Source organism: Anser cygnoides, chromosome 2 (genome assembly GCF_040182565.1).
Source record: "Anser cygnoides isolate HZ-2024a breed goose chromosome 2, Taihu_goose_T2T_genome, whole genome shotgun sequence".
NCBI classification, from domain to species: Eukaryota; Metazoa; Chordata; class Aves; order Anseriformes; family Anatidae; genus Anser; species Anser cygnoides.
Window position 1 is genome coordinate 71,953,755 of NC_089874.1, and position 72,089 is coordinate 72,025,843.

The 72,089-nt window shown below is 36.5% G+C and overlaps 1 protein-coding gene across 5 annotated transcripts; it reads left to right on the forward strand.

Moving 5' to 3' along the window:
* Positions 1-34,939: 34,939 nt before the first annotated feature.
* Positions 34,940-58,895, forward strand: SLC35B3 (solute carrier family 35 member B3). 5 transcript variants are annotated; one of them, XM_066992455.1, is made up of 10 exons: positions 34,940-35,147; positions 38,592-38,867; positions 40,229-40,350; positions 42,204-42,358; positions 43,834-43,941; positions 48,606-48,733; positions 51,007-51,099; positions 51,521-51,632; positions 55,986-56,055; positions 56,973-58,895. In XM_066992455.1, exons 1-10 carry the CDS (start codon positions 35,136-35,138, stop codon positions 57,121-57,123), a joined length of 1,227 nt encoding a protein of 408 aa, XP_066848556.1. In that variant the 5' UTR covers positions 34,940-35,135; the 3' UTR covers positions 57,124-58,895. The 5 variants fall into 5 exon arrangements, with proteins under 5 accessions (XP_066848556.1, XP_066848557.1, XP_066848558.1 ...); XM_066992456.1 differs by having other exon boundaries at positions 34,940-35,105; XM_066992457.1 differs by having other exon boundaries at positions 34,940-35,098.
* The last annotated feature ends 13,194 nt before the right edge of the window (positions 58,896-72,089 follow it).

A 72,089-nucleotide genomic window follows, 5' to 3' on the forward strand; every position in this document is an offset into this window, starting at 1 on the left:
CCTTGATCCATAAAATGCTTACAAAGCATTTTTGTGTATTCCAAAGAAAAAAACTTATTTTTAGCAGAAATTCAAACCCACTAAAGTTTTAAAACAAGACTGAAATTTTCATTTTCAAGTTTTTTTTTTCTTAATGTATAAAACACTTTTTCATGAAAATCAAAATTCACTTGAAAATCCAGTTCACCAGACATCAATACTGTTCCACCCTTGCTACCTGAGGTCTAGCAGGGGACTTCTCACTCCAATTGAAATAACTATGCTGCTTTTAAAACCAAGCTTTTTCCATGAGTTAGTGCAGTACTGCTCTGAACTTATGGTGATGCAGCATTAATACATTTGAGCCGGTGCATGGCAAAACTATTAATGGCATTTTTCTTCTACTCAGTATCTCTCAGCTCCTTACCCAGACAGTGGAGAACTGAATGTAATAATCTGTATGTCAGATAGGCACAGATCATCTTCAGTATATTCAGTACAACATAAACTTATGGGAGATTTAAAAAAAAAAATAAAAATAAGGTAATGAAACTTTAATAGCAACGAGAACTTTCTAAACTTATGGTATTATAATTTTCACTATTTAATTTCAGACCATCCTTCACAGCCCCTCTCCTCAAACAGCATGTATTTCCCTCAATAGCTTCCCAGTTAAATCCACTTTTACGTTTAGATAAATTCTCATACTGTGACACCCACACAGACATTACATGCTTTCTCTTATGAGTAAGGACAACTTACTCCATTAAGTGCTTACAAGCAGATGATGACCTTTTCTCTCTCCTCACCAGCAACAATACACCTGCTGGGGAAAAGTGAAAAGATCAACGTGGTCAGGAGAAAACATTCAAAGCAATCACACTTGACTTTGCCCAAATAGCATAAATAAAGGCTCCTGCTTCTCAGATTAGACAGACTGGATTAAAGCAAAGTCTCAGAGCAAAGATTTCTTTGTCACTCTTATTGTCCATTTAATCAGTAGAACATAGAAAAGTTGGCAGAAGTTACCAAACTTTGTACCAAATTTGCCCCGTAATTTCCATCCTGTAGAAAGTTAACTGTGTATTGTATGTTGGACTCCAAGACAAGCCAATAATTTACCATATGCTCAACTGTGACTGTTCTAACAAGCACTACAAAACAGTTTCCAACGTGTTCTAAATCACCTGTTTCGTGGGATAAAATTTTCTATGCTCAGTCTTTACACAAAGTTGAAATATTTTAATATTTGATCAAATTATTTATGGATATTTCCTATTTATTGGGAAGTAAGACAAAATGCACTCCAACTCGGTATGAGAGAAAAATCTAACCACATTTTTTGTCATAGATAAAATGATTGAAGCTAGAAGGTTTAAAGTTTACTACACAAAGGTAGAATTTATATGTCTAGGTATTTCCAACTCAATTCCATCAATTTCCAAAGAACACAAAGAATTGCAAGCCATAAGGAAGAGTGCAAATGAAAAACAAAGTTCAAAATTGCTCTAGTTAAGCAAATAGACGCAAAGAATAACAATGAGATGTTACTCTGCTCGCATTAACTATTATGGCAAAATTCTCATTCACTTTAACATAAAATAGGAAGAAAACGATGAACCCACGAAGAAAACACAGAAAAATCTTTCTAATTGAAGATTCTACTCCTACCTCTTCAACAAGTTATCTGTGCAACCTGTAAGTAAAACACTCAGAGAGAGTTCAGCCTGAAGTTGTACAATTTAGAGCTGAGGTTTGTAAAGAGTTCTCCTTCCACATACGCTCAAGGACCAAGAGAAAGAAGCCAACTGGTGGAAGGAACAGAGATCCACATTCTCTGCAAGGGCAAGAACAATAAGTGATTTCCCATGGTCTTCCCATCTCTAGCTGTGCTTCAGTCCCTATAGACTACTTCCTGGTGCCCTTTCAGCTGTAGTCTGGGTTATGTTAAAGAACTGAAAGTAATTCCTGCAACAGAAGAAGAATGGGACCATTTAACTTTCCTCTCTGTGTTTCCCACCTATGAAGGTGTAGGATACTGAGTTACTGTGCAATTGTAATGCAATGCGGAATTCACAAATTTAAGCTTAACTACAGATAAATAAAGCAATGGTTGAGTTTTGAAAACCTGATATAGGAAACATTTTTGCTCTTTTGTGGACATCTTGCCCCAGTATCCATGTTTTTCTCTGTAAAACAAGGTTAGATTATTATGTGATAAAATGTCATAGCATATAATGTATTGTTCTTTACTTCATTTTTTCCCTGCTTTCTTGATATTATTTTTAACAGCAGAATATTTATGTTTCATTTAATTTATAACATATTGTATTAAAACAAAATGTCTTGAGAATTATTTTTTTTATTTTAATCAAAAAATATTTGAATCTGAAAAGCCTCATGTATACATTTAAGTTCACATCAGTAGAATTTCTTGTATGAATACAGATAGGCTTGCACACAACTCTTCACAGTATAGTGGCTAAGAATTGAGATGAAAGACAAGAATAAACAAAAAGTTGGTGATTAAAAAGTGCAAATAAAACAAACAAACAACAACAAAAAATACAGATAACAATAGTGGGAACATCAGAAAAAAAAAAGAAAAAGAAAAAAGAAAAAAAAAGTCATCCACTTCACTGCTGCAAAGGGAGCTATCCAGCAAACTCCGACCAAAAACCTTGTTTCCACATTTTGTTTTATTATTAGACCCTGTTAAGAGATTTCTAAAATATGCAAGCAATGACTTTGAAAAGCAGTAATTGTGATATTAAATTTTACTGAAATTTGCCCAGTACTGATTTGTGTACAGGCTCTTATACTGAGTTCCCACGAAGCCATAAAACGTTTAAAATACTGTCTGTGCAAATGCAAAATTTATGAATTCACACATCTCTGGTTGATTTATGTGAAATAATAATGCACTATTTAATGCTTAAACATGGCTAGGAGCAATGCTAGGCTATCAAGATGTACAATGAAATAATAGATTTATAAGACGGATAACCTTCCTGCCTAGAGAAGCTTGTTTAAAGGTGTTGTACAGATATATTAAACTATATGTAATTTTATACTAACTTAATGCTGTAGGCCTATACTGCAAGCAGTAAAAGATTACTGCCATGGTATTTGCAATAATAAAATGATCTGGCTATTCAGCATAAGGTATCAGAGGAGTGGAAAAAAGTCTTTATGATTTCAAACTTTTTACTCCTCTTTTGATCTAATTTAAACAGTTAACAAATGTCTTTGCTTTTCACAGCTCACTGTCATCAACTCTCACCTGATTTATCAAAATTACTTTTGTTTGGTCCTCCATGGGAAAGATGCTGTCTTTCTGACACTAAACAACAACATATTCAGTTATTTTTGCATTGAAATAAAAGGGACTTTATGTGGACTTTACGACTCTTTCAGAAACAAGACTTCTGCTGAGGTAGAAACTACCACTATGACCTTGTTACGAGTTGTAGCTTTCATTAGTTGCATATACCTGGCAACGTAGCAGAATCTAGCTCTTAACTAAACAAGCAGCACAAAATATTGCATAGGTATTCCCAATATTGGCTGATACTAGCTTGATTGTTTATAAAAATATGAAAATTAGAAACTTAGTATCACATATTGGAGAATTTGTATGATTGCTTTAATGACAGGTAAACCTCTCACATACTACTGCTCGAACAGCACCAATGGACCTTACACAGAATATCCTCCCATGTTAGAGTTTCTTCGTCTCAGACGAGCTTGCAGTTTGTCTGTTTGGTTTTTTAATTGATTACCAGACAAAAGACCTTTAAAAGAAGAGCCTCTTAGGCAACTTTCAGAGTGTAAGAGTATTTTCAGAGAAATTTTGAATAGTACTCTATCCATGGAAAGAAACTTACAGAAGTATTCAACAACCCTATGGTTTTCTTTTCTTCCTTCATCAGTCTTAGTCCTGCAAAAAAGTTATTCTTGACTGTATCTATTTACATACTTATTTAGGAATCTGTATATATTAAAAGAAGTTTTGAGAGAGTGTAGATTTGTCATGAATCATTCACAAAAACAGTAAGAACTCATGCCAGATCATAGCAACCTTATCCACACTGCTGAGTTCAAGGGAGTATTTTGCTTAAGTAAATCATCAGGGGTGGGAAGATTTAAAGGAATGTAAACACATTCAGTGGGCAGCTTCATTTAATAGATATAAAAACTACCAATATACACTATGAAAAACAAGGATTTCCACAAACTGAATCCTGCTACTGCTTGACACTCTTAGACCATGAGAAAGCTCAGAGACTACATTGAAAGTGTTCAAGTGAGACTAGGTTTTGATATGCAATTACTGGCTTACAAATATGAATTAAAACCATATTGGTCCAAATCCAGTAAAAGATGTAAGCAGCTAGGACAAAACACAAAACAAAGACACTCCAATATAAAATTAATTTGAAATTCTGTCCCACTCATCAGTTAGCCTAAACTCAGTAAAGCCATGCTGTTAGTCTTTAAAGTTTTCCAGACAACCATGGCTCTGCTTCTGCACACACACAGACCAGTCACATTCTGTGCAGGGTAACATTCACACTATGCCTGAGCCCAGATGAGATCCATGAATCCACTTTTCCAGTTATCAGCTCTAGGAGATTGCCAGAAAGTAAGGATAAGATTCGTCTTCTCTAATTTTAGACATTTAAAATGCAGATATCTGCAGATAAGCAAGTCAGTGATAGTTCTAGGTTTGATCTATCTCATATTTAAGGTGAAGGTTAAGATGAACTGTATCCTAGAGGTGCCCATTTCTCTACATTGAGTAAGAGCAGGTTTAGAGTTCTGTACTGTGGCTGCCTGAAGACAACATGAATTCCACCCTGAGCTCTTAACAGAATTTAGAGCTTGGTCAACCTAAATGTGAATTAATAGAAAATATATAAGCTATATAAGGAGTTTGCCATACAGGATAATTGGAGGTAATGGTGTCTCCTCCTGTGTGTCTGTTTCTCCATAGAAGGAGGAAAACAATTCAGAACTTAACACAGAGATTTCCCCTGAACCAGTATGTTAACTGGGATTCTGAATTGAGGCACATCATTCGCACTGTGAAGCTCCTAAATGGAAGAGGAAGAAGAGCTCTCATCTGGCACCAGCATGCAGGACACAACTGATTTTGGCTTATATTCAATTGTTCCCTGATGATGTTCTACATTTTCAAAGTATCTTACAGACATGCAACTAAACCTTACAGTCTAACGAGACAGGGGAATTATTGTTCTGCCTCCATGTAATGGAGGAACCAAAAGACAGGTATTAGAGTTTACACATTTAAAACCATTTGCTAAATTAATATAATTCAGTTTTTGGATTCTTGTTATGGGACTCCCAAAGCCTAACTTCAAAATGCAATCAGTACCTGCTGCTCTGAGCTCAACATGAGCTGAGATTATTCACCTCTTTTGAAAACCATGTTGAACACATTTCAGCGCAGTCCTGCACAAAAAAATAGTGGGCTCTTTTGAACATATTTTCCTGAATTACTGGCTTATAAAATAAAACATCTGCTAGCCACTCTAATAGTGAACTTAATTAACAACACAGAAAGAAGTAAATGCTGTGTTTGAACACCTAAACCATATATCTGCATGTAGTATAACTACTTACGCATGTTGGTGTTTCCGATTCTGGTTATTTATCACAGTTCCTTATTTTAAAAATAAATGCAAAACTCACATAACTGTAAATAGTCTGGTTTACTTGCTCTTTTTTCTTCTGTATTTATTCCATTCTCAGCAGTGGTTAGCTCCTAACAAACATTCTAAGGGGAAAGAACTTTGTTTTGTGCTAATGACTCTTTTAATAGCCATTTAAGCCCAGATGAAGTAGAGTGTAGACAGTTTTATATATACCTAGGTGTTGAACCTTCACTCTAAACCAGCAAAACTGCTTTTGCAAATTTTAGAAAGAAATGAATTCCAAACTAAATAATATTTTACTTTCACGAATGTTAGCCACAGCTGAAGAACATTTCCTGCATTTTCAGAATCTGAACAAATAATATTTTGATTAATGATGCTGAGTATTTATGGTGGTGCTGAGTATTTATGGCTGTGTCCACTGCAAAGCCACAAAGAAGATGGTGAAGGGAGGTGAGGGTGACAGAGGCTTTATGAATCATAGTGTCTCATCTGGTAAAAATTTATTTTACAGTTCCCCACTTGAGAAGGAAGCAACTTGCCAAAGAGAGGCAAAATAAACCCCACAGTGAAATTAGCTAGTCTATCTTTAATCTATGCAAATCCAGCCACTCTTAACTTCTCTAATTAATACTTACAATTTTGAGTCTAAAAACTTGATTACCTAAATTCAATAAATAAATAAATAAATAGATAAAGGAGTTTTAACTAGAGTTTTACAACCAGAAAGGAGGAACAGAAAACTAACTATATACTAATATATGTGTATTTAACAACTATGGTTATAGCTATTTAGAGCAAAACTCTCTATTATATTAACTAGAGATTTGCCACCAAGATTTGATGCAAGATATACGATGAAACTTGCCTTAGGTAACCACAGGAGGACCAAAAAAAAAACACCACTAGCTTCATCCAAGGTCATTTTTAACTAAGTTGTAGCAAAATTACTGTGAAAACTTCCAAAGCAGATAATAAAAATTATTCCATATGGGCATACTCTCAGAGGAAGAGAAGAATTACATAATACCAAATAATAAACTCTGATAGAATACACCGCAAATAGAGGGACTTCTATGTTATAAAGCTCTCTATTTTCAAAATATCCAGCTTATACAACATAAGTCTTGTTCACTTTTAAGGGTACACAGCTTCTCTGCAAGTCTACTCTGAATGCACTCCAATGAAAAACTGCAAAAACGTATAATGTTTACACTGTAGATGTAATAGAAGACTAAAAATGTTCGTTGCATGCAGTATAAAAAGATCAAAAACATTTCAATGTGGAGGCTGAAAATATCTTGCAAAATCAAAATGTAAGATGGAAATATGTACATCTCAACTTGATCAGTTTTCTAAAAATCACTAACACAATTGTAATGTTTCTTTCTGTGAGAAAGATATGTTAGAAAGAAAAGTTTGTTAAATATGTAAATCTTCAGGAGTAGAAATGAACTAATGACAAAACAATATTAATCATTAAATAACCAGAGCTTTAATTCCAATGGGATATAAACTGAAAATGGAACATGTCAGTAAAGGGACAGATACTACACCTCAACCCATGGTCATCATTCTGGGTATTCTACTAAACAAACGCTGGCATTTCAATAGCACAACAAAGCACCTATCATACAGAAGGCATGCTCTTCTAGTCTGTAACTTTACTCGAGCAAAACTTCCTGAGACATTCTTCAAGCAAATAACATTGAGAGCTACACACTGATACCGCTAATATACACATAATGTAAATATTTTAAGCTGTTCTAGTAACCGAGTACATATCACAGCATACAGTTAAACATATATCATATTAACACTATGAGAAGTCACTGTTGCTATGAACTAAATGTTAAAGTATATATTATGCTTTTTAGATAAATATATTACTTTTTGCTTAATCTCCTTTTCTTCAAAACTGTATTCCGGTATCAGTATCACACAGTATCACAGTATCACAGATTTCTAGGTTGGAAGAGACCTCAAGATCATCGAGTCCAACCTCCGACCTAACACTAAGTACTCCACTAAACCATATCGCTAAGCTCTACATCTAAACGTCTTTTAAAGACCTCCAGGGATGGTGACTCCACCACCTCCCTGGGCAGCCCGTTCCAATGCTTAATAACCCTTTCGGTAAAGAAGTACTTCCTAACATCCAACCTAAAACTCCCCTGTCGGAACTTTCGCCCATTCCCCCTCGTCCTGTCACCAGGCACGTAGAACAGACCAACCCCCACCTCTTTACAGCCTCCTTTAAGGTAACTGTAGAGAGCGATAAGGTCGCCCCTGAGCGTCCTCTTCTCCAGGCTGAACAAGCCCAGCTCCCTCAGCCGCTCCTCGTAAGACTTGTTCTCCAGACCCCTCACCAGCTTGGTCGCCCTTCTCTGGACTCGCTCGAGCACGTCCATGTCCTTCCTGTAGCGAGGGGCCCAAAACTGAACACAGTACTCAAGGTGCCGCCTCACCAGAGCCGAGTACAGGGGCACAATCACTTCCCTAGACCTGCTGGCCACACTGCTTCTTATACAGGCCAGGATGCTGTTGGCCTTCTTGGCCACCTGGGCACACTGCTGGCTCATATTCAGCCGACTATCAACCAATACTCCCAGGTCCTTCTCGGCCAGGCAGCTTTCCAACCACTCATCTCCCAGCCTGTAGCTCTGCTTGGGGTTGTTGCGCCCCAGGTGCAGGACCCGGCACTTGGCCTTGTTGAACTTCATACAGTTGACCTCAGCCCATCGCTCCAGCCTATCCAGCTCCTCCTGCAGAGCCTTCCTGCCCTCGAGCAGATCGACACACGCACTTAGCTTGGTGTCATCTGCAAACTTACTGAGGGTGCACTGGACGCCCTCATCCAGATCATCGATAAAGATATTAAAGAGGACCGGCCCCAGTACCGAGCCCTGGGGGACACCACTAGTGACCGGCCTCCAACCAGATTTAACTCCATTCACCACAACTCTCTGGGCCCGGCTATCCAGCCAGTTTCTAACCCAGCGAAGCGTACGCCAGTCCAAGCCCCGAGCAGCCAGTTTCTTGAGGAGAATGTTGTGGGGGACTGTGTCAAAAGCCTTACTGAGGTCAAGGTAAACCACATCTACAGCCTTTAATCAGAATGCATCACACATCAAATTCTAAAGAAAAATAAATAAATAAATCCAAATGGTGACTTCTAATAGTCTCATCTAAATCCAAAATATTTATTGTCACTTTGAGCCATTCCTAGTTGTCCCCAAAAACTGTTTTAATTCCCACATGTATAACTAAAAAATAAATAAATAAATAGCTGAACTTTCTAAGAAAATGCTCCATTAGTCTATAACTAAGCATGTAAGGTTTCAGAGCCCAGGAGGGAATTTTCTGCAAAATTACAAGCAATTGAACATTTCTACTACAATTAATCATGTGCCCTAGGAAATGTACATCTCAGACAATTAAATTTTCTCCTGCTTATGCTCAGTACAGCATTTTCAGTTGGTCATAACCTCTTCTTGACTCCATTTCCTTAAAGTGGATGGTCCTCCTAAGAGTGTTCCTATGTCACTTCATAATATTATGTCTTTCAGTATGTTTAAGACATACAGTTAGGTGTTTAAAGCTGTACGCTTTTACATTCACATTTAGGGACCTAAAAGTAATTTTATTGCCCAGAATGTGAGGCAGTACAGATCCAATTGACTTTAGTAAACATGAAGATGGTGTACTCAGTTTAGCTGAAAAATTAAATTTCTCTTTGAAAACGGTTTGCTGATTTTGGTGTACTATGAACAGTATCTCATGTTGAATGACAAAATCTCAGTCCAAAGGCCATTTATTCATGGAATTTGGGATGTTCTGTTACTATGAATGCAAGGGCAAAATTTTATCAGCCAAGGATATCTTCCGTCTGCTTTCAGTTCAGAGCCACTGATGCTACAAAATAGCAGATCAGTAGAATCACACATTGTAGCATTGATCACCTCTTATTTCACCTTTACCAGCAGTTTTCAATTAGCTGAGGCAATCTAGTAAACAGAAGCCTGAAAACAAAATGAAAACCAAAGCACACCTCGACATAATGCACTAATACATTCCAGTGTCATCCAAAATGTAAAGCCTTTTTGCCCTGAGGGCACAACGTACAAGGGGTTCTGCTACTCATCTCAGACCAAAGTGGCATCCTGACAAGTGTATAATTTCAGGAACAGAATGAAACTCAACAAGTAAAGACCAGTTCAAAGCTGATTTTTTTATTTTATTTTTTTTTTACAGAATGTTACCTTGGTATTTACACGCTAGCATTGCCTAAGCTGTGGATTAGAGCTAGAAAGCTTGCAAAATACTCCTCTGCAGCACGTTCCACTTCCCAGGTTCCAAAACTACTTTGCAGAGGGTTCTGGGATATTGGGAAAAGGAGCAAGGAGACAATACAGCATCCCTCTGTCTATCTGTATTCCAAATCACCCCCCATTTAATTCTCCCTCCACCCATCCACTTGCAACAATCTCAGGCAGCTGACAGAAGCCAGAGAATCATATTTGGTGTTGATTTGCCTGTCAGTCTCTTAACAACTGCAGGAATAGGATTGAGGTTCCTGTGCCAAAACCCAAGAAAAGTAAATGGGATGACAATATCTTTTTAAAAATAATGTTTGTGTGCTCAGGGAAAATATAATTATTGTCCCTTTCCAACTAATGAAACCTAATAGCTGCAATTATCTACAAGGTTTTTGTGCAGTGAAGAGGAATTATTTGTTTCCAAGCATGGGAATCTGGCTGCCAAAGCCCCTAACTAAACAGGTCATTCCTGATTGTGTACTTTGCATTCTCTGCAGTCTGGAAATCCTCTGGATGTACGAATTAGTTGTATAACAAAGACCACATTAATACACACCCTGGATGACTCAACTTATCATATTCACTTTTTTCCCATTCACTGAACTTCTCAAAAACACTACTACTGAAAATGACATTATTTTCAGGGTGCATAAACAATGTAGAAGCAAACTCAAAACATGCAAGGCAATGAAGTTAACAAGCCTATATTAAGCAACAGGATTTTTTTTTCTTGTAGTAAATACAAAACACAATAAGCCCAACGTGATTTACAAGGTGTTAATATACCCTAAGGTAAATAAATATATTTATGATCCTCAAGGAGTCCTGAGATGGCTAGGCAGTCTTAGATTCACTGGTGCTTGCAATGTAGGAATAAAAGCAAAAGCAAAAAAGTTTTAAAGTGTGGAGTTGCAGAAGTAGCTGATGCAGTGAGATGGTTCCCTCTTCTGGCCATAGCTGGAGGAGACTAAACTTTGATTTTACTTTTTAGTTGCAGTCAGATAATCCATAGAATTAAAAATAAAACTAACTCTGATCTTACTTTGCAGCAAAATAATGTAAACACTTTTACAATATATTTTCTGAGGTTAGTTCAGAGACAAAGTCATTTTCAGAAAACTCTTTAGCAAAGGTTACACACCTGGTCTGTGGTGCTTCACATTTAGGTTACCTTATTAATAAGCAAATATTAGCATAGATTTCAGAAAAAAAAAAAAAAAAAGAAAAAAAAGTTGTCCAAATCAGTGTTCACTTAATGAATATGCATTCTTCAAAAGAAAGAAACTGTTGAAGCCAATCTGAAAGATTATTTAACAGCATATTTCAAAAAAAAAAGTCATTTCTCCACTAGCCCTGACTAACCTTGTAAGTGCCACCAGCACTCCAATACAAGCATCTGCTGGTATCAGTAGGAAGACACAGTAGTGTTCACAGATAAACACAGGAAACAATGGGCCGTTCTGTGCATATAGTTTATACAAATGTACCTTTGTTACTCATCTCCAGTTACGATGGATGATCTACTTTAAAAATCTATGGCAATGCAGACTTCGTAAGGATAAATTTCAGAAAAAGTAAAAACAGTAAAATGAAACAAAAGGCCCCAAAACTGAATATCTCATTTCTACATATTCCACTTGAGAACCTAACTTCTCTGCTAAGAGTGCTCATGCTCATTTAATAGCATATATTATCTTTTCACAACAAGGCAAATACAAAAATAATTTAATATATGGATTTGTACTGAGAAGTCAGGAAATACCAAGTTGAACTGAAAGAGTGACTCCTAGGGCAATCAGTAAAAAAAAATATTTAAATGAATAATATAATTTTAGAGTTGAATACATAATTGTCTGGTTTTCTATGGTCAGAGGCTATTTTGGATCTCATCCAAGGAAATGAGATCAGTAAAATAAACAATGCAGAAAACAAAGAAGATGCAAGAACTATTGATACTTGTTTGTACCAAAGAAAGAAACTCATCTTAAGAATCACCACAATAGTTTAGAACGGTATTAAAGCTGCTTGAGAGATCATTCAGAACACTGCTGGCATTAACCATGGGAACGCGACTCATAGGGCTTTCTGCACACATCTAGCAAAATAGTGGCCAACAAGAAAGAAATGGCTGAAAAGCTGCAACATAACACTTTCTAAGTAACTCCAATCAATTGAAGGGAAATTAGAAAAGACAAGTTTTCCACAGGACCCTAAGTTTTATTCTGATTCCAAAGCTCTGACAGGTAACAAAGAATTTAGGGATGATGACAGTCATGTTCTTCTACTGAAGTGCACATACAGATAAGGACAGACATAAACCAGATGTATATGATGCTTCATATTAGTTTGTTTTAAGCAGACTATGTTCAGTCATTTGCCTACTTTGAACACTGTCTACTTGTTTCTGGACATCATTTCTCCCACATTCATCCCTCTTATTGTATCACCCCCTCCCCCCCTTTTTTCCTTCCAGTCCCAGTTACTGTAATACATGCTGACAAAAGACAACATTCAATTTCAAAACTGAGACAACCTGCTTTCCAAACTGATACTTTTCTCAGACTTTCTATTCCCTCTCCTAGGAGACTTTCAGTTGCTCACTTGCCGAAAATCCTATCAGCCCTAACTGCTACAATAAAAAAAAATAGAGAGATCTCACTGTGCAGCACACATTACTCAAGCCAAAGAGTTACCTGGTTAATGATGACATACTGGGGAAGGACCTGCTAAAATATTTATTCTGTTCTCTTGTTTTAGGACTTACAGTGTTAGATTTCAATATGAATTCAAAGCACTGAAGTTCTTTGTAAAATGATCTTCCTCCCATCCATCAAGTTGAAGTGGCTAAATAACTGAATTCCTTTAATACCTTTCCTTTACTTGCTTCACTTAATTTATTATTCAGACAAGGAGTCTACTAGCTCTGTTTCAAATCCTGCTTTTTTTCACTCAGGGTAAACCACAGCAAACCAATCAAAGCTTAGTGTTGAAGCAGTAGCAACAAACAGTTAAACTCAGAGTATACCATTTTGGCTCCACAGCAGTCCACAGAGAATCGTGATCCAAGAATATGGATGGGTAAAAGGAAGATTTTGAAGAAGGCATTAGTTTGTATGCATGCAGCTGGGAGGAAAAAAATAAAAATAAAAAAGGTTGCTTCTGAAATAGTTCGTAAAGAACCATGGTAAAAATGAAAAAGTCTTGCATAAAACGAAGAGCTCCATCTACAGTCATATATGGCAAAGGGCCAAGGCACAAGATTGAGCACTAACCCATGATCACCCACACTACCTAGTGGCTGGCAAGTTATCTACTATGGCTTCATGCCATGTCAAGGAGCACACTCCGAGCCAATGCCCAGTCTTGGTTTGCGAGCCAACACTGTACAGGGGTTGTTCTCAATACACAGTGTAGATAAGGGCAGCCTTTTCTAGGAGAAGGCAGGAATAAGGATGAGTTTAACTATATGGACATATACCATACCATTTGCCTTTGCAACCCTCCTTTCTCTGTGTCACCTTACACTCAAGTATAAAACAGCTATTTATTGGCTAACACACACAAAGGACAGCTAAGACAGATGAGATACTACGCTAAACATTAATATGCTTACCATAAGACACCCTATGAGTATTTTGCCAAGTAGGCAGGCATCAGTCAGTCAGATGAGGAAAAGCTGACCCCTGTTACTCCATGGAATAGCTGCTCCTTGGTGTTGCTGTCTCCCATTTTTTTCTGTTGTTTCATGTTAGTGTTTTTCCCTTTGAATCTCTGAACTTTCAACTAATCCCAGGTCAGTGATCTTACCTCTCTTTGCAATTTTACCTTTCACATCTTGCACAGCCCTAGTTTAGGCGCTTTCTCACAACACATAAATTTTCTAAAGTCTAAGCCAACATTACAATGCCCTGTCAATGCTTCGGAATTATCTTCCACCAAGGTTATGAGGAGGGTTACACTATCAAGTCAAGAGAATGGGACTTTTTCTACGTCATTTACTAATACAAACATAATCAATGAGCCCTGAGTACTGGTATTTGAAATGTGGGAGCTTGGTACGGCACAGAGGCCAGAGGCACTACCTCTTGTAACATCAGAGGGAGACATCCAAAATCATTTGTACAAGAAAGAACTTCCATGCTTTGAATTGCTCTTCTGTAATTCAGGTTGCACTCACCTCTAAACGATTCCACAGACACAGTCACTTTCTTCTCTCCCTAGAAGAGCACCTGTCCTGATTGAGTGTAGCTGGTATTTCCAGTTAGAGACTTTAGTTTTGAGTGACTGAGAGTCTGAGTTGTGGACTTCCAGATTATTCACCTGTGTGACTTATTTCTACCATTAAAATTAGATTAATTCAAAATCTACTCACCAGCTAGGAGTTAAGGTTTTTTTTCTTTTTTAAATTTGAAAGAAAACCCTAAAATATAACATCTCATATTAAAAAAAAAAAAAATCTTTGAAAAAAATGATGAAAAATATAAACCTACCATAAAAGGATGTTGCCATTATCCAACTACCTCTTTTTTTTTTTTATCTTAAAAGACTTGCATTTTCTGACATAAAACTATTCAGCTGCAGTTTTTATAACCATTTCTACCATGACACTCACAAGGCTGTTTGCGAATGCTAATTTATTAATGTTTATATCAGCAAATTATTTGAGAGATCCTCAGTTAGAACTGGTTCTGGAGTATCTCTAATTATGAATAGTGCATAGTACATCAGTTTCTTACCTTGAAAAAAATTCAAGTCAGGAGAAAAAAATACCCTACTTGGCTTCCTATAACAATCTTGTCCTGGAAGTTCAAGGCAATCAATTTTTTAATAAAAATACAATCACCTGTCATTGAAAAAGTAATGAAATATTCAGACACATTTGGAGAAAAACATTTTGCAGGGAAATTTATGTCACAGGCAGAAATGGGACTTAAATGATACTTAGTTTTGTGCTTGTCTTGAACGGAAATGCAGTGAATTTTAATATATGATTTAACATTAAAAAGTTTTCATAAAATATATATTACTTATAACAGCACAAAGATTTTCTTATAATGGCATGGTTTTCCCAATAAGCCTTTTTGGAATAAATTTATAAACAAAATGTTACTTTTTCCATAAGCTTACATTTTTTTTATCACTTGTTATTATATGAAAGAATGACGCAAAGTTTGGACATAGCACCGAGAATCAGAATGTTTGAATATTCAAACAACGTTGGGAAAAATTTTTTTGTCTCATGTATTTCGCTTACTTCATCTTCACTTCCCCAAAAATTCTTGCATTAAAAATGCACAAGTTATACATTACTGTATAATGTATAATAATATACTGTATAATGTATAACAAGTTATATATTACTGCACAAGTTATACATTATTGTATAACAAACAATCCTTCCCCAAGCACTGAGTCCACCTGAATAATAGAATAATAGAAAATAAAATAAAACAATAATAGAAAATTTCTGCCATGTTCAATGATGATAAGTAGTACTTCAGTTAAGGCATTTACTTCACAAAAAAATAAAAGCAAGAAAGTGATTTAGCAAAAGTAAGAATGTGCAAACTGAACTGCAATTCTCTAAGTTTCTAAATGTATAAGGCATGTTATATAAAATACTATGGGTAGCTTCACACCTTTCTGTTTCTAGGATTTTATTAGTACAGGAAAAAATAGTTAACCAGAATGTTCTACTGCTGATATTGCCATTTCAAAATAATAATAATAATAATAAATACAATAAATGAAATAAGAACAATAAACCCAAAACACAAAATTTTGCAGTTGAACAGTCTGAAATTTCCCCATACTATCCTCAAGCAATATATCCAGTTTTTACAAGTAGCACTCAGTTTTTAGCATGCAATAATAATAATAATAATAATGAAAGAAATCAATGTACCACTAGTCAAACATTTCGAAGAACACAAAACTGTGGAAGCAAAAGTTTTATTTTTTTTTTTTTTTTTACTTCTCACATCATTTGTTTTTGAGACAGACCTCATGAGTGGAAGGCTCAAAACTGAGTCACATATGTAGCAAATTTCCAAGAAAGTTAAAAATTCATCATTTAGATCCACTTCTACACCTAGAAAAGTAGTTTCCTAAGAAAAGACTTTATCAATCAACATTTACTCTGAAATAAATTACTAATCATTCTGTTAAAGAGCCATGACATTACTTTTCCCTTATGTTCCATACATCAGTTTCTCATAGTTTTCTAGCAAAAAAATTAAACCATACCTTCAGGGAAGAAATAAATGAATAAATAAATAAAAATCTACAGATAACATTAAGAGCTTTGCTCCTGACTCTTAAATGTCAGGAGTTCACCTTTCTGTCAAGTTCATGGAATATTATACTCTGGTACAATTCGACTTCTAATTCTCAATACCAACATAAACTATAACTTGATCCCACTAGTTTAATTTCTTTGGACAAACATGTAAATTACGTATTATGCATATTCTCATACAGCCTTTCAGGTTTGCCTCCTAAACTCTATGTAAAATGTAATACAAAGCATTCTTAATTAGTAGCAACCATACAGAAAAACAACAAAAAATAACTCAGAGTTGGGTAAAATATGAAGATCAACTAACAGCTTAGGGTTTGTTTGTTTGTTTTCCAGTGAGGTCTAATATAGCTCTAAGGTCACAAAGGCCAGAAAGACAAGTTCAGAAGCATACATCAAAATTTATGAAAGTTTAGAGGTAAACATAAGCAGGGTGAAAAATCTGTTCATAGATCATCAGCAGGCTCGCAGATGGTTCAGTACAATTTGCCTGACTTTATTTCTATGCCTTTTGATGGTGGCTTAATAAAAGCCAACAGCAAATGACAGATTCACCTTGAGCGTCATTCAGTTTTGTGCTCAGTTGATATTCAGGCCAGATGCACGACTACGTGGAAAGAAGAGGTAATGTTTAAACCGCGACAGCACTGCGTGGTGATCCCTCACACAGAGCACTCAGCAATGACTGACACATATTTCTACAGACAGCTTCTCAGACAGGCCCACATTTACAAGGGATGATGCCAAGCACTTCTCTTTTGTATTTCTGATGGTTTTTATGCTGAGAGGTGACTCCTGACATTTTGGCATATTGATGTGAAGAGCATGGATACATTTTTCTGCAGTTTTGCATAAGACATATGGGAACCAGAGCACACCTGTCACAAGTTGCCAACCATAATATGTAATATGTAGCTTCTAGGAAAACATAACCGATTGGAATACCCAAATGATATTAATATAGTATGGCTAAACAGACAGAGGCCGTACTCAGGCCTGGCATATAAGGGCAGAACTGCCATTGACTTTGGATGGTGTAACACTTCCTTACACCACAGTTGTACATGGTCCCAAATCACTATCCATGTATAAACTCTTCATGTTTGAGCTAATCAGAGACAACAGTAAAGAAGTAGAGAAAAAAAAAGAAGAAAAAAAAAAAGTTAAACTGCAACATAACCTTCATTTCTTTCAGGGTTATTATGAAAGCATTTGAAGTAGAGTAAAGCAGAAATCACCTTTAGGCCACCAAATGCTTTCTCCTGAATATCTTCACTCAGAACATATATGATATTTCAATGCCTACGTGATGGGTTCAATCACCTACAACAGTTCTTTACAGACTGTAATTTTCTCTAAAAGTAAACAAAACCAAAAATGTCGTATTTAGAAACTCAACTGGAAAAAGAAATAGTAAATTTTCTGCAAAAATTCTTGGCTAGAAAATGGTTCTTCAGCCAGAATTTGAATGATGGCAACTGCTAAAAAATATTAGAAGATATATAAATATCTGAAGCTACAGCAGATAATATTTTAATTGGAATAGAAAAGATAGTGAAGAAAAGTCCTACATAAAACTCAAGAAGTATTTCCAGAAACACAATCAGTATGGAATTTAAATAATTAGACTCCCTGAAAACATCATGAAGCAGTAGTATATTTATCAGTTATTCCTCATGTTTTCCCTGATACCTTGTTACACTTGCATTCTTACTCAATTTATAAGTATCTGCAATATACAAAACTCAACTATATGATTTTTCTAGCATACCTGATAAAATAGGCTTAAGTCTTACGCAGACCATAATTTTGCTCACAGTAACTGCTTGCTTGCAGTGTTCTAATAATGTTGAGAGATCTTACTTTTTAGTCATTTTAGTAGCTACAATTCCAGCTGTCATGGTTTTGACTGGGATAGAGTTAATATTCTTCCTAGAGGCTCATATAATGCTGTCTTTTTGATTTTTGATGAAAATAGTGGTGATTACACAACACTCTTTTAGTTGTTGCTGAGCAGTACTTACATTAAGTGATGGACTTTTCAGCTTCCCGTACTACCCTGCCAGGAAGGGACTGGGGCTGCACAAGATGTTGGGAGGGGACAGAACCAGGCCAGCTGACCCAAACTGGCCAAAGGGATGTCCTGTATCATGTGGCATCGTGCTGAACAATAAAAGCCAGGCAGAGAATGAGAGGAGAGGCATTCAGACTGATGGCGTTTGTCTTCCCAATAAACCATTACGTGTGTTGAGCCCTGATTTCCTGGAAGTGGCTGAACACCTGCCTGCCGATGGGAAGAAGCAAATGGATTCCTTGTTTTACTTTGCTTGCATGTACAGCTTTTGCTTTACCTGGTAAACTGTTCTTAACTCAACCCACAAGTTCTCACGGTTTTACTTTTCCAATTCTATCCACCATCACACATGGGGAGGGTGAGTTAGCAACTGGGTGGTGCTTAGCTCCCTACCAAGGTTAAACCACAGCTCTCAAAAAGAGAGGCTAGAAGGATAAGTAATCCTTCACCTACATCCCTATCCCTCAAATCACCAAATCTTAAACCTGTATAAATGCTTTGACAAACTAAATCGTCAGTACGCTAATGGAGACAACCCTGCAGCTGCAAGATTCTCACATCCACATCTGCAACACTGCTCTGTTACAACACCTCTCCTGTAGTCAAATCCTAGCACACTCCTAACAACCAAGTCATGTAACCTCTTGCATAAGCAACACTTCACTGTAGTTTGTTTCCATTCACATTATTTATCATTCACATTGAAACAGCAGTTTGTTTTAGTTCTTGTGTGAACTACAGTAAAAACAAGTTTATAACTCCTAAAAACTTACAATTGTCAGTCTTACAATATTTAACATCATTAGTAATTTTTTTTATCAGATCTTATCTTGCAGTACAATGAACCACAGTTCCCACATTACTGAGCAGAAGCAGCAATATCTTGTAACACCTCAAGTCTATCATATCCAATCAGTACAGCCAAGTGAAATAAAACTTTGTGACAGAAGCAGAACAATTACTAAGTGATGAGCATCTTGCAACACTGCATGCTGCACTCATTTTTGTATCAAACCTGTGGAATCACTTGACAGCCCTGGGGAACGCTACTGACTAAACAAACAACAGATAACATACTATTCAAAATAAGAGGTCGGACTAGATACCCTAGGACCATACTGGTATTTTTGTTATCACCAGAATCTCTCTGTCACTGAAGTCCTTGTTCCTAAGAACAGTGGTCAAATTATAAATATATTAAAAACAAATTTAAAAATCATTTGTATATTTGTAAAATTTAATTCTCTGATCCTCCTACAATAGATGACTTCAGGTGAGTCAAAGTGACATGGTGAAAAAATCATACGAAGTAGTTTAGATTATAAACCCATGTGTTTGATCTTAAGATGCTTAACATGACTTATGGAAAAGCACAGAACAGAATATGCACTCCTTAAAATGGGTATCAAATTCACAATAGATGAAATTCCATTGAAATTCCATTAAAAAAAAAAAAAGTGCAACCAACATGTTTAGACCCTGTGCTATACAGAGAAATGTAGAGAAGCACTGGTTTTATTTAAGTTATTAAAGGTTGGCTTTCTGTGGGTTTTGAGTCTTTTTCAATTTATATACAAAGAAAACTAACAGAAAATTCATCCTCCTCCTCCATTTTTGTCATTTTTTGTGATGATCTATAGTACTGCCTAGATGATTATACTTCACCATCTGGTTAACCTTATCAGAAAGACACTAGAAAACAAATCCTGTGCAGTACAATTTTATCTATACCTCCATTATTCTGATCCCAGACAGTTACCCAAAACCATGAAAAATTGTTATGGAGTGTTGAAATGTCCTGCATAAAACACTTGCAACTGAATTCAACTAACGGATCCTGCACTTTTTGAGAAAAAAATATCTACCAAAACTCCACTTATGATGGTGGTTTTGGTGAGTGAGAATATCTATATTAGATCCTAGAAAAATTGATAGTATCAGTTGGCACCAAGATACTGGGAAAGCAGATCTCAAAGAACCAATAAGGAGGGTAAAGTCCTTCATAAACAAACAAACAAAAAATCCAAATATTCAGGTGTTGGTAACTTATTTGATTTCTAGGAAAATCAACCAGTGATGAAATTTTGTATTTAAGCCTTCAGGGCAAAATGTACATGTTATACAATCTGCAGAGTAACAGCTTGAAAGACTCACACAATGGTTATCCATATACATATGAGAGTTAGGCCATGCTAGGAAGTGAAGTGCAAACCAGACGCACTGAGTAGACACCCCCAACCCCACCCCACCCTCCTTTAGGCACTCTTAAAGAAAGGAAAATGATCTATTTTTTGTAAATGGGAGCCAGGAAATCCTTCTATATAATTATTTCTCCATTGTCTGAAAAAAAAAAAAAAAAAAAAAATCCTAACTAATCCTAACTGGAGTAAGTAACAGAACACCTCTCCAATGGTGATCTAGAAAACTTGCTCAGCCTTTCTCTTCCAGCTTTCTCTTGCAAAACTACAACAGTCTCACTGTTTATTGTAAGGCGGCTTCTAGCTCTTATCAGAAAAAGAAATGAAGAAACTGGGAAGGAAGAATGTAAAGAAGTAAATTGAGACAATCTTAAAATGATTATTCAGCAGTTAACATCCCAGGTAGACAGTCCATCCTTAACTTTTTGATGCAGCAGTTTTTTAAAAACAGGATTAAAACTGATCACTGATCACATTTTAGTCCTGTTTAGTACCATGTACCATACAACGTCATAAATGACAAAGAGGTTTGCTCTGTAAATGAATGTAAACTATTCTACTTCCAGATGACATTTCTATGAGTTATGCAGAACTGCGTTGGGTTCTTCCTTGGCCTTTATGTACCACTCAGGTGATAAGCAAGACAAATTAGTAAACCACAAGGAAGCAGGGAGAAAATCCCCCAGGAAGGCAGCATAGAGACAACAAAAGCTGCTTTATACTCCATGCAGGGCCTTAGTACAGAGCATAGTTAGATATGGAAACCTTGCATCTCAGTCCTACAGAGAATATGTTACACTGCATCCCACTGGCTAAGAAAGGCTGCTATGAATTATAGAAATCCCCAGAAACTATGCCAGCACATGGAGAATAGCATAAAGTAATCTGCTTTACTGGGTCACTGTAGGAATACATACCTTTCACAGCAGGACTTCCATGTAGTGGGCAGCCCACACTTATTTCTGGAAGTAATGAAGCCCTTATCTTCTGATAAAAACCTCACTTGAAAGGAACTGAAACATTTCTGTAAAACAAAACAAACACCCCTGTATTTATTGTTACTTAAATGAGAGGCCATTAACACATCGTAAGGTTGTTTATAATTCACTGATCTCAAAACGACCTTAGAGGACCACCACTTTCTGCTAACATTAAAAACTTGGTGTTCTGCTTACTGAACGGATTCCATCACTCTTACCCACAGTTACAATCTCTCTCTTCCTCATACCTACAGAATGCCAAGAGCTTTGAAATGCATTACTATGCAAATATCTCGGGTGCCTTTACTACACATTTATATTGCAGGGTAATCAATAAATTATTATTTCAATATTTATTGGAATCTCAGAATAAGAAAGAAGACAGATTACACAAATCCATCTTAGTTGATTAATGGGTACTCCAGCAAAAGGCATACACTGATGGAGTGGGTCAGTATGCAGACTATATTACTGAATATTTCAGCTCGGTTGTAAATATAGTATCTGTTTCTCTTAGGGACTGTCACACTGAGTGCAGTATAAAAGGCAATAAATTTCAACAGATTAATTAACTCTTTGGTTACTGGGGCTGTGTGTCACCTATCCTGGCACCTAATAAAAAATCCTTTAATGCCAAGACATAAAGAAGGGCCTCTTTGGAAATGAGTTATTAACAGCATTTCGTGAATAGATTGAGAAATTGTAGCCCAGCCATTTAAGTGTCATAAAGTGCAGCAAAGGCTGCTGGAGGCCTCTGAGGGATGCCAGGCAATACCATAACAATCAAATCTGAGATGGAAGAGGGATTGAGCTGTCCACTCAGAATTTTTATATTGTCAAAGAGCAGCGAGGAAATAATGTGATCAAGAAGTGAATTAACCTTGTGTGTCAAAGAAAGGGGATGATCTGATGGAAAAGGCAGTAAAGTAAAAATCACTCCATAATGCCTACATTGTAGGCTGGTCATGAGGGGCCCCTAATGTCTGCAGGCTGTCATTGAACAGATCCGGCTTTCTTACTACCATAAACCCATTACCTGCATTAGTCGGTAATTGGAATACATTTACTCACACTTTTTAAGTTCTTAGGGTCGTGATGTTGGCTAACCACACAACATTAATTTCTACAAATGTTCTCTTTTTCCATCCTTGTGATAGAGCGTGGACAGTTTTCTGGGGAAGTAATACTCAAAAAGGGATAGAAGACTTTTGCACCATGTTACCTTTATACTTATGTCTTGTGTGATGCCAAGTCTAACACAGTTGCTTTGACCCAAACATCTTTAGTAACATGCTAGCCAACCAAGAGCCTGTGAAAGTCATACAGTACGTTCCTGTCAGCTAGGAGAAATTAGGTCAGTCACTTCCCAACTCTGAAGAACAAAGAACAGTAGACCCAAATCTACTGCCCAAGAAAACATGGAATCAGACCATGCAGCACTATGCAGATAAAAAAGCACTTTTCCCTTAGAGAGGGAAAAATAAATTAATTAATTAATAAGATCTGCAACAAAACAGCTGAACAAAAAAGTCTCTCTCCAGGTCTACAGAGCATCCGTGAGTGCCAAGAAAGGATCAAGTACAGCAAGCTAAATCTAGCAGAAGTCCATGCACAGGTTGCCAAGCACTGTGTGCAGCAGGGATAGAGAAACCATTTGTCCTACTCCCAGACTTCCAATTCAGTATCAGGTAAAAACACCTCATCTTTTTTAGTAACCTCACACTGATAATCCAATTGCTTGAAATGAAAAATAGTTTTGCCAAAGAATATTAAATTCAGGCAGTATTTGCTGAGCCTAATGACGTTTGAGCACATGGCCACAAAAGGAGCAAGACCAAAGATCAATTTTCCTGACTCTTTTTGTTTTGGTGGAAAACAGACACTTTGCTCCTCAACATTACAAAAAATGGCATCTATCTGAAAAGCTTGTTTAGTGGTTTGGTTGCATTTGTTGTTCCATAAAACTTATGACTTAATCCAGAGGCTTCACCTTCCATTTATGAAACAGGCACTTCAATCCACAAACAATTATCAGGAAACTTTACGTAACTCATAGCACTGTTGGTATTAACGTTCATGACCACAGCAACTTTCCCAATCATAATCAACTCTTGAATTTCATCCAACTAAAATCAAGTTATTTAAGCTTTTACAGTAACATCTTACCTACCTAAAGATTTCTAAAAGAACTTCCAGAACAGAAACATACACATATGAGCAAATAATAAGTGACAAATACACTGAGCCAGCAAAATTTTGAGAAAAGAGACAAAATGTACCTGGTTTTTTGTTTGTTTGTTTTGTTTGTTTGTTTTGTTTGTTTGTTAAAAAAAAAAAAAAAAAGAAAGAAAGAAAGGCAGCCTACTTTTTAGATTATAAAACTCTACATCAAACTCTCCTTAAAGCTGAAGTATTCAGGGACAATGATCATAGGACTGTGAAAGGACTTAATGAGCTTGAAGAGTACTGCTGCCTGTTGTGTTATAAATATTTCACTCGCTTTCTCAGTTTTCTCACCTGTAAACAAGAGCTAGAGTAAAAGCAGCATAGTGCGGTAAGACAACTTGCAAAGAGTTTATATGATCAGAAATTATCAAATACTACACTAGTTCAAAATATTATAGACAAATGGCTGGACTAAAAGACTACATTTCTATGCAGACGACCTCATGGAAACAAGCAAGCAACTGTTTTCATTCCTCAATAATAAATAATCCATTTATAACATTTTCCAAGTCATGTAACATCATTATTCATTGCTTATTAAGGTCATGCCTACCACCACACACAACCACTTTAAGCTGAACTGCTACTCAGTTCAGTTTTGTAGTCATGGAATTTAAACATCTACATGGGCACTCTGGCATGTGAAAGACTGAACGTCAAGAGACTGAACAATCTTATGGAAAGTTACAGAGAACTTTGTTTCAATCTCAGAATAAGTATCTGTTGGTTTTGGAAGACTCACAAATATATGACCAGATATCTCAGAAAAAAGCAATGATATTCATTGGTGAGCCCTGGGAAAAACATGGGTGAGTGAACTAGCAAAGGGTTCTTAGCAGGGAGGTTCAAAACTTGCATAGTTTTAGCTGCTTCCCATAAAGATAGTTGAAGCATAATATCTTTCAAGCAAAGGACCATGAAATGAATATTTCATCTGTGTGCTCTTGCACCTATATACTATTATTGTATAGGATGTTTTCAGAATGGCATATTATGATTAATGCTCACACAGACAAGATAGTACTAACCATGCTTCCCAGTCGGGGTATTTGCCCCCAAACATAAAAAGAGCAGTTACTAACCTCAGTGAATCTACAAAATTTATTTTCCCTTTAATTTCTTTTTCTCTCCTGTAGTAAAACATTAGGGGAAAAAAGCAATTGATTATCTTCATGACTAAATGCACTGGGTGCGTGGGAACTAAATGCCACTAGTTTCTAACTAAATAAAAATTGTTCAATGCTACCTTTAATTCTTTACAGTGAATCCTGCTGGTTCTTTCATGGGAAAGGATTTTCTGCCACCAGTTTTTGTGCCCCAAGTAATTTTCATCTTTCTCACACACCATTAATATAGCTACTGCTTCAGGTATCACTAAAAAATATAATTAATGGAGCCCAACTACACTGCAACCTAGCGACATTGCAATGTGATTTGGGTCTATAAAGAGCATGCTGAAGGCCTTAGCAGAATTGGCTGGATTACCCAAAATAATAATGCTGTGTAGGTTCAGAAAAAAAAAAAAAAAAACTTCAACCCTTCAACATAACCAAGAAACTGGAATAAAATTGTAAAAAAAATGAGAATAATAAGCATCTTTTAATGCTACTTTACTTATTTGTAAATACCAGTTTAAACTGCTTAGCAAAGGAAAAAAAAGCTTGCAAGATGGACCATGGGGAAAAAAAGACTTTAGATTATTGGCCTAAGTTCAGCAGCAGAGTTAGCAATTTATGGACTTGATTATACCTTCAAAATGAACAATAACCCAGTAACTACTGCAGTAGAAAGGTACTAAATTTTTATGATATGGGGTAATCAGGTTGGCTACCAAAGACATAGTAGACATGCTGCAAAGAAGAAACAATTCACATTAAAATAGCCGAGTGACAAATTCCCTTCTTGAAAAGGATATTTTTCTTTATATGATGTCTTTAGCAGACTGTAGGCTGTTTCTTTAAATGAATTCATGACACTTAATTTTCAGGCACACTTGGTTACAGAAACAGGCACTACACCATACATCATGTTTAGTAACAAATAGAGCTGTCATACCTGGATTCATATTGACATTTACATCAGACTCTTAATCTGTATAGATTTGACATATAGGAAAAAGTCAGTCATCTCACATATAAATGATGCTTACATATTCATAATCAAAGAGTTCTTGGTTGTTTACTCAGTAAAGCAAAACTAGTTGTGTTTTTTTGTTGTTGTTGTTGTTGCTGTTGTTTTTTTTATATATATACCTATTATGATAGTAAATAGTCTGACATTTCAGCATATTTGGAGACAGTATACTATTTTATTGCAATTACTATTTCCAGTGAAAAATTAACAAGCAAAAATTGTGGTGATTTTTTTTTTTTTTGTAGAAGGTCATTTTTGTAGAAGGTTGAGAAGAATTGTATTCTTCGTTTCATGGTGTAATGGGTACTCACAGACTGCGGAATTAGCAATTTGATGCAAAATCGGTAAACTCTTTCTTTCTTTCTATTTATTGCATGAGTTGTTAATAAAAATGAAATAAAAAATGAAGTAACTATGATGACTCAATAACCACTCAAAGGAATGCAGTAATGCTTTTTTAATTACTTAATACCTCCAGGAGCTGCCTATCAATTGCTAAAAAAGAAATAAAAAATAATTTAAAAAAAAAAGAGGGAAATGAAATTATAAAATTGAACATTCAAAACTTAATACAAATAATATTCAAATGTTTTGACTCATCTATGATTTTCCAACTTATTGCTATGTTCTGGAACTTAAGAGTTTCTATAGTGTTCTGTCCTGTTATCATCCAAAAAAAAGATGAATGTTTATGATTTGAGTTGAGCCCAAAGTCAGGCATCATCTCTGTGTACTTATATGAATGCATCCATAGGGATTTCCATTTAAGACAATGACACCACATAGGACAGCTTTTGGGACGCTGATGATAACTTTCTAGATATCAGTTTATCTTGGTCAGCTGCATTAATTATGCCACAAAATATTTTTCTGTTCAAGCATTTAGACTCTTGACACATCATAGTTTACCATATTTCAAACAGTCAACAGACAATGCTTTAGGAGAAAAGAAAGAAAAAATACCAGTACACTTACTCCTAATAAAATGAAATCAACATAACACGAATAATGCTGATGAAGCTCAACCTTCAAAGACACAATGCTCTTTCCCCAAGGGTATATGTACAAATTTTATCCTTCTACTTATTTAACAAAACATGTGAAAAGGTTGATTTCTGTTTGGTTGGTTTTTAAATTGCATATTCCCAAGCTAAGGGCTGTAATGTTTGTTGGCACATCAAAGGATCTAACCACGCTCATTATCTGGATACTCCTTGAAGCAATAAAATTCCCACTGTAATCCACCGCTGAGCTCAGATATATATGAGTCAAAGCCACGTTTTGAGCCGCACATTATGTGATCTCAGTTCAGGTTTACTGAGCTGAAAAGTGAAAACACAAAATTAAGTGAAACTGTTGAAATAGAAATAGTAACTCAAGAGCTCAAGTGAAAAACGCCAACACTAAAAGCTACAAATGCCTAACAAAAAACCTGAAGAGTCAGTAACAACGCTCAACAGAAAGGACCACTCTGTTATGAGAAACAATGGAAACCAAAACTTCCACACCTTCTGGAAAGCCTCATCAGATGTCTGCATTCATAAGTGGTGAGATTAATGCTTCACCTCATGGTGTATAAGCCCTCACTATCTGCTATGCCTATTAGCAGTTAAAAATTGCTGCATTCTAGAAAATTGTATCCAATAAGCCTGCACTCTCTCCAAGGCCAGTAAAAGATGCCCACATAAAAAGTGACTCCACAGAAGGTGTATTATATCAAATCATTTGAAACAGCATTTAATTCCACATTTACCCAAGTTCTTCCATATTTTAAACTCCCCCGGCCAAGTACGTTAATTTACTGTAAGTTTGTGCAAATTCAGGCACAACTCAAGCCCTATCATGCTCGAAGAATCTGGACACTATAGTAATAATAATAATAAAGAGTATCTAAACATGCTTAGGAGACTTTTTTAACGATGGGGAAAGAAGAGACTTATTATGCAACTGTGCACAATTACAATGCTTGTTTCTCTGTTGCAGTGAAAATTTGCCATTTATTGGAACATTCAGAAATATCAGGAGAGAAAGTACATTACAAGTTCAGAAAAAATCTGAGTGTTCTGGAAAAAAAATATTGCTATAAAAGGACAATTATGGAAATAAAATGCTTAGCGGCCATTTCTGACATAGATTCTTCATACTTTTAAATATATACCTAATAAACATTTTCTACATTTAACAGTGCTACAATTAAATTTCTGAAACATGTGTGGAGTTTTTGTTTGTTTGTTTGTTTGTTTTAAATACCAAAACCTGTCACTCCAGTCACTTACAAATTTCTTAAGGCAGCAGTCTCTGATAATATTGCTTATGATTTATTCCAATGCATGGGGCTTTACCAAGTCAGAAAACACATGCAGCAGTTTGCTATTAGATGGGAAAGAGATGATTCTTGGAGTCCCTAGTAATCAGTAGCTGCACAGTGGCCACGCGCATATCTGAAAGCACGCAGCACCCTGCTGCCTCACTCAAGTATTGCCAACTGGCTTGACCAGACCATTAGCACAAGAAACACGAGGTCCTGCTCACTGTAGTGGAAAGTAGGCCATGCCAATAAATGTGCGCTGACAGAGGAACACTGAAATGCATCAAGTAACTCTGCTCGCTGTCTCTGTACATCATAGCATTGAAATCACACAAACACAAAAAAGCCAATACAGCATTTTGGAGATTAACTACAAGCACAACTTTCCCAAAGAAAATAATGATACTTTTCTTTAAAAAATAAAACATTAAAAAGACATCAGCTATACTTTTGTTGCCCCTATTCCTCTTCTGTACGGCTCTGAAACTTAAATAATTCACATTTCTAAAGGTGTTTTAGTCATTTGCGTTGTCTTCATAGCAAGTAAGACCTTGAATATTAATGTCTCAAGAGTTCTACAAATACTTAGAAGCAAAGCTCTTGCAGACCCAGCACCACTGGTCCAGATACTTGTTTAGTATTCAACAGGCTAACCAATTTTTTCCTGTGGCCACTTAACACAGAGCAAATGATGCTGAGGTTGTATAAAAAGAATAGATATGCTCAATACATCACTCACAAATCATAAGGTCCACACTGTGGGAAAACAAAGATGAGAAATTTCCTATAACAGAAAACAGTACCAATTACACCAAATGCTACAAACCAAATCGGTATGGAACTTTAAAGCAAAGATGCCAGAGGGTGAAACTGGCAGTTACAGAAGCCTGTGGCTTCAACATCTTTGATCACCTGTTTCTGGCAGAAATCAAACTACCATTCTCAGCAACATGACAAGAAGAAGCCAAACCTGGCACATGTCAGTTTGAAAGAGACTCCTTCCATTGAAAGGTAGAGAATCTTTGATGATGAATTCTCTGGCTATTCCAAAAAATTCTCTGAAGTTTCCAAAATATATTTTCATGCACAAAAGACAAAGTTTTGTTCTGATTTAAGTAGGGAAAAATAAGCTTAATTGTAGACATGTTCAGTGGAGACTCTGCCCTAGTGCTATATGGATCTATTCAGACAACTGAGATTAGGATAGCCTAATTGCAATGTAAAACTTTTTGTAAAAGTATTTTGGCACACAAATCCCAAGATTTTAACCACTGAAAATAAAGAAGAAGAACTGAAACATGGAGAACTGCATTCACTTTTCACCTCAGCCACTTAAATCAATATAAACCTGGAAATATCACTGTATCCTGTCGCATATCAGCCCTAATGCTCATAAAGCAGCAGTAACAAAACATTTACTTCACATAAGTGTTGTTTTAACAATTAATTCATGTTTGCAAGATACTTATAAGCCACTATAAAAGTACCACAAAAACACCCGTGAGTACAAAACAAGTGATGTGAGAATACATTTAAAAGCCTTTCCATGTGTAACGTGTCAATTTCCTCAGATTGCTTTATGGAATGGAGTTTTTCACAATTTTTTTGGCCTTCAGAAAATTTGATAAGATGTATAAACTTCATTATTTATCACATAAACCAAGTCTTTAGTAATAAATACAGTATATTGCTTTTAACACAAGCTATTAACTAATATCATTAACTAATTCAGCAGAAAGAACCACTAAAATGTAAAAATTGCTTCAATCCTCTTTTAAGGTTAATTAAAATGTAATGATGAGTGAACTTCAGAATAACAAAGGTTTCTTTCCTTTCCAGTACCACTCGACACCAACACGACAACATTGTTTATTCTCATTGTTTAGTCATATTATATCTTTGTGGAACATACCTTGCTTGTCAAACATTTACCTTCCAAGTTCATATACCTCAAAATACTGTACTCATCTCTCACCCATCCCATAACCTTTACCATACCCTTCAGTGCCAGACATTTGCAAGTTAAGAATCTGTTTAAGTTCCCTGCAGCAGCTTCTTTTCTTGGACATTATAGAGAAACCAAGAATTTAAATGACTTCAAAGCAAGATAGACAAGGTGAGGGAGGAGATGCCTACTAGTGGCCATTAAACAATCTAGACACAATCTCCACAAAAGCTACTAGCACAAACGAGGGGGCTATAGCAGGAGGAGGACAGCTTAATGTAGCCACAGTTTCTACACCGCTCTCTAGACCCCATCAGAGTGAGTGATGTTTGGTCTGATCCAATACTTTTTCTTAGGTTGGCTCACACACCCAGATAGGTATCCCCTGACATTTCTTCACAGTATGCATCACATATCTTTGGGATGTATAAAAAGCCACATCCTAAGTCAGCAAATTTCCCAGGTCTTACACTTCAAGAAAAACATCCATCATCACTCACAGAAGCAGGGCCTGAATTCAAACTTTGCACGGCCATGACACACCCTATTATTTACAGTGCAGAAGGCCCTAAACTATTTCAAAAAAACATGCAATAGGACGGTGAGAAATTTTTATATAGAGAACATTCTATCAATCAACCTGCCTCAGTAGTACTTACTCTGCCATTGTCTCCAGTGTAACAAAAGACCTGCAGGCAGGAGCGAGGCAGCGTTTATTAGCACACTGTGGAATGCCACCAGTGTAACACAATCAATTTGGGGTCACAACACCTGTTCACAGCTGCTTATGAATTAAAAAAAAAGTTATTCTAAAGAAGGCTGTTTGTGACCTAAACTGACCGGTTACGTTACTAACCACCTCAGAACAAAAAGCACAAATTAATTTGAATGTGTTCCAGCTTAAGCACAATTTTTCTAATATCAATGAGTTACAAGTGCAAAATTCCCTATGATGTTAATTCCAAACCAGTGATAGACTACATATATGCACATATGCTCTCTAGAAAAAAATTTCTTGCTATTTGCATTTCCAAGTACTAGTACGTATACGCACCAGTGACAAGACAGAAATAACGAATTTGTATCTGGAGAGTTACCAACACTTGACAGATTAACTGTCTGTTCATATGTTACATGTTTTAAGTGCAACTTTAAAATTTAAATATCAGTATTACAGTACTTTGTAATGAGAGTGGCAGAACCTTAATTTAACTTTATAATTCCAGATCCAATAGCTTTTCCTTGAATATGAAGTGATGTATCAGACATTTCAAACAGGGTATTCTATAATCATAGAGCTTTTTGATACTGTTAAAACTGCAATTCAGTTTCTGAGGCAGTAAAATGCAGTGCTACGTGGCAGGAATTAGAAATGCTCTTAAAAATTAGGCTAGGAAAAATCATTTCAGCTGAAGTTGAAGTACAGAAAGCAATAGGAAAGGATTCAGAAAACATATAACAGAGAAACCTAAGTAACATACATTTTAAGGTAAAATGTCCTTGTTTAATTATATTACCATTGTGATGCCTAACTTTCCATCCCCAGCATCAACAGGCACTTATTCCTAATTTAAAATATATTCCTAGCAAAAAGCCAGTCGAGTCTCTCTTCTACATGTGCCTTTATTTATTTTGTTCTCATTTCCCAGCAGCTCACTACAAGAATAACAACAGTTAAAAAAAATAAAAGTACAAAGCTGGCAGGAAAATCCCACTGTGAAACATACAGTACTAAGTTAACAGTAATAGCATTATAGTTATCAATGGGAGAAGGGAACTATTGCTCTTCCCTCCCTTCTTGATGCTACAGAGATAAATATCCTCACTTCTTTTTGTGAATCGAGTTTTTAGGCTCACCTAACTCCCACAAATTCAGTGGATGTCAAATGAACTTTCATTTAACCAAAATACTTAATCTTGTAGTTGTCTTGAGTACAACCCTAAAGGACAATTCATACAAAAATACGATGTTTTTTCAATAATTCTCCATTATTTTTGGTAATGACAATAAAACATTAAATTACACTGTTTTCAGCCATGTAATTTCTAACATACTGCATCCTCATTTGCATGTGCCATGTTTTAGTCAACACAGTAGAATTTAAAATCATCTATACAAAGCTAAAAAACTCGGCTCTGAGAGGAGGGTTCAAGCTTTTGAAAGTGGTATTAGTTTGCATTTTATGCTGAAATGTAACAAAACCCACATTGTTTTGCTTCATTAATTTCGTCTGTCAGCCAGGTGATAATCTTTGTTGATATTTGTGTCACTAACACTGTGTCTACTTACATGTTTCATGGAGAAACAGAAGCATCAGTGGGTATTTTTTACACAGATAGGAGAGACTTTTTTACTCCTTTGAATTCATAATAAGAAAATATGCTATGCTACAAAGACATTACTGCCCCTAATTAACTAGCAAAAAGTAAGATGTGCACTTGTTAAAAATATTCCATATTTATTTTTTCTCCTGCAAACAAGAAACAAAAAACACCTTTGTCCTGGTTAATTCCCAAACTATTGTATACGGTATAGATAAAGGGGTACCATCTTACATTTGAGTAGTTAGAAACAGTCATATTGAAGAAGCCAGATAACAATCTAGGCTAGGTTGACAATGTAAGCTAATATCATAAAGTTGTCATTTCTAAGTTAGATTGTAGTGAAAAAAAGTTCTTGATAACAGAACTACATTGTGTATCTTCACTTATATATTCCAGCTGAAAGACACAGGATTATGTTTGTGCAAGAGTAAACTTCCCATTTGGTACCTTGAGTTGGTCAAGAATGAGAAGTTCAAGCAAGTAGCATGACAACTTTGAGATCTTTAATACTTCCACTGCCTCTGCTTGTGATGTACAATATCTATTTCCTGGATAAACAGAGAAGTCAAGTCTCCAGAGTCTGAATCCAGTACCTTTCATAAGCCCTAACTTCATTTTTAAAAGCGATAAAAGAAAATGTAATTTACTTTTCAGCTTTACCAGTAATTCATACGTGCTCATATTGCAGACCGCAGAAACATCTGTGAGATCAATAATAAACATCCTTCTCATAGTTTATTCTTCCGCTTTATTTAAAGAGAACATTCCCCAGCACATACCCTACTCCGCACTTCCCCCAGTTTGAATGATGGAATATGGGTAACAGAAATAGAAAAATGTATTATAAATGAAAAAATGTACATTCTTTACAAAGAGGCAGGAGACCTTCTGAGACAAAATCAAGCAGTCTAATTTACACATTTCTGAATTAAAAAAAAAAATAAGTTATAGTGAGACAGCAACAAGACTGCAAAGTCTCAAATATGAGGGAATATAGGGGGATGGTTGGACCAGATGATCTTGGAGGTCTTTTCCAACTTAATGATTTTATGATTCTATGATTCTATATCAGTCACATTTGCCAGTGTGCATTTCTTCAACTCTTCCTACTCAAAAGCTCCATGTTCCTCATTCCAGTTACAGGTTACTTAGCCTACCCCACTTACTGGCACGATTTGATTTCTCCTCCTACCTGCCTGCTTCCACCGAGTCATTCGGGCACATTCTACTCCTTTCTGTGCAAAGTTCAAATCTGCCTGCTATGTATTTTAACTTGCCTTCAAACTTCATGAAGATGAGAGCTTTGCTGATACTGATCTCCCTTTTGATACCTATTTCCCATCTAGTAGTAGCTGGAAGAAAAAACGTAGAGAAGTAATCACTTCACTTATAATAGTAAAGGTCATTACAGATGACACGTCTAGATAATCTGTTTATCTACTTAATCTAGAATCTGCTTAAACTAGAAAATCCCAACTGACCACATGCACAGAAAGCACCATCGTCTGGCAAATGTGAAATCCCTCAGTCCACATAAAGGAAACACAAACCAAGAAGCACTGAAACCTCTGAAGATGATGGCTTGTTTTCCTTAAGAAAATCACTAATTCATTTCTTCAGAAACAACTATTTTGCTGAAAGGTTTGGGGAAATGTGGGGGGGGGGACGGGGACGGGGGGAGGGTTGTCATATAGAGTCAATTTGAAGCATACACTTTGTTTCATGTCTGCGAACTAATTAATATGCTAAAAAATTCAAAGGCTGATGTATTTGTCAATATTATCCGTAATACATACTGATTTACTATGCTAGCTTAAAAAAAAAAAAAAAAAAGTGAAGGAAAACTTTTAAAACATTACAGACATAAAACCTTGAGTTTCCCAAATGCTACATTACAATAGATAAATATTTATGTACAATGTTACAATGTTAAATATTTTGCACATTGCTTCTAGGAGCGCAACATTTCCATTTTATAGCCCAGGATGATTCATAATTAGATTTTATGTGTTTTGAAATTATATCCAGTTTATGCATTTGCACAAAATCGCCTTCAGCTACCTTTCTCACAAGCTTTTTACCTGATGTTATGTTCCCTACGTTACATTCTCTGTGTGCTTTGCAGTTATTGCCCTGTTTTGCCTTTTCGCGTGTCACTATTACACATTTTTATTATTTTCCTCCTGCGGTCTCCCAGGGGAGGATGACAAGAAGGTCCCCCCCTGCGGAGCAAAATGCATTTTGGCGGCTTTTAGTGGGGCAGTGTTATCGGTGATTTATTACTTTTGTTAAAACAGCCGACTATCAGCCAAACAACACACATTCACTACCCCCTTTTCCCCTCAGCCCCTCAGAGCCCAGGCAGGAGTCGCCGTCCGCCGCCCCAGGCGGGGGAGCAGAGAGCAGAGCGCGCATCGATGCGCTCGACGCTCGCGCCCAGACGCCGCCATTTTCTCCGCTGAGGGAGGGAGGGAGGGAGAAGCACGGCGGCGGAGGAGGAAGAGGAGGAGAAGGAGGAGGAGGAAGAGGAAGAGGAGGAAGAGGAAGAGCAAGAACAAGAGGAAGAAGAATAAGAAGGGGGGGGGGGGGGGCTGTCGCGCCTCCCTCCCTTTTGGCTTCTTCCCTGCTCCGGCAGGTATCAGGTGGGGTTGGGAGAGGGGCGGAAGGCGGCCATGGGCGCAGCGGTGAGGAGCGCGGAGCGGGCCGGGCCGAGCCGAGCCGAGCCCGGCGGGGGGAAGGGACCGGGGCCGGGGCGTTGGGCCCCGCTGCGGGCTGTGCTCGGGTGCACCGGGCCTGGCTGCACCTGGGGGGCGTGAGGCTGTTCGGGGGAAGCATCTGCTGGCCTCGGGGTGCGGTGTGAGCAGGGTGTTTTTGAAAGAGAACTGAGCTGCTGTCTTCTGCTAAAGTGCTGTTCTTAGAGGGTGCTCGCTGGGGTTAAATAAAAATGCCCCAGCTCTTTCATAGTGTTTATTCCATGATGCTTACAGGTCATGAACTTTTAGGAGGCCAAAGACGTTTTGCTTTTCCAGTTACTTGCGTGTTTTTCTCTTTTTTCATGTAATAATTAGTATGTATTATTTATGTTAAAACTAGCGCTGCATGCGACTTTTTTTTTTTTTTTTCCAAAGGAATAGAGATAGGAACAGAAGGTATCATTGACCTAAAGACTGTTTTGTTTACGCTCCTACACAGGAAGAGAAAGGGAGGGGTGTGCTGTTTTACACAAGGCAGGATGGCACTATGCCACTCGGCACTTCATAAAACAACTTCTTGTTGCGCGTTTGTTCAACAAGTGAATCACTTGCTTGAGGGGTTTTGGTAAGAACAAAATAACATTTTTGATAGTGGCAAAAATAACGGTTTGAGAAGTCACAGTAGACTTTGGAAGAGTTCATGTGCTGTTGTCAATGAAATTATTTGGTGGAGAGTGTTTCAAGTGGCTATGTACGCTTAGTGTTTGTCCAGTTGCTGAATAATGTTCCTTGAAATGTTTCTTCACTACTGTTTTGTTTGTTTCATTTAGAGTATGATACAAAAGAAACAGTTGCTCTGTATCTTATGGATGGCCTTTGGCATGACTAGAACTAACAGTGCTGTTTGTTACTACTACAGTGGTGGATTCAGTAAGCTGTTATAAATGAACAGGTCGGGAAAGCTGGTGTTGTTGCAGAGGAAATAATTTGCGTATAAACAGCTGCAAATTCAGAAGTGTGCTAATAAGTGCACTTGTTACGGTCTGGTCTTCCCTCTACTTCTGATCTCTGATGTTCTCTTCCTCATTCAGGTATCATACAAATAATGTCTAAAGTAGTGGCCAAAGTGGAAAACTTGGGTACAAAACTGTGAGTTGTACAGTTCGTCCCACTGCTGGACTCTTGAAGCATGGATGACAGCACATGGCTGTGCGCTGTGCTGCGTGTACATCATTCTCCATGTTGAAGTTTAGGTGAAAAATGAGACTTAGATTCTATTTCTGCAGTTTGTGATCCTGCTAGAAAATGTGTCATTAACAAATGGTCAAGAAAGATTTGAACAGGCAGTAATGAAACTAAAAATTCAACTGTAGTGTAAGCAATGGGTATATTGCCTTTCCATGGTAATGATCTGCTCCTTAGGCTTGAAATTTAGTCCTAACCTATGTTCACAATTCTTTCAGCAAGGGTAGTAATTTGTATTCTGCTTTAGTCATCTCTCTTGTTAACGAAGTAAGGATCGCCAAGTGCCTTCTGCAGACACCTTTGCTCTGTTTTCCATGGTGAAGGAATGCCATAAGCACAGGACTGAAAGGGCCTGCTCAGTAATCAAATCCAAACTTAACAGCTCCAAGTAATCACTTTCATAAAAGACATCTTATAAGCAATTTAATTGTTTCATCTTTCATTTGTAGTCTGTTCTAGAATACTGATAGTTTTGGGATGCAAAAGGAATTTCTAGTGAAGTTTCATGATCAGGTCATGTCAATTTACTCTCATGCCATCACACTTAGAATTATTTTTCCTCCTCAGTGGTGATCACTTTATTGAAAGCAAGTCTGTTCTGTTTGCATCAGGGTTTCACTAGGCTGGGTAAGTTAAGCTTTGATCTTGATTCCGTTCATAAGTTGGACTCTGTTCCTTCATCCTGATAACCTTGCCTGCAGTCATTCTTTAAATTCCTCTTTGAGAGGTATAAGTGTGTGTGGTACTGTACGCAAAGGCTGACTAGCGCCTTATAGGATGACAGGGGTACTTTTCTGCCCCTGCTGAAAAAGCATACTTAACCTTTTCTTTTTCCTTTTTCTGTTTTATGGCGACCTCATTCTGTGATTAACTAACAATCCACAAGGGTAAGCTTTCTGCCTCTTACTTCTGGTTTTCATCTAAGGAGCTCTGAATTTAAACAGAAATAGTTATTACAGTCCCTAAATTGTTATTATAGTCCCCAAGCTATTCTTTCAGAACTCTAATAGGAATCTTGTTCCAGCATGGTAGCAGGTTGTATCAAATAAAGGGAAACATAACCACAATGTAAGTTTTATACTAATCCGTTGTTTTTTTATATTGCAATAATAAATGACCAATGTCCATGCAGAATGTATGGACTGTACTTATTGCATGACTGTACATTACTTACTGTACTTATTATATGATCTGGTTTTCATATACTAGCATATTTTCCTTTTTAAGATGGTTGGAAGAGTAATTTTCATAGATGTGTGATGAAAAGTATTTTTGAGCTGGGGATCACAACCCATTATGTAGTTGAGACCAACATAATTTAATTTGTCTGCTGATTGAACTAGATTCTCAGCTATCCTTAAAAATCTTGGGCCTACTGACTGACCAGTGTGTTTGTCTTGAGGCTGAAAAGGAAAAAAAAAAGTTTCAAAAATCATACTCTCTAGTGAACTAGAGGAATTATTTGCCTGTCAGTCTAGTAAGCTGCTAAATTTCTTCTCCAGACTCGCCTGATTTTGTTTCCTATTTCACATGGAAATGGCTACATGTGGTTAATGTTAAAGGGATTGCCATACCATATACCTTATCAGATAACGAGATTCATTTTTGAGACTGGCTTCTTAACCTTGTTTTCATCTTGAAGTTCTTTTCCTCAGAAGTGTCTGAGAAATAGTGAATAGTGAGAATGAGAGGGTAATTTCTTTCACTTCAACACTTCTAACCAATCAGAGGCTCAAGCCTGTAGCTTTTAGAAAACTTTCACAGGCCATGGGCTAGTGCAGTATATTTCACTGTAGAAATAAACTAGGCAGAACTGCAGTGCCTCCACACCAGTATTTTCACTGGGCTTAGATCTTGGGGATCGTTCATCTCCCAGCTGGTCAGCCCTTTTATGCCAGAACTCGCAGGAGTATTTGGAGCTGTTGGGGAACTGAGGCTAATTTTCTGTTGCTGTCTTTTTTTCTGTAAAGTGTAAGAATACTACTTTCCACATCAAGCAAAAATGCTTTCAGAAGTGTTGAGAGGCCTCTTAGTCTTGGACATTAGAAAAGATAAGTAAAGCCTGCAAATAAAATTAACCAAGCAAAACTTTTAACCCTTGGTATTATCCGTATAAATTCCACATTTGTTTACTGTTACTGTTGGAAGACTGTATGTTATGTCTTGTCTGATTCTAGTGTTTCTGTTCAGCTTGCAGACAGAGAACACAAGGAAAAAGAACAGAAAGAAGATAACAGCAGCACCGAATGCAGCGAACAAGGAGTCATGGATCTGAAATTCACTTCCTCAAGAAAATACATTTCCATCAGTGTACCTTCCAAATCTCAAACTATGTCACCTCATATCAAATCAGTAGATGATGTTGTAGTTCTTGGTGTCAATCTTAGCAAATTTAACAAACCTACTCAATTTTTCATCTGTGTTTCTGGAGTTTTTATGTTTTATCTAATCTATGGATATTTACAGGTAAATGCTATGAACTCATCTAATACTACTTTCCTTTTTCTTTAGTTTTCAATAGAGTAGTAAGATAGTATTTTAGTCCATGTAGACATCTAAAATAGATATTGATTGTAACATGAAGCTTTCAGAATTGTAAGAGTAGTAAGCCATTGTATAATATAGGATTCTACCACAGTTGAATGTGGCTATGAGGTTTGGTTCAGTTCACTTTGATAACTTGCTTTTTTTACCTCTCTGTCAAAGGCACACTGTGCTATACAAAATTGTTTTTAATGTATGTTTTTATATGTGACTTCATAGTCTTCTGGAAAAAAAAGTAGAATGATACAGACAGACATGCAAGTCTCCACTGGTGTTGAAACCTCCATATTCATCTGAGTCCTGTGAGTGTAGCAGTGTAATAGTAGTCTGTTTTCTCTGTATTTTCTTTAGTACAGGGATGAAACAGAGACTATGGTCGTTTTTTAAGTGTAAGCGTAATCTTTGGGCAAATGCTAGATTTTTACGTTGTTTTAGTTAAGAATTTCTTTTACTGCCAACCTTTTTGCTCTTATCTTGACAAGTTGCATTTCTGTTCCTTTCTTTAGAAGTTTAGATGAGTCTTCTCAATAAAGCAGTGATTAAAAAAATATTTTCAAATAATCACATTTCCAGTGTAGTTTTCAAAAACAGCTTAAGAAGTTTAAATGGAAAGTGGTTACTTTCAAAGAGTAAGTTTGTTTATAACAGAAAGCAAAACAGAATCTCTAAAAGGAAAATACCAAGCAGCTTTTTTTTTACTATATAGTTCTTCTGCCCTCTCTAACTGACACACATACATAATGCTTTATGCAGTGCATGTATTTTTCCATAGCAAATTGTTCCACTTTTAAATATCCCTAAAACCTACAAATTTTTAAGCTCACAAATGCTATTTAATTTCAGCACTCAAAATTTTAGGTCCACATTTATAAGAGATGAAAATTACTGGTAAATATGTCTCTTAGAGAAAACTCACAATAAATTCAAGCTATTTACAAATTCCAGCAAAAAGTGTTTCTCTAAGTAAATGAACTGAAAAACAGACAGAAAACCATCTATATTTTGTGATAAATATTCGTGGATCAAATGTATTTCCCCCCACCACCACCCAATGAATCAATTTGTTATTTTCAGTAGATTTATACCAGCAGTAAATTTTCTAGTATTTTGCAGAAACTAAATTGTCTTTTTCAGTACTTTGCAAGTAATATATGACAGCTGAACTCTAGTTAATAACCGGCAGGTGCAAAGGCTAGATTTGCATGTATGTGAAAAAAAATGTGTTGACTTTAATGTTTTGGTGTGTGTATGTATGTGACCTTGGTGGGTTTTTGTTTCTATAGGAATTGATATTTTCCGTGGAAGGTTTTAAGCCTTTTGGTTGGTACCTCACTTTAGTGCAATTTGGATTTTATTCCATTTTTGGACTAATAGAATTACAGTTGATTCAGGACAAAAGGAGAAGGTATGTGTTTTTTCCAAACATTTGCACGCTATCCATCAACAAGGAAGTATTTTGATATTTATGGAAAATTTTTGTTGTTTGTATGTAAATTTTGTGAGGTATTGGTAGCAGATCTGTAGTAAAAATAAAATAATAAAAAAAATAATCTGGACTTACTAGACAATGTTAGAAAATATTTCATAAGCACCCACTTAGGCTTCAGACCTGTAAACAGTCTTGTTGACTGTCTTTACTGTCACTTTGTTCTGCTTACGGAGTGTGTTTTGTCTCTAAGGTAGTTGATATAGACTGAGTCTTGTTTGTGCTGTTTTTTATTATGCCTAGAAAGCCCTAAGTGCACTTCACAGCACTTGAAGCTATCTCTCACCCAAATACCTTTTCCTCAGACTTTCTCTTCCTAACCAACAGGTTCCTCTGAAATGCTATGCATCTTGGAGAGTATCAAAGCTCTGCTTTCTGCCGCATGGCATTCACATTTTTTGAAAGAATGTGTCACCCTGTCATGAAATTATTCTGTCTTCACTGCAGTCAACAAAGTGGATTCTTGCTGTCTTGAATCCTAAAGACATGGGGTAGTTCCTTCTGACTCAGTGTGGCCATTCTGTGGCTTCCTGCCCTAATACAGCCTTTGCAAGCTATATTGAGGCATTCTGGAAGCTTGGAGGGAGGTCATCGTGGTGTACACACATTTTAAAATTCTTTGACGCTTTATTTCCTAGTTGAGCGTAACCTCTTTTGCTTACTTGTAGTTACCCTCAGCTGACTTTTCATACTCTGATTTTTAGGTAATAGATTCCTTTCCTATGTAACTTTGAGTATCTTTTGTTATTACTTTAAACAATGACAGCTAATATTTCAAGCTATCTGTCTTTTGGAAATGCATCAGATAATGTGTAAGCTGCCTGTTAGGCATTATGTAACTAGCAACTATTTTGGTAATTAAAACTAAAACTATTGCTTATAGTACACGGTGCAGTAAATAAGTTATGTTGGAAATGTAGATCTTTAGTATTATCTATGTTTTGTTTTTCTGTAATCTAGGAATATTTTTGTAGACATTAAAAATCTATTTCCTCATTTTTATGCTGAATCTCTCGCAAATTTTATTATACAAATTCTTCTTGCATGCCTGCATCACAGAATGAGTTATGGGTAAGACAGGGTTACCACAAGACGACATCTTATGTTAATTGCGGCTTTGAGTACACACAAAAAATAGTTGAACGTGTGCACAGCAGTAACTGTTTAAAAAAAAAAATCACAAATAGCGCAGTAAGAATTTCTGATGGATCATTTGTTGTCAGGTGATGACTTCATCAAACTGCAAACAATGCATGTGAAAAAGTTCGAGTCCCTGTGTTTATGGTATCTGAATGACTTCTTTCTGTTGAGTTTTAAAAAAACAATGGTACTTTTTTTCTGCTTTCTTCATTCTAAAGCTGTCAATGTTCACATGAAAACTTCAACAAAAAATCATCACAGTGATTGTGACAAGACTAAGATTCAGGGTATCTAGGTATATCAACCTTCTGCGTTTCCTTAGGTTGTTTGCCAAAAGTCTGTGTCTCGATTGCTCTGTAAGTCTTTAATTTTCTGAGGGAGTATTATTTCTTCAATACTTTGTGAGCCATGAAATTTTTTGTTTTGCATTTAAACACTATTTATTAGCAGAAATTGAAAGAAATGAAATTTGAAAAGAGTCATTTATGTGTTTTTATTTTTTCGTGGAATGAAAATCAGTAAGAAAAATGATCAAGTTGTATTAGGAACATATTCCTTTACCTAAATTTTCCAAGCTAAATCTCTTCTAGATGTGTCTGTAATACCAAGATTTGTATGTTTATATTTTGTAGAATTCCTGGCAAAACCTACATGATAATAGCATTTTTAACAGTGGGAACAATGGGTTTGTCAAATACCTCTTTAGGATATCTGAATTATCCTACTCAAGTCATCTTCAAGTGCTGTAAACTGATTCCAGTTATGGTAGGCGGGGTTTTTATACAAGGTAAGTGTCTTGCTGTTAGATTATTTATTTTTGGGAGACAATACTGTTTGGAATCCTGTACTTTAAATCCCACTGAGGTTCTTCACTAGGGAGGAGCAGGTAGCATTTCTTCTATAGAAGGAAAAATGTGAATTTCTAAAGCATCTACTCAGAAAATGTGGTCAAAAAAGCTACGGGTTACTTGCAAAACTTCAGTTTTATATAGACTTTCTTAATTTTCAAGTAATATAACTTTGTTTTCTAAACAAAAGCAGTTCATAAATGAACAATTTTCAGTGCTGAAATGGAAAAATCTAGCCACAATTAATAATTTGTGATTCACCACTCTTTTTGTTTGAAAAGTTTGATTTTTATTAAGAGCTTGTTGTTGTTTTTCCTAGTTCATACGCTTAATTGGAAGTATATCTGACTTCAGTTGGCCTTGGCTAATTCTAGAGTTATAGTTAGTATCTGAAGAACAGAAAAAGGGTTCTGGAGAACTCCAGATAAAGACTGTAGATATGTGAATAAACTACAGAGTTTCTGGAGTTTGTAGGTTAAAGTATATTATAATGAGTCTTTATGTACCAAACAATAAGAAAGTCAGTAAAACTCTGAGTATGACTGTATTATGGAACAAAATCAAGAATGAAGTGTGTGTTTGTTTAGACCTCCTAGTTGCAATAGAAAACTTTATTTTTATAGGACTGTGGGCCAGCATATACATTTTTCTTTCAGAAAAGAACATTTATTCAGGCTCGACAACTTTACAAGCTTACGTATGTGCATACAGTATTTATCATATATTGAATCTTTTTGTATCACTCGAATTCCCTTAAAACTGGTATTCCCATGAAACTTCACAAAGCTGTAAATTTTATAGTAGTAGTCTATTCTCAGAAGCTGTGACTTTTATTTCTTCAGTTAAAACTTTCAGCTTAAAAAAAAAAGGCTTATATTGAAAGTATTGCTCCTAGAAGAGGAATATGTTGTTTAAAACAAGACATCAATACTCCTGCTTTTTTATTTCCCTTTCTTTCTCCACCTCCTTTCTCTACATCCTTTCTCTCACAAACCCAAAGACAGTTTAGGGTTTTAAAATTTCCCAAATGATCTATTAACATTTGGGAATGTCTTCTCTCTAATGAAAAAAGGCAAAGTCTCCTGCGTAAGAGAAAACTTACGAGTAACATCACAGTTGTCCTGAAGTTGCTGAGATGGTGATTTGTCAGGGAGAACGTGCTTTCTGTCATTAGGTGTAAAATTAAAGTTGACCACCAGAATCAGATAGTATCTGTTAAGATCCTCCTCTGTGTTAGAAACTGCTGCTTCTGAAGAAACTGATTCCAGTCACAAAAGGCCAGAACGTTATGTCATCTGCTAAAGTAAAAGACAGACATTAGAACAATTTTTCCTTTGCCTTCTAGGCTACTGACAGGATAAGCACCAAATGGTTAGAGTATTGCAGTCTCATGTTGTTTCTATTGCTTTTGTAGGAAAACGTTATAATATTGCAGATGTGTCTGCTGCCCTGTGTATGAGTCTTGGATTAATATGGTTTACTTTAGCTGACAGCACAGTTGCACCAAACTTCAATTTGACAGGTAAAGACATATTTTCTAGTTTATTAAAATGCATATTTTTTTCTACTCTAAGCGTTGCGTAAAAGTTGTAAGAGTTCTTGGTGTAGTGCCTCATATCAAACTGAAAACACGGGTTTGGTTTTGTTTGCACTAGCAGAACTGTATCTGCGGCAGTAGAGGCGTTTCTTTTAAGCCTTAGTTTTTAGTTTCTTAAAACTTCTGGAAATACCACCCTTTAGGATGAAATATCACAAGCTTGTCCTTACGAAATATTTACTGTCCAGTAGATATGTAAAAATCAATATGAAAAAATACAGTCTGACCATTTTAAAACTTGAAAAGATTTTTTCCTAGTTGAAACTTTCAGTCTTTTCCATTTCACAACCATTTACTTTTTTTTTGATGATCTCACTTAGATTTACTATAGCTCTTATTTATAGTGCCCACACTCTAACTTTTCTGTACTACATAAAATCAGAAGTAAAATATTTTAACCCCCTTGGGTTTAAAAACTTGAGTTTCTACCTCAAATGACAGGAGAACTGGTTATTTCTAAAAGGCATTTTATGTACTTGGTCAGTGTTTGTATTAATACTGAACCTTGAAAAACATTTGAATAATCAACTTTTAGTGTGTTCTTCCTTTGAAATTCTGGGATGAGTTATAATAACTTTTATGAGAAACGTTCAGTGTGAAATCTTTATTTCTCAATAGTGGAGGCACGCTTTTATAAGTTTTGTTCCTAAAAATATGAATAAATTCCTGGTTTAAAAAAAAAAAAGCTTTGTCCTCACAATGTTATTTCATCTATTGTTACTAATGATCAAATGGAAAGAACTTGTGATGTTGTCTAAACTCTATATTTTTTGGCCTTGCCCATAAATTAATTCTCATGCTGTTCAGTATAATCCAGTGAAGTATATAACTTGCTGTGCATTAATGTGTTGGCAGTGTAAATGGATGGGTGCTTGAGCAAAATACACGTATTTTGATTATAGAAGGAAGATGGTGTGCGTATGATTATATTCTAGTGTTTTCTGATATATACGCATGTTACCTTTACACCTACTTTAGACTATTCCTGTTAATTGCACTCACATGTTGATATATTCTCTTTGTAAAATATGAATTATTTTAAATATATGCTGTGACTTAATCTGAAAAGATTTGAAAAGTTCCTTCTTAAACTGAATGGGGTAGGGTAAAGTGCAGCAAATGTAACAAAATCCTGACGCCCACAAAGATTGCCAAAATGCAAGATAACCTTTAAATATCTTCAGAGAATAAACAGTGTCTTTCATTATCAGTTTATTCTGTACATTTCAAACAAATTTGTATATATTGAAGCTTAGAGCACTACCCTTTGGAGGATGTTAGTTCTGTGAAATTAGAATGTAGTTCTAGAATTTGAAAGTCTGGATCTTCCCTTCAGAAGATGATTCAAAATTCTGTTACTCTGCACCTTCTGGGGAGGTACTTTCTCCATTTCTCTGTTCCCTATTACCCTTATTATTTTATTCTGTGCCACTTAATATAATCAGAAAATAAAAAAGTTTCCTAATGGAAAAGCTGAAGGTTTTCCTTTTCTTGGATGAATTAAGGAACTAGATGGTCCCTTACTTCAAGAAACGTACTGATTTTTAGTATTGTAGCAATACATATCTGATAAAGTGTAAAAACCAGTGATCAGAATTATATTTAAAAAAAAAAAACTATGCTCACTCTGCAAAATGACATTTAAAAGGGTAATTATTCAAAAGAATGTAAATCACAAGATAAGAACTAAAAATTGAGAGGTAAACATTTTTCTATCTTCATAGAGGAAACAGCATTAACAAAGTATTTGAGGATATTAAAACTTTTAAAAGCATAAGCAGCAAAGTACATGATAAACTTCAAAATGATTATTCTATAAAATTGCATGTTCGTTACTGCCTACTTACAGCCCCCTAAATTTTTGTTCTAGTAATATATGCACACTTATGTAGAACTTTTACCATGCAGACTAGTATGATTCTAGTATGATTTCATAGAATTTCATAGAACTTCTATCAACTTGTTTGTTAAAGACAAAACTTTTTTACATATCACTGTTCTAAGAAAACAAAACTGTGCTGAAAAGTCAAACAACACACAGTCCTTGCTGTCCAATGCAAATACTAAAAATGGATCATGAGCAGACATAAGTTTTGCCCTTATCATGCCTTCAAGAATTTTACAAGTCTTTTTTTTTTTTTTTCTGCTATTGAAATCCAACCTCGCTATTGCTGGTTCAGAAAAGGAATCTACACAGGTTTTTTTTGCATATGAAAGAGTTCAGCAAAGAAAAGAGAAACTGTCTCTGCCAGAACAGGTACCTATTTGTAACTAAGGAAGAAGTGTATTTTTCAAGATGGAGTTGGTAATAAGAGCTCAAGACATCCCCTAGCATTATTAAATTGGAGAGGTGGTGGTAGGTACCCTAAATAGTTATGAAAAATAGAGGACCTTCAAAACAGAGAAAACGGAAGGGAAGTGTCCAGAAGGAGGTGATCTTGAAACATTGGTGCTATTGAAGCTTCTGCTGTTCTGGCATTACAGGTATAAATGGAAATTAACTATCTTCAGCAAAGAGTAAAAACATTACTTGTGTGCCCATTCCTCTACCCTAGACTGTATGTGTTGGCGCAGTCTAGCCTTTTGCAGACTGAGGTGTTTTGTCCTTAGTTTCACTGTTGTTTATTGGTTGGTTACCTACCTCTAGAAGGTGGAGTACTGAAGAGATCTCAAGGGGCTGATAAGCTCTAAACGGCTTACTCATCTTTAACACACTTGCATGGTGAGGATTGCAAATGTGGGAATGTGTTATTGAGGAAGCTATTTAAGTGTGTGGTAGCTTATGAATGTATACCTAGGGTTAGTATTGTAATGTCTTCAAGCATGCCATTAATAGGGTCAAATACAGTATGATGTGATGCTGTTGAAGCATGATCTACAGGTCTCATCTCTTTCAGAACTTAGGACCAGTTCTTCCAGTCTTTTTTACTCATGTTTTCCATATTACACAATGTTACTGCTCTCATTCATGTTTTGCTGCTGCTTCTTAGCAGATGCAACGCTGTCACAAGTGGAACAATTTTTGTGTTCGTACCCCAAAAAGCACATGTAATATTAACATGTATCTTGTCCCCACGTCTCCCTTCCATGTGCACTTGCCCTTCAGATTCCTGATAACTTTTATCATATCAATCCAATACTGAGCCCATGCATTTGTCCTGTGGTGTACCTTGGCCATTAAGCGCCGCTTGGAAGCGGCATGAGTGAGAGTACAGATGGAGATGTGCTTGATCACTGTATGAAGTGATCTGCAGCAAAGCTGTTGGTCAGGTGGAGTTACTATACCTTTAGATCGGAGCTGAATCCATGTGGTTAATATCTCTAAACTGTGGTCTTTAGTATAACCAATACTATTCTGGTTGTCATGTCACTTCTGTTCACTCATGCTTTTTCTAGTGCATGATAACTGGAATAATGAATTGTTGTCCACACAGTCTTTTGTGTTGTTTCAGTTGCATATGTCTAGCATGGAAAAGGAAGTGGTTCCCAAACTAAAAATGCGGGTTTGGAAGTTTGCATATATCCAGAAGCTTACCAAGGAGATACCAACTTAAAGTACACTGGTCTTTTTTCTAAAAAATAAATAAAATCTTTCAATTCTGAAAATTCTAGGAAGTGGGATTTTTCTTCTCTGTCAGGAGCTTATCCATCATTTGCTCCATCGGAATACCTGTTCTGAGACCTCTGAACTTAAGAGCATAATCTTAGGAAGATAAAATGGTGCTTCTTTCGAGTCTTCCACTCCTCATTCTTCTGACACTCAGTGTTTTTTTTTTCAGGAACCAAGACAAGGACAGGCAATAAACATGATTTTGGTGTCTGATACTTTCTGTGCTGCAGGTTTAAATAGTCTTCTTAGAGAAGTGGTATTTCAACCTGTATGCATCATTAATTTCCTACTCTTGCAACGTTAAATGTAACAGTTGCTACAATCATGAGAGAATCGAAGTTTAGAGATTGAGAAATGAATTGTGACTGCCATAAATAGAGAGTTATTAATTTTTGTTACTGGAAAGTTGATTACATTATTAAATAGGTAGTGACTTTGTTATGACCAAGTATGTTAATGTTAAAACTATGGATTTTATACCTAAACAGTACTTTTTTTCTTTAAAAAAAAAAAGTGTTTCTGTAATGAAAGGTTTTCACGGAATCCTTTTACATTTGCTTTATCACTACGTCTAACACTATTTTCCTTTTTCCAGGGAAAATGATATAGACTTAACTGCTAAAATAGAATGGTATCCGGTTATTTATCTTGATTCAAAAATACCTAAATAAGTACAATTGACATTCTTTCACTCTTGTTACTACATAGAACTCATAGAACTACAGCTTGCTTCTTTCTAGTAATGTTCAGATATTCCCATCAAGCCTATAGACAAGCATGGTTCAGGACTTAACTCACGGGAGGAATGGGAGTGGACACTGCTTTATAGATTGCTAAAACTTATACTAGCATAATGAAGTAGTTCTGCTGATGTTTAGAACGATACAAATATTTATTACTACTCTATTCCTGAGAATTTTCAGGATAAGTACATTGTTTTTTGTCACTGCTCTGTTTTGCTGATAAATACTCTCAACAGGTTTTTTGTTTATTTCTTTCCTTATATTAGGTGTGATCCTAATATCCCTTGCCCTCTGCGCAGATGCAGTTATAGGAAATGTACAGGAAAAAGCTATGAAGTTGCACAATGGTTCTAATTCTGAAATGGTAAATACCAGATTTTAATTTAGTGTTCTCACACACACACTTTGAAAGTATTTAAGTAGTCATACTGATAATGCTATCGGGGGGGCGGGGGGGATAAAAGCCTGAATTAATACAGACTTTGAAATCCTTTGCAATTTTAAAATAACATGTTCTATCACAGGCAATGCATCCAATGACAAAGTAGGAAACTCATTCTGTTTTTCATATGTGAATAGTGACTCTTGGTGTATTCTTCTTTTTTCCTTCTGTTTCTGTTTTCTGTTTTTTTGTGATGTTCTGTTTTTAACCTTTCAGGGGTGCTGCTTTTCGGGGGTATGCAATTGCAAATGTATATTGCAGCTACAAAAACACATTATTTCTAGCAGCACTTTTTTTTTACATAGAGGGAAGAGTCTACCCTGCAGGCCTGAAATCAGTGGAGTGTTTTCTGTATGATCATGCACTTAATCTCTAAAAAATTGTTTACAGTTCTGGTATAAATGAATGTCTGTTACACGAACACGTTGCTTTTCCTACTTGATAGACTTCTGATTCTAGAGTGTGCTACCATTTGAGAGGCAGCCTTCTGTGGAGCTTATTCTGTTGAAATCAGTAAAACTTTGACTTTTGGATGTTCCTGATTCAGTAAAATAAATGATTTTGAAAAAGTCTTGCTCAATATTTTTATATACTTCTTTGAAACAAGGATTATTTGTTCATATCCCATGACTTTTTATGTAAAACTTATGTTTGCATTTGGCATCTTTTTCTCTAAAATTGAATCAATATGAGCAAATCTTTTATTGTAACCAATATTATTTGAATGTGCCACAAATAAAAACAAGTCTTGAAATTGTATTTGATGTTTAACTTACGTGACAGGACAATCTGGTTCCTTGTTTATGAGAATAGCTTTATAAATGGAGAGAAAATTGGTTAGGAGCAAACTTCATTTATGCCTGAAAATCATTTAGGTTGGCTCAAACGTTTGACCTGCAGGTTTCTGAGAAGTAGAAGGAATATACCTGAAAGGTATCACTGTGTTCTTTTTGATTGTTTGCTTGTGCTTTTCTTCATTATCCACTGTTGACTGTTGCCAGAGGCAGAGTTCTTAGCTAGGTGGACATTATCTGACCCAGAGTAGCCTTCTACAGCTATAATCTCTGAAATCCGTAAGTACATCCATAGCGGCTTTCTTGCCCAATTTGCATCGTGCCAACAGTCTTCTGACAATTGCTACCTGCCTTACAATGCCTCTGATTTCTCTAGACCTTTACTTTTTGTTATGTGAGCTTGAAAGCAGTTCTGCTCTTGGAACATCTATCGATCCTCCTTTATTGTGGAGCAGTATTGTGTGTTCTGTCTTCTCATGGCATTTCTATCAGTTGTTAATAGGCTTATCTTTGCAGATAATAGAGATATTACAAGGAAACAGTTGATTAAAAAACTTTGCCATAAGATGTCTGTAATTGACGCTGTGCTTTGAAATGTAATAAATCATTGTGTTCTAGCTAGTAATGTGTGGAATAGTTCTGCTTGCTGTCTCCCTTTCCTACAAGAAAAGGTCACAAACAGCTGAATGCCTCCCACTGCACTGGTGTATAGATCAGTCGGCAGTTCCAGCTTCTGTTGTTGCCTTGACATGAAAAGAGAGAATATGAAGATTTTGTCATTGTATGAAGCTAGGAATTCTATTAGGGTACAGACAAAATGAAGAGCTCACTTCCTTGCTGAGTAAGATGTGTTGTGAGTACTGAACTAGGCCGGAGCTGGTCATATGTGAAGATTTGGTATCCTATAGTTGTAATGCAGGTGTGCACTGTAGGTGAACTGAAGTGGCACAGATGATGCTTCATGATACATTCTGGCAGTTCAAGGTGATTAAGTGCTGCACTTTGTATGTTTAATGGGTCTTTAATGTGCAGGATAAATAGCAGAAATCTATCTACCTTTCACATATTGTTCAACCTAATTATATAGTTGTTTGAAGCTTTATTTAGGCTGTGAAATCCTGAATTTGAAGGGTTTAACAGTCAACATTGACCTCAGGACATTAACTATCTAGCTTAAAAAAAAAAAAAAACAACCTTATGTAGCTGTGGGTAGGAAGAATGCTTGTTATTCACTTTTCACTGTACGTCAGCTGTTAAAGAAATACTAGCAAAAATATCTTCAAACACTGCAAATTTAACTCAGTAACTGAAAAATATTAATAGGGACATATGTTCAAAAGCCTTTAATTTTCTGCTTTTTATGGTATCACCTGATAATTATTTTCTCTTAAACTATTCTAGGTTTTATATTCCTATTCAATAGGTTTTGTGTATATTTTATTTGGATTAACATGCACTAGTGGATTAAGCCCTGCAGTAACATTTTGCTCAAAGGTAGGTGTAAAGATTTCATTTTTTTTCTACAAACAACCTCATTGGAAAACATTGTTCTGTATAGTCTGGAAAAAACGTCACCGACTCTCTAACATTGTTTTCATCACATAACTTGGTTGTCTTCTGTAGTTCATACATTAGTATCTTGTTACAGTCTTTGATGTATAAGATAGGGTAATGTTGTTTTAAAAAAAAAAAAAGGCAAAACAAAATCACAGGACCAGACTCATGAGCTTATAATTTCATAATTATTTTTCCATTATTTAACTAAAATTAAATAAGGGTCTTTGCATGAATGCATTGTTGAGCAGGTTATTATCGCTCAAGCAGTTGATTAAAGTCTGTAGTTTTATGTCATTTTGCAATACCTCAGGGTTTGTTTTTACATTTTCCTAACAGGCTTTTTTTGTTGTTGTTGCAGCATCCAGTTCAGACTTACGGTTATGCATTCCTTTTCTCTCTGACTGGGTATTTTGGCATATCCTTTGTTCTAGCTTTGATTAAAATCTTTGGTGCCCTTCTGGCTGTAACAGGTATGAACAAATGATATCTTTACTGCTTTTGGTATAAAAACATGAAGTAATCTTATTTTGTTATGTAGGACAGCTTTTGAGAATAATTCTCTAGCCTTTTTTCTGTTCTTTGTGCTGACCAATCTTGGTTTGTTTAGTCTGGGTCTTCTCTCGTAGTATATATTTGGGAACTTCCCGGTTCTTTCTGTGTGACAGTTTCAATGTTGAAGAGCCTGTTAAGTAATCTTATGCACTTAGCATATGCTGTGTTTTAATATAGAATCAGCACTGTTCTAAGCAGAGGAATTGCTATGGAAATATACAGCAAGATATAAGGAAAAGATAAATACTATTTGAAACACGTAAGGAAAAAACATTCAAGTAAGGGATGGAAGGCAGTGTCATTACTTCTAAGCACAGTATTTCTGGAGATTACCAACAAATAGTATTGCTAGAAAAAGTGTGTAGGACTCCCCTGAAGCTTTTGGATGTCCATAGACTTTCAGTGGAAAACTGTGGCTACACTGTAAGAGGTAGCAATGTTAAACGTACGCTCCATAGTCTGTTCAAAATAAACTCAAGTGGAACAAATTCTGACTTTTGTCAGAATTTGAGAATGTCTCCTCAGTTCTTTTTATTAAACAAATACAATAAAGGGTATTAGTTTTAGCTTTTGAAGTCAGGATATGAACCAAAGAAACTTCTCATGTACTGTGTAACAGCTGCTGAATAATCTCTAAATCGCAGGTACTATTGTTAATAGTAGCCTATTAATGAGAGAAGCAGAATTTCTTACCTTGTAGTTCCTTTTCTAGACTTATGAAGTAATTGTCCTATGACTTGAAAAACAGTCATGCTATACTACACATTCAACAGAAAGCATAAGTCAGAAAAAAAAAGTATGAATGTAAAATATCAGTGATATATTGAAAATGTTTTTTGCCTATCAGTGGTGTATCTGCTAGCCCCCCATGAATGTAGAAAAATATCAATCCATAAATTACCTCAAAAGTTACTGGGATCCTCTACAGGCTAAGAAAGTCACTAAATGCTATTGTACCTGCTCTTGTGACAGTTTGCATATAATTAAAAAGTTTGTGACATGGTGTTCTTACGTAACAGTATAATCAGTTTTTGTGAGTGAATGCAAGTCAGATCTTTCTGTGCTGACAGTCTGGAGGTGTGTAGCCAGATTACTGAGGAAAAAGAGAACTTGAAACAAGAGACAGTCACAACCATTATAGCTTTTCAGTCTTTAGGTCAGACTTTACTCTTAACCCATATACTACTGGACATACCCTTCATGTTGAGTAATCAGTCATCTGGAAAAATCTTCTAGAGAGACTGAAATTGTAATACCTAAGACTATCTGGGTCTGTACAAATGAGGAGCCCACTGAGCACAGCAAATCTCAGCACTGCACTGGCAAGTAACATCATCTGGTTATACTTGGTCTTTACCAATGCATTGGCTGATATATGTGCCTTAGAAACAATGAAAAGTATTTAAATTAAATACACTCTGTGTGGAGGGACAACTCTATGGCTTCAAAGAAGTGAGCTTATAATTAACTTTGTCTGCCCAAGATCCTTGATGGAAGGAACAGTACAGAATACGATTAAATCAAAGGAACTGCTGATAAGATAGGTACAACACATTGTTTGCGCTAGTTTACTGTGGCTTGCATCAGTATTTGTGATGCTATGACAAATTTTAATGTGTGATGAGTGTGGCAAAGGTAGCTACAGTAAAATGACATAACTGTGTTGCAAGCAAGTGAATGCTTTTAACTTGTATCATTGTGAGTTTGTAAACAGTCATTGGAAGTGTTTACCTGTCAGAATATCCTCAGCTGTCAGGATAAACTGAAATGACCCTGCTGTTAATGTGTTTATGTGTTAACAATTGTGATGTTAAGATTTTCACTGTATCTAACAACACTGAAAGGAAAGTCTAAGGCGTCTGATCACTTCTCAGCATCTCTCCATACATCTGTTTCTAGACTATCCCTAAAATTATTCCTCTTCAGTATATGTAACTGCTATGGAACAGTGAATTGTTTGTCTGAAGAAAACTATTGCTTCTAACCTTAAAACATCACTTGTGTGAACTTTCCAAAACTAAGTCATTACCTACCTAGCTGTTTTGTGTGTAGTTGTTACTGTAGTCTGTCAAGAACAGTTACAACAGGCTCATTCCTTCCTCAGGATACCTTTTCTTTAAACTACAAACATCAGTCACAAGGGACTGGGGTGGGGAGGTGTAGCAAGATGCCATGGAACTACTTTCCTCTCTTCCTTCCTCCCCCAAAAGCTGGTTTCTGCCAGGTAATGTCCACTTCATTTGCATTAGCGAAGAGGAAAATATAGACAGTTGTTTTCAGGACTTGAAAATTGCATGGTCTGGTTTCCTATTAATTCTTACCTCTGCAGCACTTCTGTTTTATGTTTGTTTTAAAGTTCAAGAGATCTACTGGCTGGAAGCTGGCCCAGATGAGGGGTTGTTTCATATATTGAAATAACTCTTTAAAAAAAAAAAAAACTACCTGTGCTAAAAATTGCTTAAAAGTGTTGTGGAATAGAAGATTCTTCCCAGATTTCCTTGTGCCTGACCTTGACAATCCCAACACATGAGCCCTTTCTGTCTTGCCTGTATCAATGTGAAAATGTTTATCGTGCCTTGGAAGAACACCACATTCATTACTGCTGCCCCACACACACACACCTTCCTCCTTGTTGGGTGTAGTGGAGTGAAGGAATTTAATGAAAATTGTATTTCTGTTAACAGAATGAGAAATTATCAGACTTAATTGGGAAAAAGAATAAAAGACACTTAATTTAGAAGGAAATGGTTACATAAATATTTTAATTAATAACTGTTTTGAAAGAACAGAAATAATTGTAATTAGAAAAACTGGATTTTACCATTTTTTAAATTATTCATCTGTAAAATGTTTTCTAATTAAAACTCAATTTCCTTTTTCATTCTACCTTAATTTTTCATGTAATAGAAAATCATTTTATTTGATGTGCATAAATTTCTTAATGTATAGAAATTATTATCAAGAGGTTGAGACTGGGGCAGACAAAGCAATGGTGAAGGCTGTTTATTCTAGTACTAAACATGTTTTTCAGATAAGATTTTTTTTTTGTGGGAGAGGGTTGGGGAGAATAAAACTTGCTTTACTGTCCAAAAAAAGGCATGAAAATACATCAGTAGTCACTGTTTCCTTTTGTTTTGGTGTTACACTAATACTCATGTGGGTATAGTTATATGAACAAGGTTTTTTAGCCTGTTATAGTAAAGAGTACTGATAAGCAAAATATTTTCTGTTAATAAAAAAAAAAGGCATGGTTTTCTTCTGGTCCAGACAATTGTACTATGGTCTTTATTAAATGAGAAGCCTGTGCTGTCATGTAACACCTTCCCAGGTCCCTTCTCTGTAGCTGAATTTGTACACCTGGCTGCTTGTTACTTTTTTCAATGTTTTCATAACACTTTTACTCAGTTACTGATTGCATGTTTCAATGATAAACTATGTATGTTTCCCAGTATACAATTTACTAGCAGCATTTTACTGTTCATAGCAAATAGCATTGAAATTGTTCAAGTAATAGTTGAAATTTATAGTTAATTTGAAAGTAAAATAGTCTAATTCCATTTTGGTAACAGAATTGTGTCCTCAGCTCTTACTACCTTGATTCTTGCTAGTGATGAGATCACACATAGAAGAAGGCCTTTTAATAATTCTAGGAAAGCTTACTAAGCCATTGAAGTCTAGAGTCGTTGGTCTTTTAGGTTTCTAGCCAAACTTGTATTTCTCTGCACTGCTAAATAACCAAAGTTACAGGATTACAAAATGCTGGTTTCATTCCACTTGTTTGTTTTTTTGTTTTTTTTAAAAAGACCCAAAGCAACGTGCTAGACCACTGAACTGTAATAAAGTGAAGTAGGAATGGCAAGAGATGTGGTGTGTCCAAACACCCGTGGATTTGATGCCGCTTTTTTCCTGCTGTAACAGACTACTGCGTTTAGCTTATACAATAAGTTATTTGTACGGATTGTTCATTGTTTTCAGGTATTGTGGGCAGGTTAGAGTGAAGTTATCAAACAGCAAGTCTTATTCTGGGAGTTTACCTGCTACAGATACCTGACTGGAGCTGATACAACATGCTTGTTTCACATAACATGGTCCTAGCATTATTCCGTACTGTAGGAATGTGCCTGCAGTTTGTTTGCACCAAGGATGGTAAATCATTGTAGCCAGACCCGTAACTGGATAATAAGAATATCTACTAATATCAAAGACTGTCTGATATTCTTATGTTTTAAGAGAATTTATTAAAAAAAGTAAATGCCTCTTTTCCTCTGCAGTAACAACAGGAAGAAAAGCAACGACCATTGTGCTTTCTTTTTTGTTCTTTGCAAAACCATTCACATTCCAGTGAGTATTTATTGTTTTAAATGGGATTTTGTGTTTTATAAAAATTATCATGTTGATCATGGAAATACAACACCAGTAATTAATTATATTCAGGCTTTAATGGTTTTTGTCTTCTGTCTTCTACAAATGTTGGCAATCTGTTGTAAATATTGACTGGCTTGTTGATGCTAATCATGCTAGAGAAAATAGTTTCAATTTTTTAAAGGTCTGGAAGACAAACTCTTTCGTGTGTTGGTATTTTTTGTTCTTGCTTTTTAAGAAAAATCTTAGGTAATATCTAGTGCTTAAGACACTTAATAAATTGTTTGGGTACTTTCTGTAGGAAGACTTGGCCTTACACTGAGGCATGCAGCTGAGTTATTTCATTGATCCTAAATATTTCTGATCTGAAACAAAATAGCATTTAATTTTATTGCTATATGTGAACTTGAGACTTCAGAACAAAGCTTACAGCCAAATGCCCAAAAACAATTTATTCTAGCTAAGAATGTTGAGGCTTAAAACAATGGAGAGCTAAATTAAAAATGCACATTGGGAGGTATAGACATAAGGCATTGAGTGAAAATGTGTTTTGGACCAGTCATAGAGAGAGTAGTTCTCATAAATGTAGGAAGGAAATACATTCTAAAACCCCTTAGGGCTGCTTTTTTCCTACAAGAAAGAACAGGTACTGTTTATTTTGTTTTAAATATCAATGCACCTTAACTCTCCAGCCTGGAGAGGAAAATAAAGGGTTGAAGGACAGAAGAAATAAAGAGTCAAGCAAATTCTTTCTCCAAGTCTACTAAAGTGTTGCTGTTTTTCTTAACCTCCTCTCATTAGGGTTGGAACTTTATCTAATTCACAAATATTGATTTGTAATTACTACAACTAAAGTGCTAATGGTAACTTTTTTCCCTCCTTTCCCTCCCCTTTAGGTATGTGTGGTCAGGCTTGCTGGTTGTTCTTGGTATATTTCTTAATGTTTACAGTAAGAATATGGATAAAATCAAACTGCCTTCACTACGTGGTGTTTGGAAAAAAAGTGTGGAAGAAAGAAAAACAAGGACATTGTCACAAACTGTATAGACAATGGTTTACGGTCTAGACTATCACTTAACATTTTATTGGAACAGTCTTCAACTGATTCACTTTCCAAAGGGAACATTATTAAAACCAAAGGAGCTGAAGGCATATTGTCTGCTTGCAGATGGCTAGAAATGCACATTTTCGTGAGCCCTTTCTTCAGAGCACTTGAATTCATCATAAAAGGTGTTACGGGCCATTGTCAGATGGCTTTATCAGTCAATGAAGGACAGCGGCTCCTGGCAAACTGCTGAGAAGCTGCACCCCAAATGTGACACGCTAGAAGACTTACTTGGGCATTTTAATAATATTGGCCACGTGGCTGGTTTGAGATAAGCGGTTCTCTGTCTTTGTTAATTGTCTATGTGAGGTAATTTAAATGTAATACTGTATTCACGTTTAATGGAACCTAATCAGCAATTGGTTGACCAAATTGCAGTTTTAAAGTTGGAAGATTTAGAATTATGATACACTGTCACTTTTTCATTTTAAATAAAAATATTGTGGTTTTTTAAGTTATTGATCAGATCATCACAGAACTTGATATTTCTTGTCATAATTGAAATTTTTATGGAAATCTTAAGCTGTTGTTCTGTTTGGCTATTGCTTGCAAGTAATGAAAATGAGTTTGAGCACTCAACAAGGGTGGAATGCGTTTTTAGGCCCCAAGCAGCTGAGAACACAGAATGAAAAAGTCATGACTGAAGCAGTGGTGTAGCAAGCTGTAATTTGCTTATTCTATGGTGAAGCACTAAATTTTTAGTGGCCTATGGACTTCCATGTCATAGTGGTATAGAGAGAAATGAAAGGTGGCCCTCTGAATTAATATCTTCAAATCAAAATTGTTTATTTTCAGTATTGGACTAAAGAATAACAGCATCTGCTACTGTATTTGGGATATTTATTGTGTCAGTCTCTGTGTGGTCCTGTGATGAATTTAAGAGGATTATGGTACAAACTACAATTTTCTTTATTTAATGACAGGATTACAGTGTACTACCAGTCATTCTTCTTCATTGCGAATTTAAAAGATTGCTGGAATTTAGTAAGATCTTTTCTCTTACTTCCATATTCAATTCATTATTGAATCATTTGCCTTCTCTTTCATTTTATGTATTTAACAGTAGCACTTTAAAAATACTAATTGCTTTACAGTTCATTGTTCACACAGTTACGGTGCTTTTTGTTGTTGTGTCCCTTAGATGCATCTTATTTTGTGTTCTTTCGTACAGAATGAATGATTTATTCAACTTAAAGAAATGTAAATTTGACGATAGAACTGTGTAATCAGGAAGAATGTACAAAAAATTGAAAAATCACACAGGATGTATTGCCTTCTGCTAAAAATACTAATTTATGAAAGTAATCAAATGTCTGGCAAACATTGTGCACGTTTTAGGAAGAATTGCTCTACCAAGGAGCTTGTAATCAAAGCGCAGACAAAAGTGTGCCTTAAATTTTGCTTAATGAGTTGGTGGCTAGCATATGACATATTAGGTGTGTTATAAAATAGAGCAGGGAATAATGTAGCTATGTTGGCACGAGTGCTGAGCTGCACTAACTGTACTGTTTCTAGTGCTCAAGCTGATATGTCAGCAAAGCCCTTCAACCTATATACACACCTATTGTTGGCAAGTTATGAGATTTCATTGTGAGTGTGATAGCTTTCATTTTTGAATTCCTAGCTGCTGTATGATGTATTGTGTCCTGGGTTAGGTATGGAGGTATGAACTAGACAAACAGATGTACCTTGAAATAAAGAAATAGAAAGATGGCCTGCTATGGTTATCACTGATATTTTCATGTTGCAGCCAAAGTTGTATGGTAAGATATGAAAAAGGGTTACAACTTAAGATTTGATGCAAGAGTGTACTTTGGACCAATCAAGGGGACAGATGCATCTTTCTTTCCCCATAACATTTATCAAGTCTTTTTATTCCAATTCATTCTTCTCCCTAGATTAAGTTGCTCTCTGCAGTGGGGTTAAGTTACCTATCTGGCTTAAAAGAGGGGCAGTTTTTGAACCAATGAAAGGAAAGTTCTGGAGTAGAACATCGGCTGCACTGTCCAGGTTGGCAGAACTTGGTAATTAGCATTTGAGCATCAGTGACTGTATTTCAGTCTCAGTTTTGTCACTTGTAAACTGTCTGTTGCTAAACTTTACTGAACTTCAGGGAACCAAATTATGTGAAAGCTATCATACATGCATGAAGTTATAATTCATATGGAATTTTTTCCATTTTTTCCATGTTTTCTGTAAATAGATAATATAAATTTTAGAAATTCCAAAATTCCTGGTAAAAATTAGTATATATTATGTAGGTTGCAGAACAGTTTATATAGAACCATGGCATCATCTAGGTTGGAAATTACCTTCAAGATGAGGTCCAACCATCAACCTGAGCTACTGACTCCAGTCACTAAAGCGTGTCCCTTCATGCCATGTCCACACATCTATTATAGTGCAATTTTGTTTGTATTTTTTCTGGAGAGCATAGTGTTCACAATGATTTGCCTTAGAATTTATCCTTGATTGTGTACAAGACTAACTTACTGGAGCACACATTAAGGGAAGTTTGGAATTTTTATTATTTTATTAACTATAGAAAATGGTTTTGTTTTACAGGTGTTTGGCACTTTAAAATGTGATTTTATAGACAAAGGAGTACTGTAGATTTAGTGTTCACAGCATAAATTTGTCAGGTTTTTATTTTCATAGGTGTAAGTTTAGTAATTGTTACTCAACAATATGTAAGTGTGTGAAAGAAAATGCTCACAAAAGTGAGAGCAGCTTATAACTTGTCACCTGTCATGGTCTATGTAGTTTCATGCTTTCATTGAAGTTTAAAAGAAACATACGTTTCAGTGAATTGCTGTATTTTTTTAATGAGCTTTATAGCACATACAAGTAAGAGAATCTGACAGGCCTCCTAGTGTTCTTATTACAGAATTTGGGTTTAGGATCTTCAGTACTGTATATGTATATTGTTTTGTGTTGTCTATGAAATATGAGTAAGGGCTTGTTTAAGAAATAACTGTAAATTCTTTATTTTTCATGGGAGAGCAGTTATGTTCTTGTGTTGGTTAACCCTTCCTAATGTTATGTAGGCTGATAGGAATAACTTTGAATTTTATATTCATTAGTTCCTGGACTCTTCACAGTAGGCATTATGAAACTACAGGAAAAAAAAAATGTCACCATAAAATTTACTGTATAAATATAATGAGATAGGAAACAAATTATTCACATCCTACACACCTTTCTCCTCTTCACACAAAAACTGTGATGTAAGAACTAGTTACAGTGGAATTGAAGTTCACACTGAAATTTAAGGATGCCCAAGGTCTCCATTGATATCAGCTATTTGCCTCTGTAATGCCCTCCATCTCTGCCTCCTTTGAAGGACTGAGGGAGTTTCCTAAATTACTGTGTATTTGTAGCTTCTTTCACAGTAGATTTTTGCATTTACTTAGCACACATTAATACCAAAGCAATTGACTGTGCAGTGGATTTCTTCAGTATTTCACTAAGGTCAGTACTATCAAACTGCTAATTATTGTAATACACGTGTATTGTGAATACAGCTGTGGAAGTACTAATGCTCTGAACCCTTCCCTTATCCTATAGTCTTTCGTTATTCTGCATTAAACTTTTTTTCTTTTTTTTAACCTCTCACATGGGATGAACGTACCAAGTATTTTAACCTAAGATTTATTATAGAATGGTTTGGGTTGGAAGGGACTTCAAAGCCCATCCAGTTCTGAAGGGATGCAAGACATGGACTCCTGATGGCTCTTGAACAGGAGACGTTTATTGCCCTTTTTTCACTACTACATATACTTTCTCCGTAGCCCCACGCACTGTCCGCCGGCCCGAATCTGTCATACAATTGGTTAGAGACCCTCAGACATGCGTCTCGAGCCAGCCAGCAATTGGCCACTGCGCAAAGCTCATCTTTAACACTGTAGCCAATTTACTTTATCTCGACCTTGCTCAAGTTTCTGTTTCCAACGCTTGTTTCCTCATTATCTCTAATTCAGGGACGTGTGAAACAGCGCAAAGTCACCTGCAAATTCCTTTCCCACACAGTTCCAGCCCCCCTGCCATGTGCAGGGACACCTCCCACTGGACCAGGCTGCCCAAAGCCCCATCCAACCTGGCCCTGAACACGTCCAGGGATGGGACATCCACAGCTTCTCTGGGCAACCTGTGCCAGTGCCTCACCAACCTCATAGCCCAGGATACGGCTGGCTTTCTGGGCTGCAAGTGCACACTTAGGCATACAGTGTTTCCTGTTTGTCTTCCTTAGCTCTGTAACTGTCTTCTGGATGCTCTTTTCCTTTTTAGCCTGTGTTGATGCTCTATGGGTTGTTTCAGCTTTCTATTCCTGCATATAAAGGCTTACATCGTGCTATAACAAATTAGTCACATTCCATATTTTCTGCTTCATATCAGTTATGACAGCCTGGGTGATTCTTTAATTTTTTTTTCCTCCACCAACAAATCTTTACTTTTATGCGTTTCATTATTTTTGGAAAGGTCTTGCAAAGTGCATTTATGAGTTAACTCCTTGACCTTATTCCATATTCCAAGAAAATCTCTTTTGCTTGCCTTTGTGAACTAAAGGAGGAGGAAATAAGTTACTTATAAGTAATCTTCTATGTTAATAAGTGCCTTCATTTCTAACCTGGTTTGTTTTAATTATTTCTTTTCTTTATGCCTCCCGTGCTCCTGAGCACAAACAAGCCCTTATCCTACATTTGACCACTGCTTGTTCAGTTGTTCAGTCATAGCAGTTTTTTGGTTTGCTTATTGTTTAGGAAAGGGTACAGAATTGCACGTATACTCTGCAGGGCAGGAAATAATAAGAAAACTCGAGTTAGGGAAGTAATTAAATGGAGTCATACTTTGTTTCCAGAGGGATTTTATGTATGGTGTGGGTAATAGCTCAGGATTTGTTACTGGAAGTTTGTCTTTCACCTGTTTAAAAATCTTTATATTAATACTTAATATAAAAATACTTAATATAAAACTCCTGGCTATTCAGGCAGTTTATAGGCATTAATTTTGTTCTTGCCTATGAGGCAGAAAAATCCTATCTCCATTTCACTGATGAAGCAGACTTGCCCAAAGTTGCCTTAGTAGTAAGTCTGTGGTGAGCAGGGAATAGATGTTAATACCCTCAGTTGCTCTATGCCCCAAGTCCAACAGAGCCCTTCCATACCTGAAATGAAACAGTACCAATATAAACTCAGTTTCTCTTACCTCAGCATTGGAGATCTTAAATTGTTTCTATTCTGTGGTCTGTGCTAGCATGATTTAAAGTTAAATTCAGGAAGCCATAAAATAGGCTTCCTGTGTTTTTTGTTTAAAGCTTCTTTGCATTTTGTGCATTGTTACTGTGTTTTTGATTTGTCCTGTTTTCTACAAACAGGACAGAAGTAGTAGTGGTAGGTGAAGCGTATCCTTTGCTTTCAGGTTACTGGTCCAAGTTTTGTCCACTTTTCAACTGGCCAAAGCTGCTGTCATTTGAAAGCTGTAAGAAATTGTTATAACAAAAGGAACTGAGCATAATGCCAGATTTGTATCTTTTTGATCTTCACTCATAGAAACAAAAAGACAGTAATGCAATGAAGAGCATTACCTTAGAACGTAGTGCTAGTGTAACTCTTCTATATCTGGATCAATTGCTTTTTAAATTTTTTCTTAAATGTGGTAGTAGTGTATTGCTTCTCTACACTTCTGGATATTTAATATGTCTCTCTGTTAGATTTCTCAGCTTTGTGCTTCCTCTTCTCTTGCTCTTTATGTTATATTTAAAGTATTACCTTGCAATTTTTTCATTACACCTGGAGTACTATGTCCAGTTCCAGGCTTCCCAGGACAAGGGAGTTTTGGAGGTACAAGGGACTGGAGTATGCTACAAAGAAAAGCTGAGCTTTCAGAAGGGGAGTCTTGGGGGGGGGGGGGGGGGGGAGGATCTTATCAATGTGTATAAATACCTGAAGGAGGGGTGGCAGCAAAGAAGACAGAGACAGGCTCTTTTCGGGGTGCCCAGTGACAGGACAGGCAGCAGTGGGCACAAACTGAAAGACAGGACCTCCCACCTGAACATCAGGAAACACTTTGCTTTTTATACTGAAAGCATGACAGCACTGGTATTTGTTGCCTAGAGAGATTCTCTAAGGATGCAAACTACACATACTCAAACTTTCTGGACATGGTCCTGGGCAACCTGTTCTAGTGCAAAGTGAAGTATGTGAAGCAAATGCAAGAAATTGGTACATTAATTTGATGTTGTCAGCACAGAACTATTGAATGTATTCCTTAAAGGTGTTTAAAGTTGCTCTTGTTTTTCTGCATTTAGCTCGTACCACACTCTGGCATGATTTAGTACAGCATGTGATACTGCACGATGTATCTGTTAAAACTGTTGTTACGCTGCTTGCTGCCTGTTAATTTCCACTGTTTTTGCATCAACGTGGTCAGCTGTGATAGGTGCCTTCTGAATTCTTCAAAACGCAGGTATAAATTCCACTTAAACATTGTGCTATATCAGGCATTTACGTGAGCAGAAATCTTTGTTCTATAGCAGTCCTAGTCCCATATAAAATCAAAACCAAACTACTATGGCAGGTCGAATGCTTGAACCCCAACAGCACATAAGAAGCTCTGCAGCCCAGTCTTCTATGCATTTCTGGCTACATACTACAAAGGTATTTCCGCCTGTTGTGCTTATCTGTGACTTCAAAACTGCAAGAACTCATACTGGTTTGATTACATGAGAAGTAGCACAGTATTTTGCAGGACTAAGCATTACAAGTAAACAGCTCTCAGCAGAGAAAATAAGGACACTACAGTCTGTTCTCAGGAAGTAGTTTATGTTACAGGCTATGTATAGAAAGTAGAGACACCCAAATGTACAGATAAGCGAGTTACACCTGTCTTAACTTTAATTTGAATGGCCAGGTCCAGCTAAATAGTTGTCCCTCGTGAGTGAAACAGCAATAGGAATTCAAGCGCCCCATCTGTGGTTTAAAAGTACCCTATCAGAAGAGTTGAGGGGGTGGCATGGCTCATACTACTGTGACTGAGGAGAGAAAAGCCATATCATCCAGTGGCGAGCAGTGCTGTTGAAAGATAAATGGCTTCTCTGTGGCTCACTGTGTCTTTAGATGTAGCCTGCTATGTCAATATTCTCATGCTTAATCCTGTAAATCTGCTTATTCTTGCATACAGGTAAAGGTATACCTATTTATTTTGAACTTGGTGGGTGTTTTAGTTTAAGATAGATATTTGCCGTCACGAGATTTGGACAATCACAGACATTTCTACAAAGAGGATTTGGGGCCCCTGAAAGGCTTTAATGCATAAAGCAGAGTTCACATAGGCTTCAGGCAACAACTACGCAGTATTTAAGCTCTTTAGGCTTTAACATGCCTTTAATCTTTTGTTGCACCAGCCTAAAGTTAGGATTATTTATTTTGCCTACTCTCCAAATTTTGGTACTGGAAAATCATTTTAGTGAGAAATAGACTAAAAACTGCCCTTAATAAGCAGTGCAGGTTAACAGCTGTTGGTGTGCTATACCCAGTTTACACTATCCAGTGCAATGCAATTGATGCTAAAATCTGACAGAGGGCTTGGGCTTCTTTGAATGAAGACCATATTCTTGCTGTTAAGCAGTATCAGCATCCTTGATTTTAACAAAAGAAAACAGATTCTACATAGCTATATAGGTAAGAAGTGAGTTAAGTGGCTAATCTGTGGTATGAATCACACATAATTTCCCTGAACTCCTTATCCTTACTTAGTGACTCGTGTGTGACTATACAAGCTTGGTTTCCAAACTCCATTTCTCCTGGGATTAAAGCAGCCCATGATTAAACAGCCAGGATTGCATGCTTGCCTGATATGAGGCCATGTATTGCCTCATGCTTTTGGATCCCAAGGCATATAGGTAGAGGCAGTATGAATTGACAATGTCAGACTGGGTAATTTTTGCATTGCAGGACAACTTCAATACTTCTCACACTTTCCCAGATAAAAGCTCGTTTTCCCCCAACAATTTGAAGCATGGACTGTATACATATGATACCTGTTTGGTTTCTAAATAGAAATGTCAGTACTTGGGATAGTTAGTTTTCTTTTGAGAGCTGAATTCATATGGAGAACAGAGGTATAGCTGTGTATCAGAAAGGTGCAGTGCAGTTTCTTTTACTGGCTATATTTCTCCACTGTGGTAGGATGAGGAAAGAAAGTGAAGGAGAGAAATGAAAATCCAGATGCACTGGACAGCAAGAGTGTTAATGTTTGGCTATCCTATTTTTCCATTGTATAATGTTGAATGCAACAGATACAACACAGGCTTCAGTAATGACACTAAGAATCAGGACTAGGATTTTTCAAAGTAATCTAAGAAAAATTTCTAAATCCTCTTGAGCCTTAACTGCTCTCCTGCTTGGAAAATGCCAAATTCAAACCCCACAGAAGAGTGCTCTGTACTGCCTCCATGTGTGCAAAGCTTCCCTCGCAGTCTGTGAAGATCCACCTTGAAGACAGATTCATCTCAAACGTAAACTTTGACCAGAAACATTCACTTTTGGCATTTTGAGATTTCGTGTTTGGAAATAGGATGGCTCCTCTCAGTCATCATCTTTGCAAGTCCTTCAGAGTTGAGAGTAGCTGTGCCATGCTTGTGAATCATGTTTGGTACACATGCAGGTGACTGAAGAAGGAAGCTGTACGTGCTTTAGTATGAGGCTTTTTTGGGGTCCTAGATTTCTTCTTTCAGAGCTATGACTGGATGGAGTTTAACTATTCTCTTTCTGGTAATGACTATGTGATAAAATGTATTTTTTTTAAAAGCATAGATAACTTCTGTTTGCACAGATTAGGGAGCTTCAGTTCAATTTTTTTATTGTATTTTTTTCCAAATTACTATTATGCAAGACAGTTTTTTTTGTAAGTAGTTTTGAGTGTTTAGCCTTTATCCTCTCAGTTTAGTGCACTTACTGAGACTCATGGAAGTAGCTTTCTGCATCTCTTCTTCCATTTGTTCATTTCTGTTATAACTTCTCTTCAATAGAATTGCTAACCTGTGTTATTTTCTCAGCCTCGTGTAGTAAATAATGGTACATGTCTGAAGCTTATCACAACAGCAAATAGAATGGTATATAACACATCATCCTTTCAAAATTGCCCCAGCAGGGAGGGATGGCAGTGCATCCATTACCTCTGTTATTTCTCACAAAAATAAGGTTTTTTTTGTTTTTTTTTCTGCCCATGGATTTTGTAAGGCAGCAACAGAAGAAGCTGAGATAGCTACATGAGGAAGTGGTCCTTCAGAAGAGTGCTGTTCCTTTTTGTCAGGGAGCAACCTACACCAGATTGCTTATAGTTTTATCTCTGTATTTGTGCATCTGCTCTTGCCCTTTTCTTTTTTTCTCTCCTCTATTCTAACTGGAGAATATCAGTTTAAAGCCTGGTATCCTGGTTACTAGTTTTATACAAGTAATTTTTCTACTATTTTATACCATGACAAATGAGCCACTATGGAGTGTTCATGGGCTTATTCCTTATTCTTTTGTTATCCTTCTGAGCCAATGGTATATGTACTATTTCTTCATGCAAAGAGATGCAGCCATACTTCCTTGAATACTCATGTAGTCTCATAACCTTGGAGCTCTCTTTGCATGAAAAGATGAAGGAGAAACATCATATCAAGTGCCATTGCTTGTAGAGTCTATTAATATCCAACTACCAAAGCACAAGTTCTAGTAGCCTGTGAGCTGCACATTGCTGTAGGGAGTAACATGCTCTTCCTATTAAGCACAGATTTATATTTCTTATTATTCTAGTGATAAAAACACATTTTTCTAACAGGTGTAATTTCATTTTGGTTAATGTATGAGCTACATCCTGACTAGCTCTCAATGTGTGTAGTCAATTGTTGATTTATTTTGACTGCATGGAATAACTGATGGTTATGACTCTAACCTAATTTAGTCTCTTTGCCTCTGGAATGCTGGTATCCAAAAGCAAATCAGGTGATTTACTTGGGTTTGTTACTCAGAAGTCTATAGCTGACACTACAGATTTTTTTTAAACAAGGGATTAATAAACTTCTGTTCAGATGCATCTCCCTGTTTCTCTATGGTTGTCTATAAAAAACTTTATTGTTAGTTTGCAAGATGTGCAGTAACTACAGCTTCATCCAAATTCTATTGAATGTAGTCCATTGCACAATGTACTGTAATGCCTTTTGTCATATGAGCAGCACAGACTGCAGAGCTATTGTTATTTCAGTGCAATAAGACTGTAAGTGCTACTTACATTTCCAAGGAGAACAGAAACCTCAGAAAAGAAGCTAGTGCTTCTGTTCTGCCCAGAGAGAAGAGAGAGCATCTTCCCTAAAGTAGAAGTATTTAAGAGACCTTTCCCTTCTAAATGAAGGACAGAGTGCTACTATGACCTCGTACATTTAATATGCATGAAACTTGCTTCTTACCCAGAATAAGTAACAATTCTTAAAGCATTTGCTTTAAAAATGCTGAGCTTAAAATCTGCTGAACTGAAATAGAACTCCTTCCTGGGACTGAGTTACAGCAATTTAAACTCAAACTCCACAGGTCAACTGGAATAACTATACTTCTGTAGCATTTGGCTTGAGCTGAGGGCAGCTTTACTTCTTGGAGTAAGTGTGTAAGGAATATTTTGGTGGCAGCAACATCAGATTACTTCAGGAAAACAAAACTTGAGGAAGAACAATTTGTGCATAACAAAAAAGTGTTTGATCTAAGATGGCATATTACATCTTTTTAGTCAATGATACCACTAAAAGCCAAAAGAAATAAAGAACTGGATTCGCAGGAGTACTGTGAACAGGAGTATTTTATCCAGTGGTCTTGTTACCAGACCAGTCGTCTTGGCTGCTGGAGTCTATTTCAGTTCTTCTTTTCTTGAGAAGGATGTAATCTTGCCAGAGATACTAAATTATAGGCTATGTTGAAGTATGTGGAGCAAAATTTTGAGGGACAGTATCCCACCACTTTGTACAACAGTCTACTTAGGCATTTTCCTAGCAAGTAGTAGAGAAGTGAAAGAAAGAATAGAGTTAAGTCTTGTGTGTGTATGTTTTCTCTAAAAGATGCAACATATGTTACCAGTTTTATGGTATAAAAATGAATAAGCACTTTTACAAATGATTTCATTTAATTTTGTTATTTATCCTTCCCCAGTATTGTAGCTGAAGCATCAATAGCAGTGAATCTGTTCATGACACTTGTTTCTCCTCCAAAGTTATACTGGGATGGGGATTTAGCAGGAGGTCTAAACTGCCTTTTCAATGTGGAGAAATAGGTTAAGCCATGCTTTGGAGAGCTGGCCACTCTAAAAGTCCTCTAAAACTGTACCTCAACTGCAAGCAAAGGGGGAAAAATGGTCAAAATATGTACTTGTTTTTCTTTGCTTTAGCCATTTTTGAAGTAAGGGGTGATGTGGATGTGTTGTCTTTTTATTTTTTTAATGATGTCTTCATTAGAAATACTGTGTACTAATACTTCATTTGAGTTTCTTAACTGGCATTCATGTAACGGATTTCTAATAGTTTATCCTAAGGAAACTCGTGAGCTAAATTAAAATTGAGTTAGGGTTTTGATAATGTTATGCACAGAACATAAATTTTACGGGGAAATTGTAACTGTCCCCAGCCAAAACAGTATAGTTTGACACTTCACCCTCTCTCAAAAAATCCCCCATGCAGCTTTTTTGCTTTGTATCCAGGCATGCGAAGGATAAAGCATTGCAGGAAAATGTATTACATTGTTTATAAAGTGTTTAGTTTCAGGTGCTAAAATGCTTCTATGTTGCTGAGTAGTTGCAGCTTTTTATCACTGTAAGGCTGAGGTGAGGCTGAGCACTTCAGTTGCATTTGCTACCTGATTGTCTTGGAACATAATCTTCAATGAATTTTCTAATTTTGCAGTACTGTCTAGTGACAGTCTTTAAACCACCTACTTACCACTGTAAAGGGTGGCACACACACCTAACTGTGCCTCGCTGGTCCTTAAACAACCTAGCAGTAAGAAGCTGGCCTTCAACATCTTCAGAATCAGTCCTTTAGCTTCCAACACAATCAACAGGCGGTCGTCCTCACATGAAGAGCAACAAAAAACTCCACAGGCACAGAAGAGAGAAACGTTGGCACAGGAATGCTGTATGGGATGAATCTGATGCAGCCCTGCAACTCCCCAGTCTGGTGCGTTTATACCATGACTGTTTATTATACATTGTATTTTTCTTTTTTTTATAGGCTACGCATTCAGTCAGTGGCTTTATGCTGCTGTTTTAGGAAATGGCATTGTGTGGCTTTATTCCCATCAGCTGACAGGGATGCAAGAATTTCATTAGTGTGATAACTCTCATTCTGGCTGAAACCACATGAAAAATGTAGTTTGAAAATACCTTCCAGGGCTTCTGTGGTGGTGGCCCAGATATAGCCGTGTCAGAGACCCCAATTCATTTCACAGACTGTCAGTCCTCTAGATGCCACGTTTACGAAGTAGGCTACCACAGGTTTCTCCACAGTGGCAGAAGGGCAGCTGGGCAAAGAGCTTAGTCAGTGCTTCCGTAAGCATTGGACGCTTGCTGGAGATTCATTCAGGAAACATTTCCTATGCAGTAACTTCCTAAGGCTATCTTAACTAGCACAAAGGTTTGCAGCCTTCTCTATGGCAGGATGCTATCGCAAAACAGCAGCAAAATAGAAGTAGATCCTTTTCCCAGCTCGCTATAAAAAGGAGCTGTGAGTCTTTAAAACAATGTGACTGCAAAGCACAGAACTGCCATCGTCATATGTGAGTTATGGATTAAAATGTATGTGCACTCAACTTTATTTAGTTCAAATTTTGAAAACCTGAGTATTCACAAAATTCATCTCTATATCCCACTTCCCAGACAGAGAACAGGGTTATGCCATGTGACTTCTGCATCCACTCACAATGCCCTGTCTAGCACCCACCTCCTCCTGAATAAACAACAGACTACAAATTTGTAACAAAAATTGGCAAATAATGTTGAATAATAAATATATTTGAGAAAATTGTACTGTGTGGGCTGACAATTCATTAAAAAAGAAGAGTTGAAATTGATCAAATGAATTGTTTGTTACTAATTATTTGCCTAATGTGAGCTGTGATGTGAAACCTTGAGGGTGGGAATAAATTATCTTAATGAGGGATTAGGTTAAGGCATGTTATAAATTCTCATTTCAAGAGCTAACCCCACCATTAGTATATTTGCCTACAACTGTGAATCTTCTTTAATAGCTGCCTGTCGTCTTTGCACTGCGTAAAATGTTCCTCCTTTCTAAACCCATGTTCTGTAAATGAAATGTGGCCTCCCAGATTTTATCTTCATTAGAAACAGGAGGAAATAACTCTTAGGTAGACTGTAGATGATATGTCATTACAGAGAAAAATGTTCACACCACAAAGACGAAGTACCAGGTACTTTTTACTATGGGCTGAAAGCATCCCTGCTCAGTTTTTGAAAACCTCACTTGTATAGTGCATGTTTCTTTAGAGAGGTGGTTTTCCAAGTGAAAGGAGGATGGAGAAATGGGGATGAACTGCCTTATATAATTTGGAAGGGAAAGAGGAACAAGGATGCACACATTGTTTTCCCTGTAGTAGAGTAAGAGTTCCCTGTTAAGTTCAGAATGCCATACAAGCCCAGGATCATAATGCTTGCCTCAGACATTCTGAGTATCAAATGTTTAAAATGTGATCTTCCTCCAAAAAGTTTCTGTAACCACATTATTATCCCACTTAATTGCTATTACTGCTCTTAATAATTCATAGCAGAATGAGAGAGAGGTAGATCACAGGCCAATTGAGGTAGGGACCATTCCTCATGTATTTTTTAACGTCTCTTAACTGTAGGTACTACTGAAACATAACTATGTAATAATAAAACATTCTGTTTTGCTCTCCCTGTCTGTCTCCCATTTGCAGTAGTTGATCTCAAAATGCTTTTAAAAGAAAGGGCAAATTATTGTCTGTATATATACAGGTGGGTCAGCACGCATGCTCAGCCAGCAGTGTGGCAATCAGCACGCAGGCACTCAGCTCCCTGTGCCATGCCTCATATGCATCAGTCAGATGCATACTCTCTCTCTCAGGTATTGCTTCCTTAAAAGATCAACAATGCTGGTTGTTCTGTAATACAAGGATGGAGAAGTAGGAGAACGTATTAGGTGGTCTTGCGTTTCTGTGAACTGTTTTCTGTTCTGAAACTAAATTCTGTTTAGAATTTATTTGATCAAATGTCCTCTGTATTTTTAAGACATGATAAAATGCTTCAGTTTGCCAAGAGCTTTAGAGCACTTGTTAAAATACTTTAATACTTTACGTACCTTCCTTTAGGTTTGGCTGATACACATGGCTGGTTTTTGTTTGTTTTCTAGCTACCTGTCTCCTCCTTTCTGCAGCACCTGGCAAGTGATCAGTGGCATTCTGGGAGCACCCACGCAATGGTAGGCTATGGATGCGAACCCTCAGAGCCCCTTGGAGATGCTGTTCATTTCACTGAGAACAGTCGGGTCCTCTGTGCTTCTAGAGAGAGCCGTTTAAGGGCACCCACAGGCCCCTTGCTATTGAGATTCAGAGCAGAAACAAACTTCCCAGCATTCATTATCCTATTCAGTATTAATTCAGAGGCAGCACTTGAGTGTTTGTAATTGTGCAGTAAAGATTCATCACATTTGGGGGTCAGCTACCTTGTCAGCTCCACAAACACATACACACACAGAGAAAAGATGAGAAAAAAAATGAGCTTCATACACTCCATTCATGTCAGAACTCAACAACTTTAAGAGCACAAATATTCTGCAGTCACTCATGAAAAGAAATTTTTAATAATAAATATCTAACAATTAATGGGCTGGTAGCTGCAGTTGTCTTCAGGG

Bases quoted from the DNA above. Each gene is read 5' to 3' on its own strand.
- SLC35B3 (XM_066992455.1), top strand. The intron at 48,734-51,006 runs GTAAATACCAGA...AAACTATTCTAG, and splicing joins ATGGTTCTAATTCTGAAATG to GTTTTATATTCCTATTCAAT. The intron at 51,633-55,985 runs GTATGAACAAAT...TTTCCTCTGCAG, and splicing joins TGCCCTTCTGGCTGTAACAG to TAACAACAGGAAGAAAAGCA.